Genomic DNA, 64,243 nt, shown 5'->3' on the forward strand with positions numbered 1-64,243 from the left:
TGGTAAGAAAAGAATTGTCACAATCAAAAACAATTATGAGGATGGCATCAAGCTTGAACTACGCATCTTTGGAAGAACGGGTAAGGATTTACGAGGAACTCTTCTTTGGTCTTCAAAATCCAAGAATGACAACGAGAAACACCACCATGAATTGTTGAGACACTCCAGAAGGATTAAAAGAGGAAAGGTTGAGCCAAAGATGAAAATAATTTGAAAGCGACCTTGGAGAAGGCATGTGAGTGATGAAAGTTCAATCTTACGTCAAACTTCGAAAAGAATTTGAGAATAGCTCCGGATAAAATAAAAGAGTCAGGTAAGATCCTGGGAAAAGACCTGTGGGTTAGGGCCACTCAAGAGAAACACCGTTGAAATGATTTTATAGAGAGATTGCACCGGTTCAATAAAATGACTTGAATGAGATAATAATCTTGAAATAGCTTGAACAGATTGATAATGGAGACACAACTCTTCTGAGATATCCTCGGCACTTCGGATATGAAGAGAGAGAGGTGAACAATTATGAGATGCACCGGCATGGGATAGCATTTGAACAAGGAAAAGGATATGATCAACACCGAAAGCTTGAGTTAAATCCACCAGAAAAGAATACGAGAATGAAGAATGATGAACTTGAAGCTCCGTTAGTATCTTCCTAAGAATCACCGAATAAGAACATTGACGGAAAAGAATTGAGAGACTTCCCATCAATAAAAGGATACTTGATTAAGAAATCTGAGTCCTTGAAGAAAAGGGTGGGAGGGCGGGAAAACAAAGGCAAGTTGGGCAGAAGGAATGGATACCGTTGAGAAAACTTAGAATTGATCTCGCGAATGTTGAAATGATCGGATTCACTTGAAGAGAAGCACGCCAGTTGGAAAAGAATTAACATGACAACCTCGATGATCAAGAAGGATTAGTATTCACATAGCAATATGAGAACATCGTTTAGGGAAGGTATGGATTCAACATTTGACTTCGAAGCAACTCGAGTACCACAAATAAAACAAAACAAAGGATTGGCTTGCAGAATAAGCCGGAACAAATACATATAATAGAGATTTACCCAATCTCATATCATGCATCTGTCGGGAAGATATTCTAGGAGCTACTTGAATTCCCACCTATAAAACTCCCGAAACTTTTTGGTTATGCAATCTGGTGTTGGGGATACATGGGAAGCAATATATCTCACCCAAACTAACAATCCCTACATCCAGCTGTATCCATCCGTCAACACATAACCAAGAAAACTCCGGAAATCGTGTACCTCAACCTTTGAAAAGCATCCGTTATACGAGCTATGGCAATACACCCGAACTCCCCAGTACTGGGTCACATCGAGGTTATCTTACCACTAGCTGCATAAAAGAAATTTTTGATGTCAGCGAAACTCAGGTATTCTAGAACTGCAACGATAAAATTATGACGACAACACCTCGGAGCTCAACTCCCTGGGACACTGCCACAACCCCTAAATGTCAGGAGGCACCAAGAACAATGTTCTCGTCATAAGAATATTGGAACGATCCCAAGATACCCACGTGATCCTAAATTTTTTTTAGTGAAATTTGAGGCGAGGAAAGACAAAACATCTACGTCAGGAGACCTCACCAGAGCGACGAAGGGATTGAGGAGTAAAAAGAAACCTACTCTCTGATATATATATAATCCTAAGACTCAAAACATTTTGTTCTAGACTCAACAACGCCAGCGATTCGATCAAGCAGGGGGCTCCTAAGTCGGGGATGGCTCTGATTACCAACTTGTAACACCCACGATGCGGATATATCTCCCACGTGTCGAAGCATGACTTAGAGGCATAACCGCATTGTGGTTTTGTCGCAAGAAGGGTCATCTTCACACAATCCCATGTAATGAACAAGAATGGGATAAAGATTTGACTTAGAATCGCCACTTCACACAATGAACATATAATTCATACATCATTCAAAGCACACACATAGTCCGACTATGGACGAAGCCAAAAGAAAAGAAGATAACCCAACTGCTAGATCCCCGATCCTCCCAACTAGGCTCCACTCCTGATCAACATGAAATGAAAGATAGCAACGACCAAGATCTTCGTTGAGCTCCCATCTGAGCTCGGTTGCAACACCTGCACTGGTATCATCGGCACCTGCAATTGTTTTGGTAGAATCTGTGAGTCACGAGGACTCAACAAACTCACAACCCGCGAGATCAAGACTATTTAAGCTTATGGGTAGGAAGTGGTAATGAGGTGGAGTTGCAGCAAGCACTAAGCAAATATGGTGGCTAACGTCTGCAAATAAGAGCGAGAAGAGAAGCAACGGAACGGTCGAGAAGCTAGAAGTGATCAAGAAGTGATCTTGAAACTACTTACGCACAATCATCACACAAAGACCATGTTCACTTCCTGGACTCCGCCGAAAAGAGACCATCATGGCTACACATGCGGTTGATGCATTTTAATTAAGTCAAGTGTCAAGTTCTCTACAACCGGATATTAACAAATTCCCATCTGCCACATAACCGCGGGCACGGCTCTCGAAACTTTATACCCAGCAGGGGTGTTCCAACTTAGCCCATCACAAGTTGTCACGGTCAATGAAGGATATTCCTTCTCCCAGGAAGACCCGGTCAGTCTCGGAATCCCGGTTTACAAGACATTTCGACAATGGTAAAACAAGACTAGCAAAGCCGCCCGATGTGTCGACAATCCCTATAGGAGTCGCATGTATCTCGTTCTCAGGACACACCGGATAGGTCAAGCTACGAGTAAAACCAGCCCTCAAGTTGCTCCGAGGTGGCCCCGCAGGCTACCCGGTTCGGACCAACACTTAGAGAAGCACTGGCCCGGGGGGGTTAAAATAAAGATGACCCTCGGGTTGGCCGACCCAAGGGAAGGGTAATAGGTTGTCAGGCAAATGTAAAACCAAGGTTGGGCCTTGCTGGATGAGTTTTATTCAAAGCAAACTGTCAAGGGGGTCCCATATATCACCCAACCGAGTAAGGAACGCAAAATCAAGGAACATAACATCGGTATGACGGAAACTAGGGCGGCAAGAGTGGAACAAAACACCAGGCATAAGGCCAAGCCTTCCACCCTTTACCAATATATAGATGTATTAATTAAATAAGAGATATTGTGATATCCCAACATAATCCTGTCCATCATGGAGCAATCTTCAACTTCACCTGCAACTAACAACGCTATAAGAGGGGCTGAGCAAAGCGGTAACATAGCCAAGCAATGGTTTGCCAGGAAGGGTGAAAATTTTAGAGGATGACATGGCAATATGAGAGGCATGGTAAACAAGTGATAGGTATCACAACATAGCGATAGAACGAAGCAACTAGCAAGCAAAGATAGAAGTGATATCGAGGATAATGGTCATCTTGCCTAAAATCCCGCAAGGAAGGAGAACGAGTCCAAGAAGAAGACAAACAGACGTAGTCGTACGAATCCTCACAACCCCGGAATGAAACCGAAGCTACCGAGAGAAGCAAACTAGAAAGAAGCAAACAACATGGTAAACACACAAGTATAAACATGGCATGATGCACAAAAAAATATGATGCATGTCTGGTTTAATGAGGCATGGCATGGCAAAGCGCAACAAACAATACTACAAGTTAAGTGGAGCTCAATATGCAACGAGTTGCATATTGAAGAAACACCACAAGCAATTATTTAGTTCTCTCCCATTTATGCTACCCAACAATATTAAAGGTTGTAACATGGCAAGAGGTGAAACATAATAAAACTACCTATCTAGGCAAGTTTAAATGAGGCCGGAACAACAAACAACAATTCCAAAAAATCCTCATATGCAATTTATGAATTTGATACTGTTTTGCCCTATACATAATTTTAGAGTTGTTAAACATGCAAAGTGATGCCACCATGTTAATCTATGCATTTTTCCACCCCATTTACATATAAAGTTTATTAAAATTGGAGCTACGGTTATTTAGTTATGAAATAAATCATTTTAACATGGCATTTATGCAAAATTAAACAAACAGCAAGTTTCAACATATTTAACATGGATGAAAGTGGCAAATTATTAATCTACACAAAATTCTAAGCATTTTACATATATAAATCATTTTAATCCGATGCACGGTTGTTGATATATTAAATGCATGAACATGAGGGACTTTTCTGCAAATCTATTAATTCACTGGATAATAGCTAAAAGCGCTGGCAGGAAAAAACACATGCATCGGGCCGAATCTGGCTGGCCCGACATGGTACAGGAGGGGGACTGGAGGGGCTGCTCACCCATGGGCTTGGCCCGGTGAGGCGGAGGCGAACTGGGCCGGTTGGGCTGCTCCTGGCTGGATCGAACGAGGCGGAGGGGACGCGGTCAACGCTCGACCCAGGAGGTGGTCGAGGCAGGGCAGGGGATCGAGCGAGCAAAGGTTGGCGGCGCGCAGGTCCACGGTGGGACTTGGCGAGTGCAAGGGACGGCGAGGACGAGCAGATCCGATCGGTCCCGTCCGGATCCGACGAAGAAGTGGTGGTGGAACTTGAAGCTTGGCGCGGTGATCTTGGTGGCTTTCGTGGCGCAAGGAACACTTATTACAGGAGAAGAACAAGGAGTTGAGAGGAGGAGACAAAGGAAGGAAGGAGAAGGGCAGAGGCAAGGGGCACGACCTGCTGGTGGCTCGCTGGAACTCGGACAGGCGGAGGTGTGAGGGCGCCGACAGCTGGCTTGGGACGCCGGCGTGAGGAGGCTCGGGGTGGCACGAGACCGAGGGCTGGAGGCGTTTGTCTTGGGCAGCGAGGGGAAGCAGAAGGAGGCGCCATGGACGAGCTTCTGCTCGTTTCGGCTAACAGCGGGTGGGGAACTCAGGCGCCTCTTCGCAGAGGTGCCAGGGATCGAGAGGATGGAGCTCGGGGACGGGAGGATCCAGGAGGCGGGGATGGTGGCCGTCGGGAAGAGGAGGAGATCCTCTCCTTTGGGCTTGCAAGGCAAGGAGGAGGATTTGGTGGTCGCTGGCTGGTGGATCGGGAGGAGGCCGCATGATTGGTCCGATGAAGAAAACAAGGGAGGTGGGTGGCGCTGCGGATAGATGGATTTGATGGGTGGCGGCTGATCTAAGGAGGGAGGAGGCTGTAGGTGGCGGCGGCTTGGGGGACAAATGTCCTAGGATTTAGGGTTTGATCTAAAAATGGACTAGGGGTCTATATATAGGAAAGGGGAGATGAGTTTGGATCATCCGATCAAAATCGGATGAGATAAAATAGGCTTCTGAAGTCCAAAAGAGAAAACGGAGATGTTTTATAGATGTTTGGGGATGATCCGGATCCATTCGCCATGACAGACGGGTCGGGTTCGGGACAACTTTCGGACACGCGCGAGGGGTCTGAGTATAGTGTAGAGAGGGTCAAACGGTCAGACAAGAGGGAATCGAAAACCCGGTTGGTCTCGGAACGATCAACGAACGCAACGGGGGATGCGGCAACCACGAACGCCTACGAGTTTTATGAAAACATGCAGATGCAATGCCGATGATGCTATGAGATGAGATGCATGACATGAACAAAATGCAAAACAAAAGACAAAAACCCAACCACGAAGGAAATAACATATCACATAGCCGGAAATGGAAAGAGTTGGAGTTACAATTATGGAAAGTAACATCCGGGGTGTTACAGGGCACCACCAGTCGGACAGGCGGGCAGGGCCCGCCACGGACCACCCAGCGCCAGGAGGCTACGGTGGCCTACCTTACGAGGTGGATTGTCCGGCCTTCACACGTGAGCTGCGGCAGTTCCAGTGGCTCTCCCACCGTACGTTCAAACCCGATGTTGGCGAGAAGTACAACGGCAAGACTCACCCGTCAGAGTTCCTCAGCATCTACACCATCGCGATGCAAGCTGCTGGGGCCCGCGATGATAAGGTGCTTGCCAACTACTTCCCGTTGGCACTCAAGCCTAATGTTATGTCATGGTTGATGCACTTGCCGGTGGATTCCATCTCTTCTTGGGTGGATCTGTGCCATGAGTTTGTTGGCGCCTTTACCGGAGGTCACCAAGCTCATGGACAGGCGAGTGATTTGCACATCATCCCCCAGAAGGAAGGAGAAAACTTGCGCAAGTACATCCAAAGATTCAGCCGGGTGCAGTACAACATCCCCGATGTTCATCCTGTCGCCGTGATTAGTGTGTTCCATCAGAACCTGCGCAATCGCAAGATGCGTGAAGAACTGGCGATGAACAAGGTTAAGGATGTGCCGAGCTCTATGTTCTGGCCGATCGGTGAGCTCGTGCCGAGGAGGGAAGGAAGTACCCTGGTGAAGATGCCGGTGCGGAAACCGACTCCACTGGCGATACCGCCACCCCAGCAAAGAAGGGCCGACGCCGTAATAGGAAGCGCAAGGGCAAGGCCGTGCTTGCCGTTGAGGGATCCGACGACACCGGTACCACCAAGAAGACCAAGGCGAGCGACCCCGGCAAGGAGGTTGCGGGGTGTGACGCTTGCCGGGCCATGGCGGCTGCCGACAAGCCAGGAGGCTCCGACAAGCAGTACTGCAAGATCCACCACACCAAGGGCCACGATCTCCAAAACTGCCGGCAGGTAGAGCTGCTCGCCGGGAAGCAGAAAGCCGAGTCTGAGCGGTGGGACAACGAGAAAGGCCCAGATGGTGCCGAAGGATCCGGCAAGAAACATGGCGGACAAGGAGGCCGCCGCGTCAAGGATAATAAGCAAGAGAGGCCCGCCCAGGGCCGCGACAAGAAGCAAGAAGACGATGATCACGACGAGGACGACGAGTCCGGCGACCACGAGTTTTAGAAAGCCACAGAGGCCATGTGCGTTGATGGTGGCGCCTCGGTGCATACATCTCACCGCCAACTCAAGCAGTGGGCGTGCGAGGTCACAACGGTGGAACCATCGTTTGACGCATGGAAGCCGCTGAAATGGTCCCGCACGCCCATCATCTTTGACATCGAGGACCACCCTGACCGCACCACTGCGGTCGGGTGCTTGCCATTGTTGGTTTCACCAACAATCCGCAACCTCAGGGTGACAAAGATGTTGGTTGATGGCGGGGCCGGCCTGAACTTGATCTCACCCGTTGTGGTCAGAAGGCTGCAGATCCCTGATGGAGACCTCGAGGAGATGGGTACGTTCCAAGGGGTCAGCCCGGGGAGGAGTCAGCCAAAGGGAAAGATCACGCTGCTCGTAAAATTCGGAGGCGAGCTGAACCATAGGATGGAGAGGATTGTTTTCGATGTAGCCGAGATCCGCTTGCCTTACAACGGGATCCTCGGCCTCCCGGCGCTATCCAAGTTCATGGCGGCTTCCCACTATGCCTACAACATGCTGAAGATGCCCGGGCCGATGAACATCATCACCGTCCCCTCTGACAAGAAAGATGCGCTGATCTGCACCAACCAACTCTACCGAGAAGCAGTTGCAGCAGCTGCCGCTAAGGCACCTGCTCCTGCCGACGGAGCCATGGAGCAGAAGAAGACCGGCGACACCCCTCGCACCCACTCCGGCAAGCGCACCTCTTTGGGGTGTTGCGCTTCCATTGAGAACGTGCCAGAGAGCTCCACTGGCAAGAGCAAGAAGTCCAGGGCTACACCACCATAGACCAAGAAGGTGCCCGTCAAGGAGGACGGCACGGGAGGAGCTTTTACCATAAGATCCACCCTCGATGGCAAATAGGAAAGCGAGCTCGTCAATTTTCTGTGGGCGAATGTTGATGTGTTTGCATGGCAAGCCTCCGACATCCCCGGCGTTCCCAAGGAGGTGATTGAGCACCACCTTGTTGTCTGTCCTCATGCGCGACCCGTCAAGTAGAAGGTCAGGAAGCAAGCTCTGGAGAGGCAGGAGTTCATCACAAAGGAAATCAGAAAGCTAGAGGCGGCAGGCTTGGTGAGGGGAGTGCTCCATCCGACGTGGTTGGCCAATCCGGTACTGGTGCGCAAGGCAAACGGGAAATGGAGGCTGTGTATTGACTACATAGACATCAATAAGGCCTTTCCAAAGGACCCTTTCCCGTTACCATGCATTGACCAGATTGTTGACTCCATGGCTGGGTGTGACCTCTTATCGTTCCTTGATGCCTACTCGGGGTACCACCAGATCTTCATGACAAAGGAAGATGAAGAAAAGACAGCATTCATCACCCCATGTGGTACGTATTGCTTTTTATGCATGCCTTTCGGGTTGAAGAGTGCTGGCTCAACCTTCGCAAGGGCGGTCCAAATTGGTTTTGAGCCCCAGCTACATAGAAATATGGAAGCTTATATGGATGACATAGTGGTCAAAACCAAGGACAGGGCAACCCTTGTACAAGATCTGGAAGAAACATTCGGGAACCTGTGCAAGATCAACCTCAAGTTGAACCCTCAGAAGTGTGTCTTCGGCATCCTGTCCGGCAAGCTTCTCCGGTTCTTTGTGTCCCAGCGCGGGATTGAAGCAAACCCCGACAAGATAAAGGCCATTGAGCAGATTAAGGCACCCAAGTGGATCAAGGACGTGCGTCGGCTCACTGGCTGCGTTGCTGCCATGAGTCGGTTCATCTCCAAATCCGCAGAGCGTGCCCTTCCTTTTTTCAAGATCTTGAAGAAAGCAGGGCCAATAGAGTGGACCCCAGAAGCCGAGGCAGCGCTGCAGGATTTGAAGAGATACCTCTCCTCTACCCCAGTGCTGGTTGCGCCCAAACCACAAGAACCGTTGCTGCTCTATCTAGCGGCAACAAATCAGGTGGTTAGAGCCACACTAGTGGCGCAGAGGGAGGCCGACAAAGAGGCAGCGACAGCGGCAGAGCCGACAGATGGTAGGCCGAAACCCTCTATGACAGGGCTCGATCCCGGCAAGATCGAGTCCACGGCAAAGGCCAACGGCAGCACGACAAAACCCATGCAACCGGGTGAAGAGGCGCAGAAGAAAAAAATGGTGCAGCACCTAGTTTACTTCGTCAGCTCCCTCTTGCAGGGGGCTAGATTGAGGTACTCAGGTGTGCAAAAGCTTCTCTTCGGCCTCCTCATGGCCTCGAGGAAGCTGCACCACTATTTCCAAGCACACGAGATCACGGTGGTCACCCGCCTCCCATTGCAATGGATACTGCACAACCCAGATGCAACGGGGAGGATCGTGGAATGGGCCCTGGAGCTGTCAAGTTTCGGATTAAAGTTTGAAAGTACCTCGACGATTTAGAGCAGAGTCTTGGGGGCTCGACATACCAACTCAAGCTCTTCAAACTATTCCTCTCTCCTGGCCCTTCTCAGTATGGGGGCTCGACATACTGGGCCCTTTCCCCGTGCTGTCGGGGGCTTTGAGTACTTGTACATTGCAATCGACAAGTTCACAAAGTGGCCAGAGGTGGAAGTAGTGAGGAAGGTGACAGTGCAGTCAGCCATCAAGTTCTTCAAGGGACTAGTGTGCCATTTCGGGGTGCGTAATAGGATCATCACCGACAATGGCACACAGTTCACAAGCCATGCCTTCATGCAATATATTGAAGATCTCGACAGTAGGGTCTGTTTCGCTTCCGTGGCACACCCACGGAGCAACGGCCAAGTGGAGAGAGCAAATGCCGAAGTCCTGCGAGGCTTAAGGACAAAGAATTTTGACAGGCTGTGCAAGAGTGGAAGGCGCTGGATTGATGAGTTGCCGGGGGTTCTTTGGTCGATCAGAATGACGCCAAATCGAGCCACCGGCTAGACACCCTTTGCCCTGATTTACGGGGCAGAAGCAGTTCTCCCCACAGAACTCATATACGGGTCACCTCGAGTGCTCGCTTCTAATGAGCTTGAGCAAGAGCAGTTGCACCAAGATGACGCGACGCTCCTTGAGGAAGATCGTCTCCGAGCGGCTGTGAGAGCAGCACGCTACCAGCAAGCCTTGCGCCGCTACCATAGCCGCAAGTTTCATGCGCGGAGTCTTGAGGAAGGCGACCTTGTTCTTTGGCGCGTTCAGTCGGCCAAGAATTCCAACAAGTTGAGGCCGAAGTGGGAAGGCCCTTATCGGGTAACATGAGTCACCAGGCCTGGTGCAGTCCGGCTGGAGACCGAAGACGTCATTCTAGTGAGCAACTCCTGGAACATCGAGCATCTTCGCAAGTTTTACCCATAAGGCGCGGCTGACGGGCCTCCCGGCAGGCCACCTTTTTGTACAAGCCTTGCCGGCAAGGCATGTAACCCTTGGTGCAAAGCCAGGCGCAGACCCTGAGCATAAATAAACGAAGCGCTGGCGCCCTAAGTTATAGCATGCATGCTAGGTTGAGTCTTTTCCTTGGTTAGGATTGATAATGCTTAGCTGCGGCTAACCCCTAGCTTAGAGGTCGAGTGCGCGTCTCTCTGTCCCTCTCTGTCTTTCTTTGGTTCGTAGGGCACGTAAGTATTCCTGCCGAGATGTTTTGGAAGAAAAGGGACGGTCCGGCGCCCGGGCCCCGGCATGCCAGAGTTGTCGGGGGCTGCAAGAAAAAGGGTCCCTCCGCGGCAAGCCAAAATTGCCGGGGTTTGCAGATCCAGATAAGCCCTTCATCCTCTATCATGCATTTCGTTATGGACTGGGATACGTTAAACCCCGTTCTATCTCTAAGCCACCATGCTCCCTCTTTTCGGCACCCAAGGATTGTCTTATGGGTCTGGATCTAGTCACAGCCGCGGCAGCGAAGAAGGGGAACGAGGGGCCTAAGCCCACCTCATCCCTGCCTCCGCCAAGAGAGTGAGAAAGGTTGAGCGAGGTGGGGAGACGGCAAGGCCTGTTGCCGGGGAAAAAACGTTTGTCTTAAGGATGACAAGGGTTCACCCCTTTCCGTGGGTTCCTCCCGCGAACGAAAATCCCGGCAAACATCCCTTTTTCATTAAAAACATCCCGTACAGGTACCGTTCATACGAAATGAAAAACATGAACAAGGGGATTACAAGTTCTAAAGCCAATAAAGGCCCAAAGGCTTACAAGACTAAAAAGATATAAGATGCCCATAATCCCTTTCTTGTCCCTCTCCTCAGGAAACGGAACAAGAAAGCAGAAGGGAAAAAGGGGCGCCTAGGCGAGCTACGAGTGGTAGAAGACACCAAGAGGACATCTCGGTGGCCGTCCAAGGGCTGGATGGTGATGGCGGCGCCGGAGGCAGAGCTCGAAGACGAGGTGGCAGGACGCCAACACGCGACGAAGGCATCGGTGCCCGCGTACTCCGACTTGACGGCCTTGCCGCTTGTCCTCTTCCTCTTCCGCAGCCTCCCTACGCCAGCCGCCCAAGGAGACGACCCCGAGAAGTTTGAGGAGCCGGCGACGCGGATGATGGGGTCGCCAGTGCCGCTCGGAGCGACACCCGACGCCTAGTCAGACCCATCATCCTGCCTCCCGCTGCCCTCGTCGTCGCTACCGTTGTCTTCCTCGCCACTCTCGCTTGAGGAGGAATCTTCATCGTCAGAGGAGCTCTCTACGCAGCACCTCACACGGGTCCCGAAGTTCCCGAAGATCATGATGGGGAGGAGGCCACCCTCGATCAGTTTGAAATGGAGAGAGAGACCATCCTTCAAGCTATGGAGGCGAGCGAAGGTCTTCCACCCTCGATGAAGGTACATGACATGAGGGGCGGGGAACTCGACGTCGACCCATGTGCCACTGTTCCCACAGCCCCTCATGTGCAGCCGCAGCGCCTGCGGCGGATCCAGCTCCATCTCCCGCGCAAACGGGGTCGGAAGGCGAAGGTGATGGCGCGGCGGATGGCGCAGACTGACGAATAATTCACAGGGGTTGTCCCCAGTGTGGCCCTCCATCGGACGGAGGGCTGCTGGAGGGGGCGAGGCAGATCTTCCACCCTGTCCTCCTCTCCCTCGGGCACCACGGCGGCCTTGACCTCGCCCCCTCCCCCTTCCTCTAGCGGTCGGCTCCGCCGCTACGAGCTCTTGGGGAGGAGTGACGCGCTGTCGGGCCGAGACCCTCGCCGCCACCGATGAAGCATCGCCGTGCCCCCTCGCCATGGCAGAAGAAGAAAGGAAGCAGGGATGGGGAGAGGCAGATGGCGAAAGGTTGAGAGGCACCGTCCCTCCCGCTCCCCTCCTTATAAAGCGGCAGGGGCGAGGCTCGGCCGCCCTCTCTCGGGCAATCCGGCCTCTTGAAGTGACAGTGAGCGGGGCCGTCGACCGCCCTCCCCGCTCCATTGAAGGTGCGTGGAAATCGTCCCGCAGGCGCGTGACTACCCATGATCCCTGCGCCTGTCATTCGCTCTGCATGCAGCAAACGCGGCGCAAGGTGCGGGCGCAATGGGACGTGTGGAACGACGGTTCCCGAGCGAGGGCAATAAATGGGAGGCGGCCCTGCCGTCTCAAAGAGACGCGCAAGCCGCCTCTTTACTGTCCACCACAAGGTGACACCAGCATGCCCACGTCATGCGCGCGCACGACCCCCACGTCGCGCGTTCAACGTGGGTTGTGGGAAGCGTAGCGGACGGGACAGTGGCCGCGGTAAAAATCCTCCCCAACTACCCGCGCACCGTTCTGGGTGTGGCCCAAAAACGTGCTGCTCTTATGTATGGCCCAGGCCCGGGGGCTCCTGTCGGTGTACAAAAGTAGGGGTTCCCCTTTTTGACCCCTTTACTTGTGCACAGGCAGTCAGAGCCTCCCGCCATGGCCACGCACAGACACGGCGGGAAGGGAAAGCCGGAGAGAAGCCGAGGCCATAAGGCAAATGAAGCAACAACAAGGACCAAGGCCACAAAGATCAGATGAGTGTAGCAGGTTCCTCCGGCAAGGACCCTTGCCGGGGCAGCCTCATCAACCCTGGAAAGACCCTTGCTGGGGCAGCTCGCCCGCGCCAGCCAAAGTGAGCCACCCTTGAGCCCACCAACGTTCGACAAACACGTTGGGACGAGGCTCGGGAGGCACCTCTGTGGTGGCCTGCAGATCTTTGTGAAGAAGAAGAAGAGACAAGATCAGATGAGGATAGGAAGGCAGCCATCCTGACCGAAGAAACCCACGAGACCCCCGGCAAGGTCCCTTTCCGAGGAAACCAATGCGCTGCGGCAAGACCCTTGTCGGGCTACCTAGAAAGACCCTTGCCGGGCCACCCGACAAGGACCTCGCCAAGCGCACCGGCAGAGCCACCACCAGGCCCACGCCAACCAAGTCTTCACCGTCGTTCGCATGCAGCTGCCGACCCAACCAGCTGGGCAGGCACCTGCGTGGCAGCATGCAATCCTTCATGGAAGATGCACCACCGTGCCACCTCAGCTGCCTGTCTGCCACCATGGTGCCGCATGCGTCGCTGGCTAGGGCGTGTGTCGAAGCATGAAGGAGCGGCGACGGACGGGACGGGCCTCGCTCCTGTCCCCAATAAAGCGAAGGGACACCTAAGCCTCACATTTAATGAGTTTTGTCCTGTAATACTAGCGATAACTTCGCAACGCTGTAGCACTTTCCACCTCCTATGTGCCACTATGGCAGCCCCTTTCGCCTATAAAAGGAGGCCCATGGCACACAGAGAAAGGATTCGGCTCTTTTGAACCCCTCAGCACCCAGAGCTAGTTTGAGAGCTCAAGAACACTAATGCATCCACCAAAGCAGGATCGTAGGGTTTTACGCATTTTTGCGGCCCGAACCTGGGTAAATCCCCCTTGTGTCATCTGTTAGTCCTGCTCTTCTCACGATCCCCGTGCCCTGCAACCGTAAAAGGGATTCCAGTGATCCCATAGGTGTCGTTTCCCACCGACACGGTTCTTTCAGGAAGACGATCTGGATTTATATCCTTTTTGCTAAGTCCCAGCCCGGTATTGTCTTACTGAGCTGGCCCTTGGGGGCTACACTTTGCTCATCAAGTCTATATGATCAGATCTACAAAACTCCCTGCTCATTATTGCATAATGATCCGACCCTTGGGGGCTATGCTAGTTGAAGTTTTTATGACCATGAGGCAATTACAAGTCCCAGGTTGCTGCAAGCAAGACAACCTGGTACTTGGGGGCTACATATGTGGAATATTCAGTTTATGATTAGTGACTGAGATGAACAACACAGATTTCTTCACTATTGTGTTATTTATGTTCAAGCAAGTCTTAAAGCTATCACTATGTTCCCCTCTTAAGACTTGGGGGCTACAGGCAATTATAAACTGACAAGTTCTACATCTTCAAGTCGGCTAAAAATCAGATGAGTATTTCAAGACCAATATTTTTGTTAAGCATTGGGAGCTGAATCAAATGAATTATTCTTCACAATATTTTTCTGTGAGAAACCAATGTCAGAAAATTGATTAAGCTGGTCTATTGGCCCGGACTTCCCAAAAGAAGGAAATGAAAAGGACTTAAGGATGATCAGGATGCCTTTAACATGGATAAATCCAAACTAAACTGGAGGCTAATGTCGGGGATATACCCCACAGTATGACCCGCCAAAAGAATGACCCGGCCAGACTTGGCGACTCACTAGTGACCCGTCTTGACTTGGTGATTCACTAACTGACCCGCCCGGATCTTTCCACTCACTGATGACCCGGCCGGGTCTGGTAACTCATTGGTGACCCCGCAGGCCCGGTGGCCCAGAAGGCGGCTCGTGGGAAGGCTGACTTATGTTATTGTGGGCTGACTTAAGAGGAAAGGCATAAGGTGTAAGTGCATCTAGTGCCACCCCTAGTTGGTTTTGGAGTATTGACAACAAACTTGGCTGAGGGACTAATGTGTTTGTGAGAATTGCAAGATAACACATGTAGTAGTCCCATATTGATTCGGTTTACCTACCAGAGATGACCCCTAAAAATGTGTGAAGACATTGAAGACAATGGTGGTCTGTGAAGATATTCACATTGAAGACTATGAAATGAGAAGACATCGCATGAAGACTATGGAGTGCGAAGACATAGTTGTTTTGTAGTTTCCTTTTCTTCTTTGTTGAGTCATAGGAACCACCATATTGTTAAGTGGGGTCCAAGTGAACAAAGTCAGAGTGACTGATGTGATGCTCAACCAAATCCTATGTCTTCGAGCAAAGACAATGAGAGCTAATCTTATCCAAAGTTGGATGGGTCAGCTTTACTTGTAGCCCAAGTCAAGCTGTCACGTGTGTTTGAAATCTGACCATTGGACACGTGTCAGTTCCTTAGTGACCCAGGGTCATTTTGGACAAATCAAGTCGGGTTGCCTCCTGGTTATAAATAGCCCACCCCCTACACCATAAATTGGTGGCTGGTCAGAGTTAGTGCAGGGATTTTGTCATTTGAGAGCAACCCATCTCCGAAGCCTTTGAGAGAGAAATCCTTGCAAGGACAAAGCCCAAAACACCCAGAGCCAAAGAGTGTTAGGCATCACTGAAGTCTTTTTGTCCGAGTGATCTGAAGACTTGTCACACTTGAGGACTGTGAATCCTCTAGCTGGTTAGGTGTCACGTTCTGAGCATCCAAGAGATATTGTGGATTACCGGTGAACAAAGTCTGTGAAGGTTTGGTAGTCTACCTTGAAGACTTACCAGAGTGATTGGGCGAGGACTAAGTGTCCTTAGCTCAATGGGAATTAGGTGAAGAGGCGGTCTTCTGAGTTGAATCTTAGCCTCCCTAACCAAACATACAATTGTCACAGCAACTGGAACTGGTCTAACAAATCCTTGTCCTTTCCAAGCAACTGGTTCTATCTTTCACCTCCCTTTACTTACAGTTTGTCTTGTGAAGTCATTGCCTCTCTGCATGATCTGATTGTCTTCACTATGTAAACTCTATAGTACTATCTTCCATCCTGATCCTTACTACCTAGCTGCTAATAGTCTTCGTGCTTTCATTTCATTGCTTACTTGACTATGGCTTGCCTAGTGTAGTCTACCTTCCGCTGCATATCTATAGGTTCATTGCTACTGTTTGTCTCCAAAGCCCCCGTGTTTTCAAGACTTTCATAAAAATTGCCTATTCACCCCCCCCCCTCTAGTCGATAACTAGCACTTTCAATTGGTATCAGAGCAAGGTGCTCCCTTGTTTTGTGTGATTCGGTTTAACCACCTGGATTTTGGCTATGTCGACTGCAGGGATAATCAAAGTCTCCGCTGCGTGCCTTGTCTTCGATGACACTGATTACCCCTACTGGAAGAATAAGATGCGTATGCATCTTGAAGCCATTGGTGTCGACCTCTGGTATGTTGTCAAGAATGGCGTTCCCAAGGTCGGTGAAGGTGTCACTGCTGCTGATGTCAAGAGGTTCATTCAACTGGACTTGACTGCCAAGAACATCATCTGTGGTCATCTGACCAAAGGACAGTATGTTCGTGTGAGTGCTCTGGAAACTGGGAAGCTAGTCTGGGACGAGCTCTCCAAGGTCAATGAAGGCGTCTCAACCCAGAGAGACTCAAGGATCAGTGTTCTTTGCAACCTCTTCAACCGCTTCAAGAGAAATTACAATGAGAATGTCCATCTCACATTTGATCGCCTCACTGATATCATAAATGAGCTTCATGCACTCGGCGCCACTGAGATAACCAAGCACGAAATCGTCAAGACACTTCTGAGATCACTTGACAGCTCATTTGACACCCTGGCCCTGATGATTCAAGAATGCACTGACTTCAAGACTCTCGATCCATCTGACATACTTGAGAGGCTCAACACACATGAGTTCCAGCTATCTGAGAAAAGAGATATCTATGGTCCCAACTATGGCTGAACTCGCACTTTGAAGGCAAAGGTTGTTTCCTCATCTAAAGAAGAATCTAACAACAGCTCTGGGGATCCTGAAGACATTGGAAAGGAGCTTGCTATGCTTGTGAAGAAGTTCCAGAAGTTCACTAAGGAGAAAGACTTCAGAAAGTCTTGAAGATCCAGCTCTAGAAACACTGAAGCTTCCTCTTGTGATCACAAGAAGAGAACATGCCACAAGTGCAAGAAACCTGGTCACTACATCTCTGAGTGGCCATAATGGGACAATGAGACCAAGAAGAAGAAGAAGAGCAAGGAATATGATTATGATGACAACAAGAAGAAGAAATCCTCAAAGTCTTCTTCCAAGTCTTCGTCGAAGTCTTCATCACACAAGAAGAGCTCATCAAGCAAGGCTCGTGTGTTTGTTGGCAAGGAGATGGATTCAGAGGAGGAATCTGCATCTGAGGAGGCAGAGGTGGAGTCTGAAGAGGAATCTGATTCCGGCGTGGCAAGCCTGGCTCTAGCTTCTGCGTATGTCGCCAAGTCCATCTTCAACACTGGAGACAATGGCCTCGTCACCAACACTGTTGTTAAGGATGAGGATGGCTCTTCTCCCACCTACTACTTCGTGGCACGTGGTGCCAAGGTAAACTCACGCGATGTTTACTTTGAAACATCAAGTGAAGTTGACTCTGAATGTGAATCTAAACCTAGCTACAAAACACTTGCTAAATTTGCAACTGAACAACAAAATGCTATGGAACATATTCAAGAGTTGCTAGACAAAAGCGATGACCTGTTGGACGCGGAAATGACCTGAACTCAGTCCCTAATTGAAGACATTAAAAAATCTCCATGTTAAGTACGAGGAATTTGAAAGTCATCATGAAAAACGCTCTCAACTACTCATGAAAAGCTCTCCTATGATTACCTTCAAAGAAAGCAAGAGCTTGAGAAATTGAGATCGGTTCATGAAGATCTTCAAACGGAGAACGAGTCACTCCGCGCTCAACAGACCAGTTCCACTCAGCAAGGATTTGAACCACCATGTCTAAAATGTCTTGAGCGTGATAATGTTGTCTCTGTTGCTGAATGTTCTACTGCTGCTACTTTTGCAATATCTTCAACTGCTAATGTGGTAACTAACCCCTCTACTGAGGATACCGTTACTAGTGCTGATGACAATGCCAGGTTGAAGACATTGCTTGAGACAGGAATGTACAAAAGTCTCAAAGGGCATCAGACACTATGTGATGTCCTCAAAAAACAGATTCTGGACCGAAACCCTAGGAAAGAGGGTGTTGGGTTTGAGAGGAAAATGAATGTTGATGGTTCTTACTAGATGCCTGAGCAGTACCCCAAAACCACATGGGTTGCTGCAAAGGGACCTTCAGTGGATCCATCTGCCTTATCTGGCTTCACATGTGCTAACCCGATTATCATTGATGAATCCTTTGATGCAAATTATAAACTGTTTAAGAATCAAAATGGTGAAGTGTTTGCCAGATATATCGGTACTAACTGCAGGAATGGACCACCTCTTAAGAAGATCTGGGTACCCAAGAGTTATCTTGAGAATCTTCCCGTGAATGTCATCATGACACCACCTGGGAAGAGGACAAATCCCTGACCAAATGCTTCATATGGTCCAAAGGCTTCATACAGACAGAGGACTCACCAGAGTCACCCTAACGCCAATGTTTTGCAGGGAAATCATACTCAGACTTATGAATATGAGCGAGTTTCGTCAAACCGCTATGTTCATAAGACCAAGAACTTTTCTGCTTATTCTTATGAGTATTATTCACCTCCTGCAAGGCTATTTGCTAGGGCTCCAAAGCCGAAGTTCTCAGATGCTGCACTTAGACTCATCGCTTCTAAGCCACCCCTGAAGATGTGGGTGGTTAAGAAAACTTAACTCTGTTTTGCAGGGAATGGTCTCCAGCCGGAAATCAAAGGTGTCTGATGCTTATGCTGGGGACCTTAGACATCTTGTGGGATGCGAGATAAAATGTCCAAATGGTCTTACTATGTATTTCGTCCCAGGATTCCTTGACAATCATCCTATCTATCCAAACCAAGATATGAACTTTCATAATCCGCTTGTTCGTCAAATGTTTATGCTTCACAATACGCTTGGTGAAGCATATCCCCCAAACTATACTGTAGGATATGACACCAAAGGCTTCAGAATGGATTATGGATAGTGGATGCACTAACCACATGACTGGTGATCGAACTCTTCTGATGGATTCAACCCTACGTCCATCTGACAAGAGTCACATCACATTTGCTGACACTAGTAAAAGAAAGGTATTGGGTCTAGGTAGAGTTGCAATCTCAAAGGATCAGCACATGGATAAAGTGATGCTTGTTGAATCCCTTGGTTTCAACTTAATGTCTGTATCAATGCTTTGTGATCTGAACATGATTGTGATATTTGGAAAATATCGTTGCCTTGTGCTTATGGAATCTAACAAATCTTTAGTCTTTGAAGGGTATCGAAAAGATGATCTGTACATGGTAGATTTCTCAGCAGGACCACAGTTGGTCGTATGTCTTCTAGCAAAAGCTTCAGAGTGCTGGCTCTGGCACCGGGGGTTAGGACATGCTGGCATGAGGAACTTGTACACTCTCGCGAAGAAAAAGCATGTTGTGGGCACCGAGGGCGTCAAGTTCAAGAAGGATCATCTATATGGTGCTTGCAAAGGTGGAAAGATGACTAGGGCCAAGCATCCCCCGAAGACAATCATGATGACATCATGTCCTTTCGAGCTACTTCACATGGACTTATTTGGCCCTACCCACTACTCTACTCTTACTACCACCACTTGTCTCTATGGCTTTGTCATTGTTGATGATTACTCAAGATATACATGGGTGCATATAATCCTCTACAAGAATGAAGTGCAGGATGTCTTCAGACGATTCGTCAATCGTGCCATGACGAACTATGGCATCAAGATCAAGCACATCAGAAGCGACAACAACACATAATTCAAGAACACCGACCTCAACACTTATCTTGATACATTGGGCATCACTCAGGAGTTCTCAGTTCCTTACACACCTCAGCAGAATGACATCATGGAGCGCAAGAACAGAACCCTCATTGAGATGGCTCAGACGATGCTTGATGAGTGTAAGACTCCAAGGAAGTTCTGGCCTGAAACCATTGATACTGCATGTCATGTCATCAATCGTGTTTATCTACACAAGCTTCTAAAGAAGACACCATATGAGCTACTAACTGGTAAGAAGCCAAACGTCAGTTACTTCAGAGTATTTGGTGCTAGGTGCTGGATCAAGGATCCACATCACACTTCAAAATTTGTATCGAAAGCACATGAAGGTTTTATGCTTGGATACAGAAAGGATTCACACTCCTAAATAGTCTTCAAACTCTTTCACTATAAAGTGGTTGAAACTGTGGATGTGCGGTTTGATGAGACTAATGGCTCCAAAGAGAGCAGTTGCCAAATGTGCTAGATGAAGTCCCACATAGTGAATCTATCAAGCTGATGGGTACTAGAGAAATCATACCTTCAGAAGCTCAGGCTGAAGAAGAAATCATCATTGCACCTAACCAACCTGAAGACTATGCTCACCCTGAAGTCAATGATGAAGCTGAAGACAATGATCTACAAGGGCAAAATCTTTGTCCAGTTCACCCCCGTGTTGCAAATGAAGTACAGAATGAGAAGAGAATTGATAGCATCAATGCACCTGGTCCACTCACTCGTTCAAGAGCAACGCAGCTAGCAAATTTTTGTGGGCACTTTGCATTTGTCTCTATATCTGAACCCAAGAAAGTTGTTGAAGCCTTCATGGAACCTGAATGGATTCAAGCTATGCAAGAAGAGCTTCATTAGTTCGAGCTAAATAATGAATGGAAATTGGTCAAGTGTCCTGATCCTCACAAGCACAATATCATAGGCACCAAATGGATCTATCACAACAAACAAGATGAGCATGGTCAAGTTGTCAGAAACAAGGCTCGTCTAGTTGCTCAAGGTTACACTCAAGTAGAAGGGATTGACTTCGATGAAACATTCGCTCCTGTGGCTAGGCTTGAAGCCATTCACATACTGCTAGACTATGCCAACCATCACAACATTCTTCTGTACCAAATGTATGTGAAGAGTGCCTTTCTCAATGGCAAGATTGAACAAGAAGTGTATGTTGCACAACCACCTGGCTTTGAAGATCCAAAACATCCCGATATGGTATACAAGCTCAAAAGGCATTGTATGGCCTCAAACAAGCTCCTCGCTCTTGGTATGACACACTCAAAGACTTCCTGAAGAGCAAAGGCTTCAAACTTGGTTCTCTAGATCCTACACTCTTCACGAAGACATATGATGGTGAACTTTTTGTGTGCCAAATCTATGTGGATGGCATTATCTTTGGCTGCACTTACAAGAGATAGAGTGATGAGTTTGGACACATGACGCAAGAGCAATATCAGATGCCCATGATGGGTGAGCTGAAATTCTTCCTCGGTCTTCAAATCCATCAGCAGAGGAACATCATCTTCATATCACAACAAAAATACCTCAAAGATTGCCTGAAGAAGTTTGGAATGCAAGACTGCAAAGGATACACGACGCCAATGCCAACCAAAAGTCATCTATGTCCCGACGACAATGGTAAAGAGTTCGATCAAAAGGTATACCGCTCCATGATTGGTTCTTTACTTTATTTATGTGCATCTAGGCCAGATATAATGCTTGGCATTTGCATGTGTGCCCGATTCCAAGCGGCACCAAAGGAATCGCATCACTTAGCTATGAAGCGAATTCTTTGATATTTGGCTTACACCCCAACACTAGGATTATGGTATCCAAAGGGCTCAGAGTTTTCTAGTTGGATTCTCAGATGCTGATTATGCTGGTGACAATGTTGATCGCAAGTCCACATCAGGCACATGTCACTTTCTTGGACGTTCTCTTGTCTGTTGGTCTTCAAAGAAGCAGAACTGTGTATCTCTCTCCGCTGCTGAATCTGAATACATTGCTACTGGATCTTGCTGTGCTCAGCTTCTATGGATGAAGCAAACTCTCAAGGACTATGGTATCCATCTAAAGCATGTGCCACTCTACTGCGGCAATGAAAGCGCCATCAAGATTGCCAATAACCCGGTTCAGCACTCGAAGACAAAGCACATTCAGATCCATCATCACTTTCTCACACATCATGTCATGAAGGAAGATATTGATATCATTCATGTCAACACTCAAGAGCAATTGGTAGATATCTTCACAAAGCCCTTGGATGAGAAAAGATTTTGCAAGTTGCGGTGTGAGCTAAATATCTTAGATTCCTCAAATATCCTGTAATTGGACACACATCCTAACGCTTATGCATGTTGACGACTTAGATGTGCAACACACGAAGTAACGTATATCTTCAATCAATGAAGACTTACCCTCTAAGTGTGAATACATTAACATGGAATTTGACATTGGAGCGCCATGATAATTGTGCGTCGTGTCTGGGTCTAATACTTCCTATACGGTGGGTAACGCCACCACCAAATTCTCATTGAAGTGTTTCTTTTGGCGTTATGGTTGCATAGTCTTTGCATTTGGTTTGTCTTCAACATTGATTTGACTTCAAGGTTTATCTTCGCAATGCTGAGTTGGTCTATATATATATATATATATATATATATATATATATATATATATATATATATATATATATATATATATATACTATATATATATATATAGGGTCGCGCTATTCGTCACCCTGGGTGAGGAATTCTTATTCCTCACCCTGGCCGAATGACACACTTGATCAGGTAATAAGAAACAAACGTCGGATGGTAAATTTACCTCACGCGTGACCCTGCCGAAAAGGAGAACCGTATGTCACGCCCAATATGCGACCCTATCCAAAAGGAACTCGAAGGTCCCACCAAGGATAGACCCGCATATTGAAACGCTTTTGCAAGGTGGATATCATTACATCAACATTACATAATAGATGGGGATACATACATAAGGCATACAATACCACATGAATACAACATCATCATACATAAGATCAACATCCGACTACGGATGAAACACAAACAAAAACTCAAACGACATCCCCCCTGCTAGCCCAGGCTGCCGACCTGGAACCTATCCCCTGATCGAAGAAGAAGCAGAAGAAGAACTCAAAGCAAGCAAGCATCGCTCTCGCGTCAAGATCATCGCATAACCTGTTGTTGTAGTAATCTGTGAGCCACGAGGACTCAGCAATCCCATTACCATGGGTATCAAGACTAGCAAAGCTTAAAGGGAATGGAAGGGGTAAAGTGGTGAGGCTGCAGCAGCGACTAAGCATATATGGTGGCTAACATACGCAAATAAGAGCGAGAAGAGAAGCAAAGGAACGGTCGTCAACTAGTAATGATCAAGAAGTGATCCTGAACTCCTACTTACGTCAAACATAACCCACAAACCGTGTTCACTTCCCGGACTCCGCCGAAAAGAGACCATCACGGTTACACACACGGTTGATGCGTTTTAATTCGGATCTGGTGTCAAGTTATCTACAACCGGACATTAACAAATTCCCATCTGCCTATAACCGCAGTCACGGCTTTCGAAAGATTATACCCTGCAGGGGTGTCCCAACTTAGCCCATGACAAGCTCTCGCGATCAACGAAGGAATAGACCTTCTCCCAGGAAGACCCAATCAGACTCGGAATCCCGGTTTACAAGACATTTCGACAATGGTAAAACAAGACCAGCAAAGCCGCCCGATGCGCCGACAATCCCGATAGGAGCTGCACATATCTCGTTCTCAGGGCAACACCGGATAAGTCAAGCTATGAGTAAAACCAGCCCTTGAGTTGCCCCGAGGTGGCCCCGCATGCTGCTCAGTTCGGACCAACACTTAGACAAGCACTGGCCCGGGGGGGCTAAAATAAAGATGACCCTCGGGTTGGCCGACCCAAGGGAAAGGGATAGGTGGTGGTGAGGCAAATGGTAAAACCAAGGTTGGGCCTTGCTGGAGGAGTTTTATTCAAAGCAAACTGTCAAGGGGGTCCCATAAATCACCCGACCGCGTAAGGAACGCAAAATCCGGGAACATAACACCGGTATGACGGAAACTAGGGCGGCAAGAGTGGAACAAAACACTAGGCAAAAGGCTGAGTCTTCCACCCTTTACCAAGTATATAGATGCATTAATAATATAAGAGATATTGTGATATCCCAACCAAAATCCTGTCCACCATGGAGCAATCTTCAACTTCACCTGCAACTAGCAACGCTATAAGAGGGGCTGAGCAAAAGCGGTAACATAGCCAAACAACGGTTTGCATAGGAAAGGTGTCAAAGGTTAGAGGTTCATGGCAATTTGGGATGGCTGGATAAACAGGTGATAGGTAGCGCAGCATAGCGATAGAACGAAACAACTAGCATAGCAATGATAGTAGTGAGATCCAGGGTAGCGGTCATCTTGCCTGAAATCCCGCAAGGAAGAAGAACAAGTCCATGAAGAAGACGAACGGATGAAGCCGAACCAAGCGGAGACGAATGAATCCTCACGATCGCAACGAAATAGGAACTAACAAGAAGAGGCACACAACATAGTAAACACACCACACATGAACAAGGCATGATGCACAACAAGCATGATGCATGACAAGGCTACATGAAGCTACTCATGGCAAGAGATGATGCAAACAAGAGCAACACATCAAGACAAGTTTAAATGAGGCCGGGAACAACATATAATAATTCCGGTAAGTCCTCATATGCAAATTTCGAAATTGGTCCAGATCTGAACATACCTTATGTTCAAGTTGTTAAACATCAAGTTAAGATGCACAAAGATGATCTACACGAGATTCTAGTCAAGTTTCATATGAAGTTCATTTAGTTCGGAGCAACGACCTAGAAGATATGACCAAAACAAGATCAACATGGCATTGATGCAAAATGCATACAAACATCAAGCAAACACACCAAGGCAAGGATGCAACATGATAATATGAAACTACATGCAATTCTAAGCTAGTTTCATATAGAACACACTCAAAACGGAGCAACGGTTCAACACACACACATGAAACAAGTTATAGCAACAATCTGTCCAAAACAGCAACTAGGCATATTGCAAGCATCAAAACAATATGCTACAGGACCTCAACAAGAAAACAAAAGGAATGGGCATGATGTACAGGTAAAGCACAACAAAACATGAACACTGAGCTATTTCCAGAAATCACTAGAACATGCTCAAACACACATGGTAAGATTGCAAGTAATGACAATTCCAGACTTTGCAGAAAATAACATCACGATGCAATGTTTAGAGCTATCAAACAACATGTTACAGGAACTTATCATGGCAAACAAAGGCATGGCATGAATCTACTCAAAGCATAGATCAAAAGTCCTTTACTGACCATGAGCCAAAAAGGATCAGAAAATATGATGGCACCCACGTAAACATGGCAAGTTATAATACAGATTCAAACATGGCAGAAACAAAATTATGAAGGCATGTAGATGAGCTTGTACCACTCACTACAGAGCAAAACATGGCATGGCAAGGCAACCAACAGTAAGAAGACATATTTGTGAAGCTAAGTATGGCAATAGTAAGATCATAGGGTACATGGATCACTAGCAAAACACATGGTAACAACTGAACTTAATGTTAACAGGCTGACAGCAACATTATGAAGCAACTTTGGAGCAAGGAAACAACTAGCTACAACAAGCTATAAATGCTACCAGGGGCATGGATGGATATATCATGACATGTAGATCAAAACATGTTTATAGAACATCTCCAGATTATGCATAGAATAATTCGTAGCAACATGATTATATAGCATCACGAAATAACAGATTCAGCCTAGCAAAACAGCAACATCATGTACCCTACTTAACAAGCTTGAATCACTCACCACAAGTCATTGCATGACAAGATAAGCATAGCATCATCAAGAATACATGTTTGTGAAACAAACCAAGTCAAGAACAAGTCCATAGCATGCAAGGATCAACTATAGCAAGCTTGGCCAAATTGAATAACAAGTAAACAATCTGCCAGGAAACATTTTGAAGCAAAAGTAAAGCACGAAAAGGACATGCTAGACTACTCCATAATTGCAACCAGAGGCATAAATGGATAGACAATAACCACATGTTCAAAACACCCTTACTGAAGTATCTCTAAATATGCATGGATCTCTCTGTAGCATCAAGTTTACATGGCATCAAAATAACAGCAGAACAGGGACTAAAATCAGTAACATCACGATGCCTAGTTTGCATGCTTGTGCTAGTCACCACATTGATCACAAAAATGCATGGCATACACGACTGTAAAGAAGACATGGCATAGTTCAAAACACATGAAGACATCAACCTCATAGGATGCACACATCAATCATGGCAAAAATGACAAATGAGCTCGTTCTGTTAACAGACAGCAGAAAACATCATGAAGCACTCTTACAACGATTATTCAGGCATTAATATGATCTCAAATGAATATGATGCAATGGAGCGAAATGAAGTACTCATTGAGACGAACAATTTGACATATTACACGCACGAAATGGAGCTACGGATGCAGAGATACGGCATGATGAACATGGCATGAAAATGACAAAAATCTGAGACGGACGATTTCGGGGGGAAAGTCAACCTCGTCGCGGATCTCGCCGGAGTTCGCCTGAGAAGAATCCTACGGTGGCCGGAGCTCGGGGAGGACGACGGGGAGGCCGGGGCAGATGGGTCCGGGCCGGATCTCACCGGATCCGGCCGGTTCCCGGCGGAGGAGAGGCGCGGCATGGCCGGCGCTGGGCCGGCGGAAGCGCAACGGCGGCGAGGCGCCGGGGCGACGGGCGGCGGCGGCTGCGGCCAGGCGCGGGCGGCGCGCGGCTGGGACGGCGGGGAGAGGCGGGGCCCAGCACGGCGAGGTCGGGGCCGACGGAGGCGATGGCGGGGCGAGGTCGCCGGCGCGGAGGGCGGCGGAGGCACAACGGCGGCGGAGGCGCGGGCCGGGCGGCGGCGCACGCGGGCCGGGAGGCGGCGCGAACGGGCTCGCACGGGCCCGATCCGGGTCCCGCGGGCCGGCGGTGGTGGTGGGAGGAGAGAGAGGGTGAGGTGGCGGTGCGCGGTTGGACGAGGGCGGCCGCGGCCAGGCGCGGGCGTCGCGCGGCTGGGACGGCGGGGAGAGGCGGGGCCCGGCACGGCGAGGTCGGGGCCGACGGAGGCGATGGCGGGGCGAGGTCGCCGGCGCGGAGGGCGGCGGAGGCACAACGGCGGCGGAGGCGCGGGCCAGGCGGCGGCACACGCGGGCCGGGAGGCGGCGCGGACGGGCTCGCGCGGGCCCGATCCGGGTCCCGCGGGCCGGCGGCGGCGGTGGGAGGAGAGAGAGGGTGAGGTGGCGGCGCGCGGTTGGACGAGGGCGGCGGCGGGGTGACATGGCGATTTCCGATTAGCCGGGGCGACGTGGCCGGCTGGACATGTCCGGCGGGCCTGGACATGTCCGGCGCGCGAGGGGAGCGGGGCTAGGATTTCGGGGGTTTGGACTGCGAAATTCGGGGGGATGGACATATTTATAGGTAGAGGGAGCTAGGAGAGTCCAAATGAGGTGCGGTTTTCCGCCACGCGATCGTGATCGAACGACCGAGAGCATGGAGGAGAGTTAGATGGGTTTTGGGTCACTTTGGAGAGGTGTTGGGCTGCAAAGAGAATGAGGCTTTACGGTTACCCGGTTAACCGTTGGAGTACCAAACGACCTCCAAATGGCACGAAACTTTACAGGCGGTGTACCGATGCTATACCAAGGCCGCTCGACAAGACTCGGTCCATTTCGAGAAAATTTAACACCCTCTCACAACGAGAGACGAAAGGGGAACGCCGGAGGGCATAGGAGTGCCGGATCACGAAACGGACAACGGGGAAAATGCTCGGATGCATGAGACGAACACGCATGCAATGCAATGCACATGATGACATGATGAAATGCAACACGCAAGCAAATGGCATGGCAATGACGGCAAATAACTGGCAGACACCTGGCGCATCGGATCTGGGGCGTTACACCGTAGAAAAAAATGCGAGGTAAATTTACCTCGCACGTCTCTATTGCTAAAACAATCGGGAGTAAACCCCACTCTATGGATCCCGCAAAAGGAAAAAGTACTCCATGGATCGTGGGACGGCGGGAGGCTGGGTGGGCTCTGCCATTTTCCAAACTACCGCAGCTAGCCTCGCCCTGCTCTGCATGCACCCACGACAGTTCCCCTTCTCCGGAGGACAGCGGAGCAGGTCACTGTCCCTGCGACAGCGAACTGGCTCCGGTGGCTTTGCAGAAGGAGAATAGGTCCCCCTCGCCGGCTGGATCCAATTCAGGAGAAGTGGTGGCACCAAGTCCGACCTCGACATCAGCGCCAGGGCATCGCTCGGTCGCGTCGACGCGCTCCGTGAGCTCAAGGACTGCGTTTCTCTCCTCTCCCATCTTCATCTCCCTGATTGAAAGGATCCAGGAATCTCACCGACCACCGTTGAGTCATCATGGTCTAGGTATCATCGACCTCCTTTTCAAGTTTGTTCACTCCAGTCCTCTAGTTCATGCGCCCATGAGCTGAAGCTCCGTCCTTTCCTCTCTCGAACATGGGCGCCTACATCCCTCTGGTAACTTTCCTGCCTAATTTTGATACTGATTTTTTTGTGTCGTCTAGAGTACATCAGAATTTTTGTGTTACGAGTTTGGCATTTAAACGGGGGTGGTAAGTTGTGATGGGGCAATTACTTTCAAGAAATCACTTGTGTGTGTTGTGATGAGAGCAGAAAAAAAATTACTATGTTATGTGAAATTAAAATGCTTATGCTATGGTCTCATAGTATCAGAATTTGTATTGCCACATCTGCCACAACGTTAGCATGGCAGCGACCTCAGCATCTAGCCACTTGCAGTTTTTCTTCAGCTTGTAGTTTGGGTATTGGCTATATGTTAATTTGGTTGGCTAAGCTCTTCTACTGTTTACTGATTCTCAGGGAGATACCAATATCCAATTCGAAAGAAAGGTATTTGTCTCCAATTAGTGTTGTTTCTTGATGTTGTTTCCTTAAATTGAAGCACGGCCCATTCTTTAGTTCAATATTTTTGTTGTAGCGATCCAGGTGATGCCTCACCAGATAAGTAACTCTATACCTACTGTCATCAATGATGATGAACTCCATCAAAACATACTATTTTTTCCTCTGGAGAATTTCCCTTTTGTAAATCAACTTTAGTTGTATAGCCTGATTGCCTTACCAAACTCACTGAAGTTTCCTTGCTGTTTTTTGCAAAGGTGTGGGATAAAGATTTTGTTGTAGAATATAGCTTTGTACCACAATACACGATGACCAAACCTCATTGTAAATATGCTTGAATTGTTCAGAAAAGTTCTTGTTCTGTTACTCAGAGTCTTACCTGCAGCTAGAAGCTCTTCCAAACATTATTATAATGTTAGTACTGAATGTAGATAGATTCTGGAGGTGCTGCTAAAATTTCCTACTAGAGATGAAAGAAATTTTTCGGGATTTCTGTCTGTTCAGAATGCGTATTGTGACTTTCATATCATCTAGGTATGGATGTAAAATGCATATTGTGACTTTCCTGTAATCTTTGCATTCCTTCCCCTGTTTTCAAAACTTTGGTTCCTTTTGTTCTGTAATATGAACTTAGTCTGGCACATTTAGCTGCTGGCGATGTGCTTGTACTTTGGTATATACGTTTCTTGAATTGTTGCATCTAGTTTGTCGCGGCTGTTTGCACAGGACCCCTACGTGGCTACCTGGTTCCCCCAGTCTGTTGGCTCCACATTCGCTTGTTGAAGGTGTTGGCCTTTTTAATGTTTTGGGTTTGTCTTGTAAAACACGGGCAGTTTCTTTAATGGAAATCGACAAGGCATGCTCGTTGTTGTTTTCAAAAGGTGTGGATTTAAAGTAGGTATACCTCATGTTGGAGTTTAATTAAATACTTCATATACTTGTATAGTTTCCTATCAATATCTTGAGCTGCTTTTGTGCCACCATTGATTTTCATAGAAAAAATAGGAAATTAGTTCATTAACTTTCAGGTACAAATTCTATCACCAAAGGCACCCCCACGATGATAAGCTTCTCGTCTTCAACAAATGTATTGATGAATTGCCACAATTAGTAATGCAAATTAGCGTCTGCTTCGGTTTTCTTGTTTCCTTTTGCAATCTGTAAAACACTCAAAAGAAAATTGTACATTTGCCCACCTGCATCTAGTCCATAGATTGCTTGCACAATACAGAACAAAAGATCTTGCAGTTTCTGTACAGGTTAGGATAGAAAAGCATCAATACATTTGTTGACGACCTAAAGCATATCAATATATTAGATGGATGCTGAATTTTGTAGTTCAGAAACAGCCAACTCTCACCCTGCAAAAGAAAATGAAGCAGCTCTCATATGAACATGTATTTAGATATTCCAGCTCTGTTATGCATGGATCTAACTACAAGCTTCATTTAGTTTGGCAGGCCATTGTCTTCAGTTTGAGATTCATGATGATACTTTGTTCTATAAATATAAAATAAATCTATGTGTACGGCTATTTGCAGTTTTTACAAATATTTCTTTTCCCGTCAACCTGAAATTTTGGTACTTAGTACAAAATACTCCTTATTTCCGTGTTTTCTGGCTGCATTGTTCTGCTTGCTTAGAATGCCATTTTATGTTTAGAATGTTGTCACTAAAAGAAATTTTAATGGAAGCACCACAGTTTCATTTCTTACTCTAGTTATCTATGTGTTGATTTCTTGTTTGATACTGTTGGGCGTTCATAGTATCAAAGCTTCAGATGTTTGACCCATCAGCTATGTGCTATAGGGCTTTCATCCAAGTTATCTAACTTAAGACGAGATATGCACCCTTTCATTGTAGCTTCTAACTGAATCAAGTAATTCAATACGAACTAACAGAGTGCAGGGATTTCTACTGATGGAGCAGCAGCAAGGAGTGTGCTGGAGGAAGCACGTGGTGCGGTGTTGTCGCAATGCTGGGACGCTCATGGCACCTACGGGGACGAGCACAACCACAACCACGTGTAGCCGCTCGACCTGTCGATGCTTGCCACAAGTTCAGAAGCCTGGCTAAAGCTGCCAGTGCCAATAGAAGACCTTTGATTTTCTATGACATGGATCGAACATGTCATTTAGCAGGTCTTTGTTTTTTAGTCTGACAAAATATATAAATGCAAGTGAATTTTGTAACAAGGAGGCAATGATTTCACCATGTGATGTATAGTGGATACCTGATTGGCGTGCGGTGCATTAACCTTTTGAGTTATTCCATCGAAAAAATCTCTCCTCTGAGTGCTTGTCAAATTTCCTTGTAGAAGTACCACTGGAAGGTTGTTCTTCTAATTTGTGTACATTTTCAACAGCTTGTGATAGGCATGCCAATCACAGTCGACTTGAGTGTATCTTACAAAAATCATGTGGATTTCTTTGTTTTGGATTCCTACTCTCCATTCTCTTGTGGTGTTTTGTACAACAGTTGTTTACCAGATCATGAAGTCGTGTGTTCAACTCATTAGCTCTATACCACACAAAGATTCCTAAGCATTCCAGTCAAGACATAAAAGTTTCTGGAATTGTGCATTCCACCACATAAGAACTACTCGAAAAGCACTTGGATTTCGTGACATAACTAGACCAGTTTACAACGAACAAAGACGATGTGAGTTCATCACACATAAATCATAAAGCAATAAATTCAATAGGCTGCTAGACAAAGTAGCATCTAAACAAATCTATATCTGTAGACAAAACTATCTTTCTGTAGTAGAACAGCCTCACGTCAATCTTGAGTACGGCACTGGTCTGGCCAAAACGCAGACATTTGAATTTCCAATTAGAGGTTGCAAAATCCCCATCTGCATGACCCCACAATTTCTGCCAAGATGCACTTCCAGTTAGCCTTCTGAACATCCTCATCTGGATGACAATGTAGTTTCAACAACGATTCGATTACCGAAAAAGTTCCAGAGCTCGGAAACTTGTTACATGTACACACACCTCTGCAGCTCGATCTGTCCTGTTTCTGTCCTGATGCATTAGAAAATGTAAGAAAGGAAAACTGTACGCTGAAAAGAGGAACACTAGTTTGAAATGTACACTCCATAATCCATCAACGACATATTACAAGGAACTAAATAAATATGACAACGAACTAAATGATCGCTTGTCCATGGCAGTGGTAGAGAAACCCCAAGGAAGAAGTAATTAATCTTATTTTAATACGTAGCTCTACAAGAATGGTTTTTTTTGCGGGGGGAGAAAGAACGGGTTAAGGATGAGCAAAACCAACACTTCACATAATATAAAATCCGAAGCAAAACCCAAGGAAAAAATTACTTGCTGGAAAAAGTAAATATTAAATATGCAATCCCTAATCAAAAGTAAAAATTGGACAAATAGGAGTCTTGTTTAAGTAATAGATGGTTGACGTATGTCTTACTGCACCACCCACATCTTCGGTTGCTGGTTCAGCAGGCAGCTCATTAATTTTGTACTCCTTTAGGAGTAGATTGCAATTCGTGCTCTACAAACTTATTTTAGGAGCTAATATGCATTTTTAGGATGATGTTGAACAAATAATAGGTAATGTCGGGCTTTTATATTGCTCAACAACATCGCAGGCCATAGTTAGGTCGCGCTTAATTGCTGTAGCAACTTTTACTTTCAGTGCAGTTGTACAATGCTCACACAGCTGCCCGTGATCAGGCATGTAACATTAATGGCACAATGCACAAAGTCAGGTGTAAATACAGACGTGGTAAACAAATATAGAAAAACAAAGGATTATACCAGGACTGCAGCGAACAACAAAACCAAGAAACTAAGGCCTGCATGAGAACGCCACATTAAAAATTTTAAATCAGAAACAACTCAAGCCCATTGCAGTATGAAAAAAACTAGGATATCTCTTCACCAGAATAAAATTAGCCTTTCATGTACTGTACTAAAAACCTGTTCACCATTTGGACGTGTTTAGCAACATTGAGTATGGATTTTAAAATAGGAAAATAGATCATAATTTTAAATTGTAAACCAAGTATATGAATAATACCGAAGGGGGGGGGTAACGGGACAGTTTATCATTTTGTGAATCAAATGAGAGTTGATGCATCCGTTCTTCACCAGATGGTGAAGCGTTAGTAATTTTGATTTCGAGGAGTTTCAAACAAGAAATGAAAACACAGATAATTGGAGTAATAAATAAAATTTCCGGGGTGTGCACTAAAAATTCCATTAGTCACAGCATTCGATAAAGAAAATGATATTCTGAGCCCAGCCAGAAAACAAGACAGTAAGGAGTATACTAAGTACCAAAATTCCATCTTGAAAAGAAAAGTATTCCCCAAGGTAAGATTTCATTGTATTGAACAAGTAGTATAATCACGAGATCACACTGGAGACAAAATCTTTCAGTTGTCATTAAAAAATCTGAGGTATAAGCACATGCAAAAGAAGTACAATTTCTTGAAGCTCAACCTCCAAAAAATGTTCTAAATACACGTTCATATGGGAGCTAAACTACTTCATTTTGTTTTGCAGGCAGAGAGTTATCTACATCAAAACTACAAAGTTCAGCATTAAATTAATTGACAAGCTTCTAGTCAGCGATGAATTGATAAGCTTCGACTGCATAATCAACATGAATGGCAAATGTATCTCTGGACCAACTAAACCGAGATGTTAGAACAACATGATAATGAAGGAGGAAGCATGATCTACTTCAAACTATCACTTGTAATAGTATCTTACGATGGTATATGATGATGCTAATACACTCTTTGGTACATTTGCAGGGCACTTTTTGGAACATGTGGATTCAATGATGATGCAAGGGATGCCACAATGACCATATACGCTAAAACATGAAAAAAAATCTTAACGATGATTGGCGATCTCTGCTACCTGAGAATGCTGACAGTAAGAGATTCCTGAAATCTAGCAGTGATTTTTACATCATCTAATTGGATCTAGCACCTTTCTTTGAAATTATGACAGAGGAAACCAGCTGAATAAACTGGAGAAACTTGTGTATACGGTGGTGCAGGCGCCAAGTCAAATGGAACCAATTGCCACAAGATCATCGCCTTCAAATAGAGAGGAGAAAACCTAACAACGATTAGATAGTCAGTACACTATTTTTGCATCGTTCACCTTGTCAAGACTTACAATGAGATTTCAGTTCAAATAGCAACATATAAATTTGGGGTTTGGACGGCGCTCGGCGCGGGAAGGCCTCCCCGGTGGCCTCTCATGGATGCAGCTCGGCGGTTCCGTGCGCCCTCCTCCTCGGCAGCGGGCGGTGGCCGGCGCTGTCTTGCGGATCTGGGCATTCGGCCTCGGGGGCTCCTCCTCCTCCTCCCCCTTCCCCCGGCCATCTGGGCTCGGTTCCCCTTGAGGCTGTGGTCGCCGACGGTTCTGAGGTGGTTGGGCTCATGGATCTTGTCCAAGACGTGACCTTTGGGGCTTCTCGGGGTGGTCCGGTGGCGGGGCGGCGGCCCTGGCGGTGGGAGTCGCGTCGGTTGTAGGCGGACTGCGCGACTCGGATGCGGGCGTGCAACCACGGCCGCTTGGGTGGCATGGTTGCAGGTGGTTGGCCGACCGGGGATGCAGCGGTAGGGTGGAGCACCGGGGTTCATCACTTACCTGTCCGTACACGGGTCGACGGTGGCGGCGTCCACGGATGTCGTGTTCCTCCCTGTAGGCTCCGTCGTGGTGCTCTCACTCCTCCCGTCGTGTTCCGGGTGAAAACCTGATCTTTGGATCGGACGATGGCGACGGTCCGTGGTCGTGCCCTTCTTGGAGGCATCGTCTTGGAACCCTCGGTCCGGCGTGGTCCGTTGCACTTCTTCCCGGACGATCTCTCATTGTGGTAGTCGTTGAAGTTGTGTGTCGGTGCCCGGCATTCTTGTTTCTTGCCTTGGGTTGTGTGGCGTGCGTTTGTATCGGTTACTTGGATGTAAGTGTTGGTGCTTTATTTATAAAGCGGGGGGAAACCCTTTTTCAGCAAAATAAGTACAATTTCAGGTCATCAAGCCCGGTCACACACAAGCCATTGAAGCAATTTGTATTGAACTCACCAGCGCATAACGGAGCAAGCAGCAGTGGTGGAGAAGAGCACAAAGTGGTCATGGTCGAACCAGTGCTGCCGTGAACATCACCTGAACAGTCGCCGTAACCAGCCGACCATATCGGAGACAAGATTCTACTATCTGCACGTCTACTACGAACCAGATTAGGAATTGAAGCAACTGAAAATTATTGAAGCAGGCAAAGATGGCTAGATGGCCGCTGATTGTGGTGGCCTCCCGCTTGCCGGTCAAGTCCTTAGCCTGGAGCCCCTTCAACTCCACCACCGGGAGAACATAGATCCATAGGCTGGTAGTCAAATCGGGATTTCAAGGGGTGCAGGAGCAACCAGATCGGGAGCACCCAGATGCACGGATATCAACTTGGGAAGAACATCACAAAGGAAACGAACCTAATCGGAATTTTGGAACGGAAATCACTAAAATTGGACTTGCTCACCTCCTCCCGTGCACTCATGCCAACCAAACTTCAATCCAAACAGCGGCAAGGTTGTCATGTAGTAGCCCAATGCAGCGCTGCCGCGATCACCTGCCACAACTCCGGTAGGATCACCAGCCCCAGCTCCGTGCATGGCGCGGCCCAAGACCTATGCAGATGCCGCACACCACGCCGCCCCAATTGACCAGCGACCACCCAACGCCGAGACCAGACCGCCCCTCTAGCATATGCCAAACATGGCTTCACTCCGGGCCAAATCGCCACCGAGCACCAGGCCGCCGTTCGCCGTCAATACAATCGAAACCGTATGCAGCAGATCAGGAAAAGACTGGGAGGTGGGCAAAAGACGAGGAGGTTTTTTTAGCAAAAAAATGAGGGGAAGAGGGCAGGGCATCGAGTCAAGTCATCAAACGTAAAAAAAAACTCGACACCGTCGTAATCTTACGGCGAGGGGATGGTGGGCTTTTGCCTCATCAAACGTAAAAAAAAAACCTCAACTCAGTTGTCATCTTACGGCGAGGGGACGTGGGCTTTTGCCTCGATCAAACGAAAGGTGGGTGGCTTGGTTGAACGTGGCTCGGTCGTCGATCGACTGGGGTGAAGAATTACTTATTCTTCACCCTGGGTTATTAATAGTATATATATATATGTGTGTGTTTTGTCCTCTACAATATTCATTTATAGCTATGTCTTCATTCTTGAATCTTTATTGATCTAAGTGAATGTGATCGGACCCTAACCTTTTTTGTGCTTCTTCCTCAAATTCTATTTGTCCAAATCATATGCATTGTGTTGAAACTTGCCGATTGTCTTCTTTGAGTCCTTGTCAACAAAGGACAAAGTGACAAACATTTAAATCTGTTTTTAATGTTATATCCTTATTGTCTGAATACCGGAGAAGCCGGAACGACCACCCGACAATCCAGGCGTGCGTGGGAACATGGAACAACTTCCAATAAGTTGCATGAAGGCCACGTATCTCTCAGATGTGAACTGCCAGGGGCACCTGCGTAATTGCGCTGTGCCACTCTCCTCTTTCCTATAAATACTCACCCCTTGCGGTCAATATCTGTTCTTCCAACCTTGCCACCTTGCTCAAACCCTAGCACCTCCACTAGCTCGCGTCGACGGCGGAGACGAAGTGCTTAGCTGCCACGACTTCTTCGACGCCATCCTCACGCCGACCGCGAACCTCGTCCTCTCCGTCGCCGTAGGTGTCTTCCGCCGCCAAGTTAGGGCGCGGGAGATTGAACTGCTCGGCCTCTCTTTCTACCTCGTCTATCAATTCGTTAGCGGTAATTAAAACTCACTTTTTACTGCCTTTCTGATCCGTCAAATCCATCCACTTCAACCAAAAGTGGTTTCTTCACTTCCAAATCTGGATCTGTCTTCATCTGCATCTCATATCATGCCAAGTATATTCACTTATACTTCATAACTAGTTAGATTCCTCACTTGTACTTATTCATGGATTCGTACAAATCCGGAACCAACTCTCTTCAAATAAGTGAATGTCTTCGCACTATGAGGTCCATGTCTTCTAAACTGATTTATCTTCAAAATCTTCTGAGAATGCATATGACCTCTTCCCCTTCACTCGCATCTCTAATATTGTCACAGGTACATGTTCGTGGGAGAATCCCTTGGTTCTCATAGTCTGCATTCATTTGCAGAATACTTACAGCGTCACATCCAATCTCCTGAAGCCAGTTCCTGTCTGACCAGCAGACGGAAGCCATTTATTGTTTTGAAGCCAATCAGCTTGAACGTTATGGCTTCAGAGAAGTCTGCACGGAAAGGTGGCAGGCAACGCCATGGCAACACTACACTTGATTTGCCTAATGATCTGTATAATCTACACAAGTCTGACCCTGAGGAGAGTTACACCCAGCACAAGAACCTGATCAAGTGGATCAGAAGATATTGGGCAGAGTAATGGTTCAAATACAGGTTTGTGACACCTAAATATGCTGAAAAGAATGCCATCAAGCGCCCATGGGGTGATTGTCTATACCGCGGCTTGGTGCCAAAGGACAAGGCTAAAGCTATTGCTCAAGGGTTCTATCCCTGTATGACCAGAGGACCACAGCCTGCGAATGCCGACCCTTCTTCTCTCTTATGACGTCGTGAAGACAATCTTTTCAAGCGCAACTATCAGTTTGCAAAAGATTCTGCTGTCAAGAACCAAAAGGAATTTGGCCTCAACTTCAACCCTGGCCCCTCCGCTCCAAGACCTGATGGGACTCGTGAAGCAAATGAGAACAAGATTGGCCCCTTCACCAATTTTGACGGGCTTCTGTCTCATATTGCTGCCCAGAGAGTAGCTGTGGAGCAATCTGCTGGAGAAGTTGATTCTGATGATGCTCTCTCACCACCAAAGTAGAAGAAGAAAAAGGCAAAAGCTTCAAGGCCATCTGCTTCACCAAAAGCTTCAACCAGGAAGCCTCTGAATGCTGCATCGCCTGAATCCAGTGTGCAGTCTGAAGATTTATCTCGCATGTCCAAGAGGACCAAGAAGTAATTGCCCAAGAAGGCCATTGGGCAACCTCTCACTGCTTTTGCTATTCTGCGCAACAAGGATGACACCATTGATCTGTCCAGCGATGAAGATCTTGGTGATGATGCCCTTGAGATGCTAATCAAGAGCAAGCAAGAGGCAGAAATCCTCAACGATCTGCCCCTATTTAATGTTGACATTCTTAAAAACTTCATTGATGAGTGGTTCGACGACCAGGGCATTAGCATTGATGATCTTCATCTTCCGGTGGACATCAGCGTCACATTCCATGGAGACATTGCTAATGAGTTGGCCTTGGCTCAGAAGATTGTTGTGCCCAAGAACAAAATTACTATGAGAAGGCTCACTTCAAGAAGAACATGACCAAGCTCAGCATGGCAGATGTTCAAATCTTCAAGAAGATGTTGCATGACCTCAAGGAAGAGTTTCACAAGAAGCGCAATGAGGCTAAAGGCTCACGAAAGCGCATGAAGTACTTCGCACAGAAATGTGTTCAAGCACACAATGAAGCTGAGAAGCGCAAAGCTTTTGGGTGCCCTGGCATTGATCCCAAGATGGCTACCAAACAAAAGAAGCCTGCTGTGACACAAACTGAAGCACCAAGGCAGGAAGCACCTAGCATTGGCTTCCCTGCGAGCATGACAGGCTCGAAGCCTAAGGTCACCTCAGTAGCTTCAGAGCTGAACAAGACAAGGGCAGCTGAAGCTGAAGCCAAGAAGCGCAAGCATAAGGATGCATCTGATGATGCCCCTTCCAAGAAAAAGTTGAAGACTAAGGGATCTAAGTCTTCAAAGAAAAGTCGTGTTGCTGCCTCTGAGCCTCTTGTTGTTGATCCCATTTCTGTTGCATATCCTGCCTCTACAAATCGCGAGCACCATCTCGTTGTCCATGAGCCTGCTTCCACAGAGGCGCCAGTATCTGAAGAAGTTCCTATTGACCCCAACGCAGCTGAAGACATTGGTCATGGAGACAATGTAGTTGATGATGAAGTACTTCCTCAACTCGATCACCAATTGGTATCATCGCCTGCTCTAACAAGCAGCGAATACATTAGCATTGGTCATCCATTGACGCCAATCACTCAAGATGACTCCTGGGCTGTGCGCCCACAAGAAGAAACCCCTGTTCAAGATGAAACACCCCACACTCCACCAGCACAAGTTGCCAATCCGGTACTTAATGACGACAACTACATGGATACCACTCCATCTCCAAAAGCGTCGCCCGTATTTCAACGGCTTCACAAAGGTCTCAAGCCATGTGTCTCCATGTCCACCATTCCAGAAGAAGATTCACAACAATCTAGCTCAGTGGCACGTCAAGTGTTCCCTGAAGAGAATCCTTCTACGACTGTTCAAACGTCTGAAGCTAAAGCTACTGAAGACATTCCGGCTGCATCAGCCAATGAAGAAGAAAGAAGAGAAGAAAGAGAAAGAGAAGCCACACCCCCTGTTATTGATCAAGTCATTATTGAAGAGAATGTGATCATGCCTGACCCTCCGGTCGTTGACCAAATGGAGGTTGAGAACAAGGAGGCTGCCACCAACACTGCTACTGAAGCCAATGGCCCTGTCTTGGCTGAAGACTATGTGGAGCCTAAATCCAATGAGAATCCTGAAGCTTATGTGATGTCGGTCCTCACTGACGGCACTGTTCCTCCACCAAGGCCTCACCCCATGGAAACGGCCTTCAATCATGACGGGGAGTTGGTCACAGTTCGTTGGCCAATCATGATCCCCCCTACCACTCCAGGACCACAATATGACTATCATGTGGAGAGTAGGCCTCAAGTTCAGAAGCCAAAGCCGCATATGCCAAGGCTTCCAAGTGCCGTAACTACACATGGCTCGTTCAGTGTGCTCAGCTTCAGAGAAGACAATACTTTCTTTGACAATGCCAAGAACCCCTACAAGAAGCCAAGAATCTCATCCGACAGATTTTGGAGCCACCAACAGAGAAGCTATTACTCTTGCATTCTATAGAATCAAGACAGAATATTCCCTCATAGGCATCTGGATTGTGATGCTATGGCTGGGCTGCCATGTCTGGAAGAGGCCCTTGACTGCTTCAGGGATGTTGGTCTTCTGGCATTTGTCACTGATAAAGAGCACTGGAATGAAGAGCTCCTACTGCAGTTCTATGCCACTGTACATATTCGCGGATACAACAGGGATCTGAAGACATGGATCCTTGAGTGGATGACAGGAGATGTGCATCGTGAAGCCAAAGTTCAGGATATAATTGAGCTGACTTCCCTGCCCACTCCAGGTGAGCTATATGAACCTGGTTGTTCGCTTTATCAGAATGAACTGCGGAGCATATTTCAGAAGCCTGAGCCGAACATGAGCCAGATGCTTAGCATGATGAAGCCTTTGCCCCAAGACGCTGAATATCCAAAGGAATTCTTTGTTGAGGACCTCGAGTATCTGCCACGCATAGTATATCACATTCTGAGGCATACTCTCTGTCCCATCAAAGGCTATTCATCTGAAGCCAGACTTGAAGGATCCATGAAGACTTTGGTGTTCTACATTGTCAATGGCATCAGATTCAACACTCGGGATTTCTTCGTCAGTCAACTTGCTGCTTTCGGGGTTGATTTGTTTGGTCTGAAGTTCTATGCTTCATGGGTGATGCGATTGATCAAGCTTCATTCATCTATTGACTATCGGCCCTCAACCCGCAATCACATTGTCTTCTTACCTAAGGTTGATATGTCTGTTGAAGCCATCTACCCTGAGCCTGCAAAGAAGCCCCTCCACCTTCAGAATGCTGAGTTCCAGAGCTTCGCACAGCCCATTGAAGGCGTTCATGTGCCAAATACTGCAACTCATACCCATCCCTTGGCTGGAAATCTGCGCCTACCGCATCGTGCAAACACTGAAGCCACTGCAAGCACCATTGCCCAAAGGCCTCAGAAGCGTCCATGTGTTCTCAATGACCGTGAGCTTATTGTGGCCTTACATCAAAAGCATGACAATCATCATGATTGGCTAAAGCGTCAGATGAAGAGTATCTTGGTGGATGTCAATCGCATCCGCAACTTAGCCACCATGAACTCGTTTGTTTCTCATGAAGCTTGCCGCCGTTCCTGGAAGAGTCTCACTTTGCTCTGCGCTGAAGATGATCTTCACGTAGATGGTTTCACTGAACACTTCAAGTTTGATTCCAGGCCTTTGCAAAATGCAAGTTGGTGTCGCACACCCTCCCTTGAAGATTTTGAGTACTCATCCTCAGCTGCAACGATTGCTGAAAGAGTCGTTGATGAACAAGATGACGCCACTTCACCTGCTCTCACTGCTCAGCACAATCATGTTGCACCAGGTCGTCTGCACCACCAAACTCCAACGTCGATCCTGCTGCTCCAACTTCGTCTCCAACTGGGAATGAGTAGATATTGTATGTTTTCAAACCTTTTTGTCATTACTAACAAAAGGGGAAGAAGCATATGAATTGTTAGTCTTCAAGCAGGTCCATATGGGTGGTTGCTTTATTTACTGCTAAGTACTTACAACTCATATGCATCGAGCCCGCGCCGCCTCCACCTCGTCTCCTCCCCGCTCCCTCCTCTCCAACGCCACCACCCTCGATGCGCCGTAAGGGACGCTGTCAACATGTCGAGGATACGCAGCGACAGAGCTCAGCCGTAGCACAACAGAAATCCACTCCTAACCCTGCTCGCTCGATTGACAAGAGCAGGGCAACGGATTGGATCGAGGTCGCCCTGGCCTCGCCGCCGCTGCCACCTCGATTCACTAGCCGCTGCGTGGAGTCACCCTGGCCGCTGCCTCGAGTCACCTCCGTCGCCGCCGTGAGTCACCTCCATCGTTGCCGCCAGGAATCCCGCCCCGGCAAGGTAACTTCCTCCAAATCCCTGTTCTCCATGGTCCTACTGCCCTGCTTGATGCGTGTGTGTTGTTCGTGTTTAGCCATGATCTCCTACTTTTACAGGTACCATACGCCCCCCTTCCATTCTTCAGTTATCCATATTTGGTGAATGCAGTGTTTTGGTTTCGTCAGATTACTATCTGTATTTGGGGATTAGCTACAAATTGATGTTTTAGTTCGAGCGTGGATACTCGGCAGTGGTGATTTAGATCTTTTTGTAGAACAGAATGATTAACTCGGTCTATTTCTAGAGAACTGCAGTGTAGATGATATATGTATGAACGATCATAACACTGAAAATGCAAAACTTACATTATGGTGTAATGATGGTCGGTGGGGTCTGACTTTTTTTATGGCATTGCCCAGTGCAGTTTTTGGATTTCTACTGAGTGGTACCGTGTTCTGAGATTTGTTTTTTTGTTGATATCTGCAGGAAAATTCCCATGGATTTGATTGATGGAGGCATCACTATTTGGTGTTGGATTATCCATTTTTGTTTGGAATGGCCAGTTCTCAATTTCTAAATCAGCTACACTATACTTCTTATCAGGTTAAATTATCTTGCTTTGTTTCAGTCTATATGTAGCATAAAAATAGGTGACGTTGTTGGTTTGTATGTTACACTAAGAACACCACCATAAGGAAAAGGGCATTGCACTTCTTTGTTTATATTTGGTTTGTTCCTATTCGGTTTGATGTAGTACTTAATTGCTAGACCATTTTAAGTTTCTTGTTGTTTCATTATATTCACTTATAATATATTTTTCAACTATACAAGCACTTGGGGGAGTCAGGAAAACTGAAGCAAAGACAAACACTTTTACCGGTGATATTGGGGCTTTTTTTAACTGAGACATGAAAGATGCATCTTATCCCCTGAGATATATTGCCTTAAATCTCTTGATTTTTTCCCTGACATGCTAATATAGAGCTAGATATGCATGATTCATCATACACATTACTGTCAATTATCTACTGGAATTTTTTGTCCATAGAGGTGATTTTGTTTGGATCATTAGTCTAGGTAGTGAAATTTTTTATCCATAAGGCACAAGTTTATTTTCTTTTTCACCCGGGCTACACTAAAGTAAGCATCACCGTCAATGAAAAGAAGGCATACAAATCATGAAGTTTTGGCCTTGCCTGTGTGCCTCGTTTAATTGTCACTTATTTATTTCTAGGAAGTTATTCAATTCTCATCGAGCTTTCCTTATGCTTTAAAGAAGAAATTTAAATACACAATATTTTTAATATCCGAGGAGACGAGAGGAGATGAAAAAGGGCTGTAAGGTTGTACTTTGGTGCGTCTCTGGCCAATGATGGCTGGATCCATCTGACGCTCTTCCAAGCAGAGCAGTTCAGATTTGCTTCTGACTGGTACAACATCTAAACCTTGGCTACTCTAGCTTCTTTTTACATCTCTTAGTATCAACAAATAAGTTGGTTACAGTATATACTTGAAGATTGCAGCAGGCACAAAATGCTTGGCTAACCAGCCGGTTAATTGAGTTGTGCCTAGGAAGGATCAGTAGAGTAGTTGGTTTTTCCTAAAATAAATGAGGATTAGTTTGGTTGCCATGTGACGGTAAGGCCAAAAATTGGTTCTGTAATGGTCATATGTGTTGTGGAGTTGGGACTTGATTCTTTTTAAGTTGGAGTGGCTAGGTTGTCTATATGTATTGCATTATTTTTCTATGGTGTACTATTCTTTCTAAATGATTTTTAAAAGTTTAGTATTTAAGTTTACGACATTATTTTGCGGTGTACTGTCCTTTCTACAACATACTGTTAATATCTTATGCTTTTCAACATTGCACGGTTAAAACCTTCTATATAAGATCTTGCACTTTCAACATCTGCTCATGGCGTTGTGTGTATTCTGCTATGAACTGTTTACATTATAGAGTTGTGGTACCTACATTTGTGCAATTCCTTCTAGCTGATGTTTGTTGCTCATACTGACAAAAGGTGCATTAACAAATGATAGCGGATCAGCGGAGAAACATGTTTCTACAAATGTGCCAAAACTGATGGATTTAACTACAGGTATTGATGTATTGCATTATCCAACTGTAAGTCTGTTCTAAACTCTAAGCCCCATGTAAATCTGATGGAAGATTGGGCCATTTAATTTGAACCAAAAAGGGTGATATGCTCTCAGTTGCTTGAATCTGTCCAGACCTGGAAATTAGATGTACTTGAAAGCTTGATATATGAGTAGGAGATAGTTGATAAAGGTGTACCTCTTTTATAACTAATATCCATTTGATCTTCGTTAAATTTTGTAGGATATGCATTGTTCTTGAGCATAAGAAATCCTTTCCCTCCCTGCATTATCTTTATATGTTATAAAAATGTTACACATGTTTTGGTCCTCCAAAAGATTATTAGCCTATAATGTTAATAACTCTTATGTATGGTGATTGAGTGAGATATCCTTTTTATCTCCAGGCATTTCTTTCATGTAGTGGATATACAAAATAAACTGTATGATCTAGACTGTAGGAGCAACTGGTGCTTGTGGGACTGGTGCTTGCAGTTGTTGTGGCAACTGTTCTTGAGGGCCGAGCTGAATGTATTTGAGAAAGGTCTTTGCTTCATTTTTTTTCTTTTGACGGGATAATGACTTGTCGTTTCAAAACACTTAGTATGTGATCTATCCATCAAATTATAGTATAATAATTCAGCAAAATCCCTTTATTTGAACGAGCAAGAATCTGTGGTGTGCTCCTGACCTATGTTCCCCTTTTCAAAATGTTAGAAAGGCTATCTTAACTTAGTCGTTGCATAGAAATTGGTTTTGTCTATTAGGCTCATTTCATATCTGCATCACTTATTTGAACGACAATGAACACTCCACAACTGAACTCACATAAGACGGCTGATAGATGATATCTTGTCTGCTTAGTGATTACCTAGAATACTGGACTTTCCACCAACTTACAAAAATAATTTTTGCAGGTATATTTCATTTATCACTCCCCCAGCAGACATGAGTTCTCGTGGCGGGGTCTTTCATACCGTCATGTTAGGAATTTATTATTGGAATTCATATGAGGTCCTTCTTCAGGTTTCCACTTGTTTCTTACTTAAGTTAGCTGTCCATTCTGGATTTAATGTGAATATTGCCTTTGTATTCCATATGAAATTCTACTATTTGTTTTAGCTTCTGTAGTTTTCTATTCATAATCCCTAGACATTATCGTGTGTGTGTCGATACACTTCATGGATGGCGAGGTTTAATATCGCTTGCTTGTCGCCTTCTCTACCCTCGACATGCGGAAGGCCAATAAAGGTGGGGATGAGTCATGGATCCTACTGGTGATGGCTACTGGTTGTAGACGAGATTTAAGCACAGGAATCACAAAAGATGTTCTCTTTCCAAGATTTTCATATCATATTTGTCATGGGATCTGATTGCTTTACCATATTTTCCTGGTGTGGACGATGTTATAGAGTGAGCTACCATCACTTCTCTACTGACTGTAATCAATATATATGTGTTTATGCCATAAAAGATGGATATTTGTCGAAGCCATTGTCGTGTCATGTAATTACTTGCAGATCAACTATATAGTTTTGTTCGGATTGTAAAGTGGAAACAATAAAACCTACAACTCATGTGTGATTGTCATATGATTATTTACTACATCAAGTAGTATGGATATGGTACTACCAGGATATTAACTATATTCATGAAGTCTTTATAAAAAAAAGTATATTCATGAAGTTGTATAAACCACGTTCTACGATTCACTTCTGTTATGCATATTTACTTTCCAGTTTTTGGACTGAAATCCATCCATTGTAATGAATTTAGTTGTATGGGCATTACCTATTTGACTTGGGTTTGCTTCATCACATATAGACTATTTTTCTTTTCCCCACTGCTTGTATGACCTAAAACTATCATGTATATGAGTCAAGTTATTAGCAATGTTTCATATTTTCGTACTTGCAATACTGTGCTTGCCTATTCAGGTGTTCCAAGACCCAAATCATCGGAAAAACAACACATACAACACTTTTTCCTTTTAAACTTTGGTTACCCTTATACAAGCCCCTGTTCATTTTGTTTAGATAGTGGTTAGAATAGTAACCACATGTGCTTGCTCAATACTGATAAATGGAATATTTTCAAAGCACGTATAGTGTTGGTCTGTTCACAATTTGACGCAACGGGAGATTACTGAAAAATACACATTTTTCAACATGACATGGTCTTGAAATGGGACTCTACTACCAAATTAAAATGTGTAGGTATGTCTCATTGTAGATGACAAGTCTCTATTTTTTTATTAAAGGGGCTTAAATTTGTTATCATATATGCTTGCCCGCTACTAAATCAACTAAAACATGGAATTTCTTATCACTACTCTCTCATCATAGTGCCCATATTTTCAAACTGAGGATATTCATATTATGCAAAGTTTCCCTTTTCCCAGACTATCATTTGACAACATAATAAACATGTTTAAAAAATAGCATGATTCAGTTGAAGGTTCTTTCTACATGAAAATATTTTCATCGACAACATGTCTTCAGCAGGTCTCTGCGCCATTTGACGCAACGGGTCAACTAGTTACCATAACTATTAGAGGAATTACTAGGAAACAGCCTAGGGTTAAAATTACCTCTATACGCGTTATTACCAAAATTGTTCCTACCAACAAAATTCACATCCATAGATTAATTATAATTTTCAATCAAAGTAGACAAAGGCATATCATTGGGATCAAGAGGAGCACTCTTGCTAGCAGATAATTTCATAAGCCCATCCATCTTTCCACTCAAAACATTAATCTCTTCAATCACATGCACTTTTTACTAATGGAAGATCTTTCGGTATGCCATTGAGAATAATTAAACATAATATTATCTAGGAGTTTAGTACCTTCTCCTAAAGGAACTTCCATCAAATTACCTCCCGCGGCCGAATCTAAAAGATTTCTAGAAGCAAAATTCAATCCGGCATAAATTTTTTGTATAATCATCCATAAATTCAAACCATGTGTAGAGCAATTTTGTATCATCAATTTCATCCTCTCCCAAGATTGTGCAACATGTTCATGATCAAGTTGCTTAAAATTCATAATATCGTTCCTAAGGGAGATGATCTTAGCGGGAGGAAAATACTTGGAAATAAAAGCATCTTTACACTTGTTCCACAAATCAATACTATTTTTAGGCAAAGATGAAAACCAAGTTTTAGCACGATCTCAAAGTGAGAACGGAAATATCTTCAATTTAACAATATCATTATCCACATATTTTTTCTATTGCATATCACACAAATCAACAAAATTGTTTAGATGGGATGCGACATCTTCACTAGGAAGGCCGGAAAATTGATCTTTCATAACAAGATTTAGCAAAGCGACATTAATTTCACAAGATTTCGCATCAGTAGCGGGAGCAATTGGAGTACTAATAAAATCATTATTATTGGTGTTGGAAAATCACACAATTTGATATTCTCTTGAGCCATCACGACAAAGCAACCAATCCATCACACGAGCACACAAAAAGCAGACAAAGAAGATGAACGGAAGATGGGCGAAGAAAAGGCAAATCTTTTTGAAAATCGTTTTAGAAATGGGGGAGAGGAAAATGAGAGGCGAATGGGGAAGAATGTAATGCAAGAGATGAGCGTTTATGATGGGTATTTGGTATGTCTTGACTTGGCGTAGATCTCCCCGACAACGGCACCAGAAATTCTTCCTGCTACTTCTTGAGCCTACGTTGGTTTTTCCCTTGAAGAGGAAAGGGTGATGCAGCAAAGTAGAGATAAGTATTTGCCTCAGTTTGAGAACCAAGGTATCAATCTAGTAGGAGACAACGCACAAATCACTGAATACCTGCACAAACAAACAAACAACTTGCACCCAATGCGATAAAGGGGTTGTCAATCCCTTCATGGTTACTTGCAAAAGTGAGAGCTGATAGAGATAGATAAAGGTAAAGTAAATATTTTTAGTTTATAGATCATAAAGTAAAAGGTTGCAAAATAGTAGATAGGAAACTTATATGATGGAAAATAGACCCGGGGGCATAGGTTTCACTGGAGGCTTCTCTCAAGATAGCAAATAATATGGTGGGTGAACAAATTACTGCCAAGCAATTGATAGAAAAGCGCAAAGTTATGACGATATCTAAGGCAATGATCATGAATATAGGCATTTGTCCGTGTCAAGTAGACCGAAACAATTCTGCATCTACTACTATTACTCCACACATCGACCGCTATCCAGCATGCTTCTAGAATATTAAGTTCATAGAGAACGGAGTAATGCATTAAGTAAGATGACATGATGTAGAGGAATTAACTCAAGCAATATGATGAAAACCCCATCTTTTTATCCTCGATTGCAACAATACAATACATGCCTTGCTGCCCGTACTGTCACTGGGAAAGGACACCGCAAGATTGAACCCAAAGCTAAGCACTTCTCCCATTGCAAGAAAAACCAATCTAGATGGCCAAACCAAACCGATAGTTTGAGGAGAATTACAAAGATATCAAATCATGCATAAAAGAATTCATAGAAGATTCAAATAATATTCATAGATAAGCTGACGACAAATCCATAATTCATCAAATCTCGGCAAACACACCGCAAAAAAGTATTACATCAAATAGATCTCCAAGAACATTGAGGAGATCATGGTATTGAGAATCAAAGAGAGAAGAAGCCATCTAGCTACTAGCTATGGACCCGTAGGTCTGAGGTAAAGTACTCATGCTTCATCAGAAGGGCAATGGTGTTGATGTAGAAGCCCTCCATGATCAAATCCACCTTCTACAGGGTGCCAAAAAAGGTCCCTAGATGGGATCTCATGGGTACAGAAGGTTGCAGCGATGGAAAAGTGTTTTCGTGGATGCCTCTGGTGGTTTGGGGTTATATGGGAATATATAGGCGAAAGAATTAGGTCAGGAGGTGCACGAGGGGCCCACAAGGGTGGGGGGGCGCGCCCTACCCCCCTAGGCGTGCCCTCCGTCCTTGTGGCCACCTTGTGGCTCCTCCAACTTCATCTCCAAGTCTCTTGGTTGTCTTGCGGTCCAAGAGAAATCATCGCAAAAGTTTTATTCCGTTTGGACTCCGTTTGGACTCCGTTTGGTATCCATTTTCTCCGAAACTCAAAAACAGGGAAAAAACAGGAGCTGACATTTGACTCTAGGTTAATAGATTAGTCCCAAAAATAGTATAAAATAGAATATTAATGCATATAAAACATCCAAAACAGATAATATAATAGCATGGATCAATAAAAAATTATAGATACATTTGGGATGTATCATGTGCGCGATAGAAGATACCGCGAGAGATATCGAGATAGACGTATGGATGGAAGGAGACAATACGTGTGTTCCTGATGGCTAGTGAGAGATAGTCATACTTAGGGGGGAGTGCGTGCACCTATGATGGAGTGAGGGATTATGGTACTTATGGGGGGTGCATGTCACATAGAGGGAGAACAAGGGCGGAGAGTGTTAGATGGGTCTATGTAGCGCGAGCGAGATATGTGTATGTGTGAACCGGGATATGGCCGAGTGGTGTGTCAGATAGCTGAGAGGGGGAAACACATATTCCATCCTCTCAATAATGCAGTGCATATAATTTTTTTAGAAGTCGAACTTTGTAAACTTTGACCAGGTTTACGCAAATATTATTTATATCTACAATACCAAAGATACATCATACGAAACTACATCTCATGTTGAATCTAATGATATATGTTTGCTGTTCTATATGTAAATGTTTTATCCACACACATGGTCAAACTTTGTGATGTTTGACTTTTCAATAAATCTATATGCTATGGACCGAAGAGAGTGCCTAAGTCGAGAGAGATCAAGTGTGTGCGAAGGAGAATGAGTGAGTGTGGAAAGAGAGAGAGAGAGAGAGAGAGAGAGAGAGTGAAAGAGAAAGGGACAACAAACGATAAATTAGAGAGAGAGAGTGTGTGTGTTCATTTCTTATGCAAACATAGCACGCATGCATCTCCGAGATAGAAAAGCGAGGTGAGGAGATACACGAAAATATCTAGTGCGTGATTGTTTGCAACGAAGAGAGACACCCCTATAGCACAAGTCCAATAGAGGTCTGGCCAACAAGGGACAAAGGTCGAGAGGGACACATGGAGAAGATGGATGCATGGGCAAGGAGAGAGGCCGTGTTTGTGATAGAGAGATCCCCTCGAGATCATGAGGGGACTATATGGGTGGGAGATCGAGGGACGAGGTGCGTGTGCGATAGAAAGATGCCCCGAGAGAAATCGAGATCGACCATGCACCTGTTTGTGATGGAAACTAAGAATTAGCTACTCATATACATATAGGGGGGAATGCGTGTGCCTACAATTGAGTGAGAGACCATCATACTTGGCTAGGCATGAAATTGTGTGTGTGTATGTGTGATGAGAGAGAACTAGGGAGAGAGAGAGAGAGAGAGAGAGAACCAGGGAGAGAGAGAGAGAGTTTTGGATGGGTCTATCGAGTGCGAGTCAGATATGCATGTGTATGTGTGACCCAGGGAGATGGAGAGTTTGAGAGAGAGTTGGAAGATCTCTGAGATGGCAGAGTGGTGCGTGAGAGAGTTACGGGCAACGAGCCAGGGAATTTGTGTGCGTACGATGAGTGCACCCAAGATATTTAGCTTGGACTATAGAATTATACATAGTGTGCAAGAGAGACCTATACATGGAGTGTGCATGCGAACTAGAAAGACCCCCCCCCCACACACACACAAAGAGAGAGAGAGAGAGAGGGACCAACAAGGTTTGTGTTTGAATGCGTGCGATAGAATTGAAGATTGTCGGCAAGAGAGAGAGAGCAGGAGTCCAGGAGAGGGGGAGGTCGCGTTTTATGCATCAAAGACTGATATAAGCCATGTTTCAATATAAACTTGCATTCAAATATTTAAATTGGCGAACATGTTGTCTGCAATCCACACATGAATGGAGATATGCGTATCAAACAAGTTCATTAATTTGACTTTTAACATGTTCATGGAGTACTATAATATTGTACAACATGCTACTCTATTGAGGTGTTCAATTTTGGATTTAGTTCACTATTTTGATGTGGTGAATGAGCTATTTCATTGAATCAAGATATTTAATTTGGGTTTGATTCCCGTTTTTAGTGGGCCAACTATTTGTCATATAGTAAATCGTTAGCAACGAGCATGTAAAAACACATTAGTCCCGAGCATCATCTCTCCATCTAAAAAAGAAGTGGCAAGCTAATATTTCAAAATTTGATTCGAATTGACTTGGTAAGGTAGACGTGGATGCTCATTCTCCCAAAATTTGAACGACCCGCTAAACACCCTCTGCTCGGTGGAATTAGCCCGAGAAAATGAATGGGAGATGCGAAATTACCGGCCTATGTGGGACACGCATCAATTGGTCTGTTGTACATCGAGGGTAGGTTTGTAACTTTATCCAAGAGCGCCTTCTTCTTGGCAGAAATGACATGTGCCAAATAATTCAGAAACCATGGGCGGGAAAACACCCTCTTCTCAACCGAAATCACTTGCGCCAACTATTTCAAAACACGCCCTCCTCACCCGAAATTGCTTGTGCCCACTATCTCAAAACATGCCCTCCTCACCCGAAATTGCTCGCGCCCACTATTTCAAAACACGCCCTCCTCGCTCGAAATCGCTCACGTCCACTATTTCGAAACACACCCTCCTCGTCCGAAATCGCTCGCGCCCACTATTTGGGAGAAGCAAAGTTACTCTACTATCCCCGACCCTCAGTACACAGACCCAAGCCCAGAAGCCTAAAGGCAGGGGTAGAACTGTAACCCCCCCCCCACAGACACACACATTTTATACAAATGCATCCATAAGACATGGTTTCCCCTCCCAATTCCCCATTCATACCTCATGGGCGCCAAATCACCTTCTCCCTGGAAGCTTCCTTCTCCCCAGCCGCGAAACCTCAGCTCCTCCTCATGGCGCCCCCACCGCACCAAATTCACCGCCACCCTCCTCCCCAATGTCGGAGACATTATCCGTTTGCCGTCGTGCACTAGGCCGTGTGGCTCTTACTCCGTGCTGTTGGAGCTGCCTCGACGACGGCCGCATGAACCGTATCGGAGCCGATTCACCCCCACCGTTGTGCACGAAGCCAGAGCGGCTTCAACTTCGGATGCGTCCAGGGTGAGGGAGTCCTGGATTAGGGGGGTATCGGGACAGCCGGACTGTATATATCGTCCGGACTATTGAAGCGTGAAGATACAAGACTCAATACTTCGGCCCGTGTCTGGATGGGACTCTCCTTTGCTTGGAAGACAAGCTTGGCGATCCGGATATTGTGTTTCCTTCCTTGTAACCGACTCCATGTAAACCCTAGCCCTCTCTGGTCTCTATACAACCCGGAGAGGTTGGTCCTTAGAAGGCCGATCACAAGTACAATCATACCATCATAGGCTAGCTTCTAGGGTTTAGCCTCTACGATCTTCTGGTAGATCTACTCCTGTACCACCCATATCTTCAATATTAATCAAGCAGGAAGTAGGGTTTTACCTCCATCGAGAGGGCCCGAACCTGGGTAAACATCTATGTACCTTGCTTCCTGTTACCATCAGCCTTGACGCACAGATCGGGACCCCCTACCCGAGATCCGCCGGTTTTGACAGCGACATTGGTGCTTTCATTGAGAGTTCCTCTGTGTCGTTGCTACGGGGCTCGATGGCGCCTTCAACCGTCAACAACACGGTCCAGGGAGAGACTTTTCTCCCCGGACAGATCTTCGTGTTCGACGGCTTCACACTGCGGGCCAATTCGCTTGGCCATCTGGAGCATATCGATGGCTACGCCCCCGGCCACCAGGTTCGGTTCGGAAACTTGAACTACACAACTGATATTCGCGGAGACTTGATCTTTGACGGATTTGGGCCTGCGCCAGTATCACCGAAGATCACGACGAGCATGGCTTAAACCTGCTGCCGGACAAAGCTCAGGATCTAAACCCGGAGCAAGTTGCATTGCCTAAGGACGGAGGGATGGACCTCGCCCTGCAGGCCACACACTCATCGGCGATGGAGCCGAACACGGGTCTCACCTCTGTGGTGGCCTATGACTTCGGACCCCCGGATTCGCATCCAGATGTTGGTTCCTGTCGACGCTCTCCCGAGCCCGCCGAGCCTGATTGGGCTTCGGTAATGGAATTCACCGCTGCGGATATCTTCTAGCACTCGCCCTTTGGCGACATGTTGAATTCATTAAAAACTCTCTCTTTGACAGAAAATTCCGGGCCGAACTATGTCCGGCTTGAGTGGGAAGCAGGAGACGAAGGAATTCGTTACCCACCCACCACCCACTTCATAGCCACTGTTGATGATTTAACCAACGTGCTTGACTTCGACTCCGAAGGCATCGACGGTATGGACGACGATGCAAGAGAAGATTCAGAATCTATGGGGTACCGGACTTCCGCCTCGTCACACGACATATACATGGTGGATACACCCAAGGAGGATGATCGTGATAATCCGGAAGATAAAACCCCCGGGCAAAAGCCAAAGCGACGGCATAGACGCCGTTCCAAGTCTAGCAACAGTAAAAATATCAGCAAGAGCGCCAGAAGGATCGATACTCCGGTCAACCCCGAAGGCAACAACGACCATACGGAACCAGCGATGGAGCGGGATGAACCAGGTCATGCCGAACACAGTTCGGAGCAGACTCCCCAGGATAATGATCCGGAGGGACGAGTTCATCAAACCAACCCAGGACAAGACGACAGTCCGGCGAGGGACTATGGTCATAAAAATGATTATGCCAATCAAATACCAGTTCGGAATAAACACTGGACACAACAACAGCCGACGACATGCCACAACACGTCCAGATACAGAGGGGCTGCTCACCCCCTGTGCTTTATCGAAGAGGTACTAGATCATGAATTTCCACAGGGCTTTAACCCTGTGAGCATAGAGGCATACGACGGAATGACAGACCCAGGGGTCTGGATCGAGGACTTTATCCTGCATATACACATGGCTCGTGGGGATGACCTCCATGCCATCAAATACCTTCCCCTCAAACTGAAGGGACCAACTCGACTCTGGTTGAAAAGCCTCCCCGAAAATTCAATTAGGAGTTGGGAGGAACTCGAGGACCCTTTCAGGGCCAATTTTCAAGGGACTTATGTCCGGCCTCCGGATGCTGACGATCTAAGTCACATAATCCAACAACCCGGAGAGTCCGCCCGCAAGCTGTGGAACAGATTTCTCACTAAGAAGAATCAAATTGTCGATTGTCCGGATGCCGAAGCCTTAGTGGCATTCAAACATAGCATCCGCGACAAGTGGCTCGCCAGACACCTCGGCCAAGAAAAGCCAAGGACAATGGCAGCCCTAACAAGCCTTATGACCCGCTTTTGCATAGGTGAAGATAGCTGGCTAGCCCGTAAAGGCACCAGCGACCCCAGCACATCTGAAATAAGAGATGGCAACGGGAAGCCACGGCGTAATAAAAACAAACACCAAAACAAGGAAGAGAGCCCGGATAACACAATGGTTAACGCCGGATTCAGGGGCTCTCGGCCTGATCAGCAAAAGAAGCCATTTAAAGGCAGTAAAGAGGGACCGTCCGGTCTGAATAGAGTTCTAGACAGACTGTGCCAAATTCATGGCACCCCTGACAAACCTGTGAACCACACGCACAGAGAGTGCTGGGTCTTCAAGGAGGCCGGCAAATTAAATGCCGAACACAAGGGAAGGGATACCCCAAGTGAAGACGAGGATGAACCTCGCCAGCCGAACACTGGGGGACATAAAAAATTCCCGCCAGAGGTTAAAACAGTGAACATGATCCACGCAACTCGCACATCCATGAGAAGGCATGAACGCGCGCATAGAGACGCGCGCGACATAGAGACCATCGTACCCACACCCAGCTACTGGATGTCTTGTCCGATCACTTTCGATCACTTGGACGGCCAAACTAGAATTCGGCGCGGAGGTTCAAACGCCTTGGTGCTTGACCCAATAATCGATGGATACCGTCTCACACGTGTCCTCATGGACGGCGGCAGTAGTCTCAATTTAATATACAAGGACACTATCCGCAAGATGGGGATAAACCCATCCAGAATTAATCAAAGCAACACCACCTTTGAAGGTGTGATACTAGGCGCTGAAGCCTACAGCAGGGGCTCCGTCGTACTAGAGGTAGCATTCGGCTCCCCAGGCAACTCCAAAAGCGAAGAATTACTCTTCATCATCGCACCCTTCCAAAGCAACTATCATGCATTGCTTGGAAGAACGGCCTTCGCCTGCTTCAATGCATTGCCGCACTATGGCTACCTTACACTCAAGATGCCTGGTCCACATGGCGACATGACCGTTAGCGGAATCACAAAGCGCTCTTCACGCACAAAGGAGCACGCGACGGCCCTAGTGGCCGAACTATAAGCGGCCCCCAATATCAGAAAACATGACTGGTCGTTAAGACCAAAGACACGGTTAGACGAGTCCGGTAGCCCAGATAAAATTGAACCAGGGCACCGTATATGTAATCCCATAGCGGACACCAGGGGCTATAAACACTTAATAAAGCCCCACACTTGCTTCAACCTTATTGGAAGACCAACATCTTACACTTTTACTATCCATCGCATACTTACGTTGTACTCTCCTATGAGTTTTCTTTTTCCATAGACAACGTTCGCGCGATACCCTTCCAGGATACGGCACAACAGAGACAAAGGCGTGGACATGCAGCAGGGCCCCGTTCAACAGGTTTATTTTTAGATTAAGCCCCTAGGTAAACCTTTTCTATTGCCTCTTATTGCTTAACCATCCCATGGGATCCATACCCACAGAGGATACTGCCGTTTTTGGCATTTCGCCACGACAGATTAATGCACGTACCTGGAAACACAGGGTTTATAATGAATGGGCATTCTTGAGCCCATCTTCTGTTATAAAGTCCGAATACCTTCGGGAGTGTTCGGCGCCACGAGTTTGGCCTTATATGCATCAACTCCGAATCATGTCTTTGGTCAAATGTTGGGTTAGCCCGGCTCCTGGGTTTGCCGCCTTATGTTTCGTTATTATCGGCTAAGGTGGCCAAAGGAGAACTACTGCGATTATGCCCTGGTTATTGCGGATGAGCACCTCAGTAGAGAAAGCCAAAAACTGACTGTCATGATACAGCGAGAGACCGATCAACCAATCAAACACTCACCGGAATTTTTAGGATTCCTCCGCATTAACGAAGGGCCATTTCCCCGCCATGTACATACGCGCCCATATTCGGATGAACGCGAAGGTACAAGGGGCTACATAGTAGCCCCAACGTTAGACTCCTGTGGCTAAGCGAAATTGTTACAGCTATATAGTCCGGTTGCCTAGTTCGACGTGCGATCACCTCCTTAATGGACCAAGACGTTGGATCAAGAGTGATTAAGCATATTTTTTGCAAACGCCCCCGCATTGTCTGCATGGGGACTGAAGCCAACTACTGCTAACTTTCGGATTACACACACACACACACACACACACACACACATATATATATATATATATATATATATAAACGGCCGCACAGGGGACACAAACATATTTTCAGGCAAACAGTATAAATATAGCCTTATAATCAAAATAAACATTGTTTTTACAATGATTAGATTCATCACTCGAACAAGACATTCTTCGAGCACTGCGCCTCTATTAGGTGGGCGCCCTCTGTGACCTGTGCCAAGTAGTGCTAGGCCGGATATTGGCCCCCCACCGGATCCTGGGCCGCTATAATGGTGTCATCCATATCCGTCCAATAGGCTTTAACGCGGGCAAGAGCCATCCGTGCACCCTCCATACACGCCGACCTCCTTATGGCATCGATCCGAGGCACGGCCCCAAGGAATTGTTGCACTAAACCAAAGTAATTGTCCGGCTTAGGCCCCTTCGGCCAAAGATGGTCTATTACAGACCGCATTGCAAGCCCGGACAGCCTGTGAAGCTCCGCTACAACAGCCATCTTGTCACTTAACGGCAGCGGGCGAGTGGGAGCATTGAATTGCGACCAGAAAAGCTTCTCCACTTCCTTATCACCCTGATCATCGAAGAACTTGGCAGCGTCAGTTGTACTCTTCGCCAAATCCACATACGCGTCCCCAGGACTCCAGCGCCCATCCAGGGGAGCGTACTTCGGATCGAAAAACTTCGTCCGCAGCAAGTAGGAGCCCCCAGCCGCAATTTTACCGGCCTGTTGAAGCTCCTCATGCGCACCCCTGAGCTCAGTCCATATTTCCTTGGTGGCATTCAGTGCCTTGTCCAGATCAGCTTGACTATCCTTATGCTCCTTTTTAAGGAGCTCATACCGGTCAGCGGCATTTTTTAACTCCAAAGCCATTTCGACTATCTTTTCCTTGCTTCGGCGATGAGCAGCCTATTCGGTTCTCAATTCCTCGGCCGCCTTTAGGGCAGCCGCATCGCTAGCCTGAGCTTGCTCCTTGGCCTGGGCAAGTTCCGCCCTCAGGGCTCCCATGGCAGCAACACCATCTATAGTCCAAACATATTACATTAACATCATGCCGCCTTCATATTTTCCTATATAAAGGAAGGCACAACACATACCTTGTGATTTATCCAGCCGCTCGTTCACCAGCGTGATATCGGCATCGATCAATCCAATCTGCCTCGTTAGTTCGGCAACCTCAACGGATTGGCCGGCGGCCGGACCCACAGGTACCTGCACATATTTACAACACAATCATTGGTTTATGATCCCCCGTTTGCCGCCTAGGGCAGTCAACTAGAGTCTCAGGGGCTACTATCTATATGGAGCACACCTAGGCGTGCCTCACAGCCAAAGAAATAGTGTATTCTTCATTACATACCTCAAAGCCTCTGAGCAGGCTGGTAAATGCTTCATTCAACCCGCTGGTAGCGGATGAAATCTTCTTGAGCACCATGCTCATTAATGAGCGGTGCTCCTCCGAGGGCACAGCTCACTCTAGTAGGCCTGTCAGTACGTCCGACCGGACATTATACTGTGCCGGACTCTCCCCATTGCCCCTCGTGGGAGCCCAATGCTCCGGGCTCAGGGCGGCTGACGCATTGGCTTCCGGCTTCGGCAGATCCGGACTCCTCCGGGACGACACCTCAGTGTCGCCCGCTTCATGATTGGAGAGGTGGGTGGGGTCTCGCTCTCCATCATCTCCGGAGGAAGTTCCCCAGAAGACGAACTCTGTCGAGAAGAGCTGCTAGCCGGACTACAAAATACGGAACCTGGTTATTGATCTAGGAGAGATACAATACCTTCAAATTAACGATTGACTTACAGCTCGTTGGAGGGCTGGCCCGTTGGCGGGCGTAACGCGGTGAGGATGCCCGTCGCGGCAGATCCCCTTGGTGATACCTTCTTCCCTTGCTCGGGCATCTCCGTCTCCAGGTCTTCGGAGGCGGCCCCCTTCTTCCCGCGTGGGGAGGAGGCCTTAGCCTCCCCTTCCCGACTATCCTCCCTAGGGGAGGTAACAATTCCCCTGATTTGGGTGCGTAGCATGTGGAGTTCGGTTTCTTCGTTCTTCCCCTTATCCTTCCCTGAGGGCATTCTGCTGAGTACCCGGTCAAGCATCTTGGCCATGGTGGGACCAGGCGAACCTTCGGGAAGTGGCGCCGGACACCTGATTCTCTCCGCCTTGTTGAGCCATTCCTGGCCACGGATGATTTTCAGAATAAACAATTATGACAAATACAAAACAAGGTGTCCGGCATCAAGGCTACTTACTTGGGTATCTAGGCGATTGCATCTTAGGCCCGCATCCTCGGTGGTGTCCGGACACTCTACTTTCTGTCCGAAGAATAATTTGCACATCCCTTCGAGCTTAAAGCCGAAGAAGTGCTTGACAGTCCGCGGACCCTCCGGATTGAACTCCCACATCCGGAGAGGCCTGCGTTGGCACGGCAACATCCGTCGGATTAACATCACTAGCATTATGCTGACGAGGTTAATGTCCCTCTCAAGAAGCTCCCGGATGCGATTCTGCAGTACTGGTACATCACCAGCGGGCCCCCAATTCCATCCTACGTCTGTCCAGGACGCCAACTGTGATGGAGGGCCCGAGCGGAACTCGGGGGCGGCTACCCACTTTGTGCCCCTAGGGGCTGTGACATAAAACCACCTCCGCTGCCATACATCGGATACTTCTGGGAAAGAACCCTCTAGCCATGGGGCGTCGGTGTTCCTGCTTATTATGGCACCTCCGCACTCCACGTGTCGCCCCTCGATCACCTTCGGCTTCACATTGAAGGTCTTGAGCCATAAGCCGAAGTGTGGGGTGACGTGAAGAAAAGCCTCGCACACGATAATGAACGACGAGATATGGAGGATAGCGTCCGGAGCTAGATCATGAAAATCCAACCCATAGTAGAACATGAGCCCCCTCACAAAGGGGTCGAGGGTGAAGCCCAAGCCGCGGAGGAAGTGTGGGACAAAAACGACGCACTCATTGGGCTCTGGTGTGGGGATGACCTGCCCTGGAGGAGGAAGTCTGTGCTGGATGTCGGCCGTCAGGTATCTGACCTCCCTAAGCTTCACAATGTCTTCCTTTTGAATCCAGGAGGCCACCCACCGGCATCGAGGGTTGGATCCGGACATATTGGAGGATCTGGGGTGTTGGAGCTTAGGTTTCGGGTGTTAGAACTTGAGGTGCAAGAAGGCGCGAGGAAGGTGGAAAAGAGGCATAGGCCTCGACCCCTTTATAAAGGGAGTGAATATCAAGAGTCCTCGGTGTGACCGTTTGAGGCTTATCTAAAAACACACGGAGTTATACCAACGGCCGTCGTGGGGTCACGCACGCCCGTATTAATGGAAAATCCCGTAATAAGAGGAACACGATCTCCGCCTCGACGGGACGTGCCAATAAAACCGCCTGGTAACACGAGTCGAGGTGGGGTAAGAAACGCCGGTTCGCATTGGACCAGGCCACGATGCAAGGGCACGACATATGAAGATTGCCAGCGGATCAGATTTATTCTATGTGAAGATCATCTTGCAGATCCGGACATGGTCTACGTGTTCGATAACCACTTTGGAGTATTCAGAGAAGGAACCCGCCTTGCATTGCCGAAGACAATACTACGTGTCGGACTCATCGTCATTGAAGCCTGGTTCAGGGGCTACTGAGGGAGTCCTGGATTAGGGGGTATCCGGACAGCCGGTATATATCGTCCGGACTATTGAAGCGTGAAGATACAAGACTCAAGACTTCGGCCCATGTCCGGATGGGACTCTCCTTTGCGTGTAAGACAAGCTTGGCGATCCGGATATTGTGTTTCCTTCCTTGTAACCGACTCCATGTAAACCCTAGCCCTCTCTGGTGTCTATATAAACCGGAGAGGTTGGTCCTTAGAAGGCCGATCACAATTACAATCATACCATCATAGGCTAGCTTCTAGGGTTTAGCCTCTACGATCTCGTGGTAGATCTACTCTTGTACCACCCATATCTTCAATATTAATCAAGCAGGAAGTAGGGTTTTACCTCCATCGAGAGGGTCCAAACCTGGGTAAACATCTGTGTCCCTTGCTTCCTGTTACCATCAACCTTGACGCACAGATCGGGACCCCCTACTCGAGATCCGCCGGTTTTGACACCGACACAGGGCCCCGGCGCTGCTTCCTCGTAGCTGTCGATCATCGTGACATCTTTGCTTTCCTACCGCCGGTAGCCACCGCAACCATGCCGGCCTCACCGACTCGACAGTTGGAGCTGCCTACTTCACCGGGCCTCAAGATAGGTCGTACACTTCATCTCAAATCATTTTATTAGGCGTCAGTTGTCTGAATTTTTATTCTAGGCCAATCGATACCCAATGGGAAGCAGCACCCCTCGAGGCGGTGGAGCTCCTAGGCTGCTGGTTGGCTGGTGTCTAACAGAAGGGTACATGGGCACAAGTTCGCTGTGGAAGCAGCGCTTAGATGGACATCTTAGAGTTGTGTGGGTTGAAGGTACTGCCGCCGCCGGATCTGGATGATGGCGAGTCTTTGTGGATTGGCTGGGGGCGACGCAACCACGGCAGTGCAGTGGGGTGGGGAGCGGGGTTTTGGTCGGAGCTCTTGCATCCCCGAATGGCGTAGGCATGCTACTCTGCCGGTGCTCGCTAGCTCTTCGGGGAAGATTCTGAACAGTGTCAGCCAGGAGGCACAAGACGGCCATCAAGCCATCCGGCGTAGATCAGACAGTACCAAAATAACATAAAATCGTGTGGCCCCAATTTAGACTTCAGTCAACTGACGTGTCACCAATCTCGTACCTTACTGTTGATCTCTTAGGGTATTTCCTCAGATCAGAGATGTGTGTCGTTCTCAACATTATGCATTTTCTGCATCTTCAGCCACACCGTCTTCCTTCTCACCGCAGCTGCTCCAACCAGGGAAGCATACACAAAAAGGGAGCTATAGTCCCCACTCAACAGTTCCCTGCATCGAATGCGCATGCCCGACATGGACAGCCACAACAACTGCAGGGCCATCGATAAGTCAGCACATGATGCTCACTCCTATGGATGGTGGCCAGATAGGTTGTACCCTCATCTTACTTGTGTGCAACATTTATGGCTTTGTTATTCATCTAAGCATGGAAAATAGATTATCACATTTCACTGTATATTCATGCTGATCTCTTACAGGTCTTGTTCAGGAGTTAACATTGTTCCATAGTTCAGCTAAGAGACTTGTTCTTTAGTTAACGCTGTTCCATAGTTATCATCCATCAGCCAATGCTATCCCACAGGCTAGTGATTATAGTATTATACCACTTATAGTATTACCTATGTTGTTCTTAAATACTTTTGTGTGCCATCTAGTTAATCTCGAGTACAAACAATACATATTGTGTAGCTTTCATCTGTGTTCTCCATTTAGTTTTTAAGACTTGTTGCTGCTAGTTAACCCCAGTCCTACTATTTATGTCGTCTCTTACATGCACTCATTACATAAATCTAACTACTAATTGTCTTCCATGCATGTCAGATATAATTGCACACACTGATATATCCACAAGAACCTCATGGAGCAATGTAACGGCCAACAAACTTGACGTTAATGATACCCAATATGATGGAACATGTAAATGTAGTTCTTCAGAAGACTTGCAGAAAGATGATGAATCCTATTCACCCCACAAGGTCCTTGCTCTAACTTGGCCCATGATATGGATACAACATGCATATAATGTCCTGGAATGCATCTACTCTGTTGCAATGCCATGTGCTTAGCTTGCTGATCATTCATATAAATATGTCATGCCTTCCTATTTTTCAGTACCTATTCCATTCATGATAACATCTTTTCAAATTCATGTACTGTCATTCTACTCTATCGCAATGCCATCTGCTTAGTTTGGACATCATGCTTATGAATATCTTATGCATTGTTATTCATCAGTATGTACTTCTTCTATCAACCATACCATGTTTTCTTACATTGAAGTGCTATTCTAGTGGTCTGTTGCAATGCCATCTTAGTTTCCCAATCATACACGCATATGTTGCCTTAGTGTTTTTCTGTATGTATTCCACTAGCATACAGTTTTAAATTCAACTAGTGTTTTTTTTACTCTGTTGTCCTGTCGTATTCCTAGCTCTTACATCATACTCCCTCCATCTGGATTACATGTAGCGACCAGACCTAAAACGGTCAAGTCTCTATGCATTAGTGTCATCCCTGGATCAGTAATGCTGACATGCATAGTACTCGAGGAATTATAACAGAGTTTTAATCACACACTTGTTACATCGAGTCCTCATAAAGAGTATGATTACACAAAAATATCATGGCTGAAGGCCATCTAAACTAGATAACTATGGAAGCTTCGAAGGAAAATGATCCCATCAAATCTAGCTGAGTGCAAAACAACAACCTATCGCACCTTATTCGTCGTCTGAGTAGTCTCCAACATGAGACGTTGCAGCCATGTAGGTCAGCACATTGAATATGCTGGCAGAGTTACACTATTAAGCAATGAAATGCAAGAACTATATCTACATGCAATATTTGGCTGGTGGAGGCTGTAAGTTTATGATTTTGCATAAAGCTAGTTTTTTCCTACAACAAAGGAATACATTTATTTAACTACTCCCACGTTGCCCAATATTTGAGAAGGTAACCCCAACTCAAATCCCAATTACAAGTATCTTCAATAACCCAAATCAAATTAACTAAAGTAATGTGATGAGATCACATCAATAGATTCAAGTACTAGATACTCAAGATATCCATAACCAGGGACACAGCTAACCATGATTAGTTTATACACTCTGCAGAGGTTTGCACACTTTTCCCCATAAGACTCTACCACATCCGATCAGATGATCGAGACATAGTCTTTCTGAAGCATTAACTCTCTACTCCGGGCGGACCGGTACACCTACTTTCCCCTACATCTGCTAGTCCACCTCTTCAAGAGCTCACGCAACTTACTCAACTATGCCAGAGCCCATAATGGCTTTTGGCTGCACACGGAAGTTTCTAGCATGAATAATCTTATGATCCCTTTGATCATGGGTGGCATTCCATTAGAAAAATCACACGGGTACTCCAGGCTTTCCCAAAACAGGCAACACTGGGTTCCCCGGGTGCCTCAACCAATCCACCCAGATGTATATTAAAGTTTCCACCTTAATGTTATCCATGATTAAATAACTCTCAAACTTCCATGTGTGAATCACGATCCAATCACCGTCTACGAGCAAGGCTAACAAATAATAAGCGTAAGGTATATTCCCGGGGTGATCAAAAGGTATTAGGTTCGTACCTCAAGCCCTACAACCAAACCACATGTTCCCAATCCTACTCATGCAAATATTTGAGGGGCAGAACTAATGCATAATAAAAACTGGGTATAAAAGAGTATGATCAAAGTGTAACTTGCCTTGCTGACGATCTGCAAAGTCTAGAGATTCATAGTAACAAGCTTCACACTCCGGGTAATCTAGCGTAGACAAACAATAGCATACATAAGCAATCACTCAAACGAAACATCGAGAAAACCGAGAAAAGACCCAAATCAAACATGAAAAAAGCAAATGGCTTAAACTATCAAAAGTCAAACCTAACAGCATTATTATCATATGGATTAGGTCTTAGCAGTAGGTACATGTGATTAGCTACGAGTTGCAAAAAGATTCAACTCAAACGGAGCAACGAAACTCAAAATTCGAACAAAACAAGATCATTTACTAATCTGGTCTAAACTCAAATTTTACAGTACCAAAATCAATTTCAAGTTGGTTAACTAGAAAGAACAGAACGAAACGAAGATTTAGGCGCTGGTTTCATCTAATTTGAATAAACGAGTAAAATGTTATGCTAGTTTAAAGATCAGGGGCTAAATCGCGAGAAAAACTATTCACGATAGGTCCATGGCCGAAAATAAGCTAAAAAGAAAAACCTACGGCGCGAACGTTCACTAATAGAACTTATACGGCGAAAACCGCTCGTTAAAATGAACGAACCAACGAGCGTTCGTTAAATAATAAAACTGAAACTAAACCGAACTGAAAAACTAAAAAAAATCGATGTTTGACCGGTTCGTACCGGCTCGACAGTGACGGTCGATGGCAGCGGGTGACAGCGCGGGTATTGGGAGGTGGTGCGGGCGGCGGCGAGGCTGCGGCAGGTGGCGCGGCGCGGCGGCGGCGCGAGCGGCGGCGGC

General features: G+C 46.6%; 1 protein-coding gene and 1 long non-coding RNA gene across 13 annotated transcripts; one reads left to right on the plus strand and one right to left on the minus strand.

Annotated features, from left to right (window-relative positions):
- Positions 1-31,206: 31,206 nt before the first annotated feature.
- LOC123156911 (uncharacterized) lies at positions 31,207-35,627 on the minus strand. Of its 9 annotated transcripts, XM_044575104.1 has the most exons (4): positions 35,159-35,603; positions 34,711-34,842; positions 31,587-31,660; positions 31,207-31,507 (listed from the first exon to the last, which is right to left on the minus strand). In XM_044575104.1, exons 1-4 carry the CDS (start codon positions 35,289-35,291, stop codon positions 31,340-31,342), a joined length of 507 nt encoding a protein of 168 aa, XP_044431039.1. In that variant the 5' UTR covers positions 35,292-35,603; the 3' UTR covers positions 31,207-31,339. The 9 variants fall into 9 exon arrangements, 1 of the variants encoding a protein (XP_044431039.1); XR_006478524.1 differs by having other exon boundaries at positions 31,207-31,655; positions 35,159-35,595; XR_006478521.1 differs by having other exon boundaries at positions 31,207-34,628; positions 35,159-35,585.
- A 5,574-nt stretch (positions 35,628-41,201) lies between these two features.
- LOC123162870 (uncharacterized) lies at positions 41,202-45,136 on the plus strand. Of its 4 annotated transcripts, none has more exons than XR_006481521.1 (3): positions 41,202-41,532; positions 41,998-44,152; positions 44,526-45,136. It is a non-coding gene; the product is annotated as an uncharacterized lncRNA (long non-coding RNA). The 4 variants fall into 4 exon arrangements; XR_006481523.1 differs by having other exon boundaries at positions 41,998-43,610; positions 44,016-45,136; XR_006481522.1 differs by having other exon boundaries at positions 41,998-42,941; positions 43,533-45,136.
- Positions 45,137-64,243: the final 19,107 nt, after the last annotated feature.

Source organism: Triticum aestivum, chromosome 7B, assembly GCF_018294505.1.
Source record: "Triticum aestivum cultivar Chinese Spring chromosome 7B, IWGSC CS RefSeq v2.1, whole genome shotgun sequence".
Lineage (NCBI taxonomy): Eukaryota > Viridiplantae > Streptophyta > Magnoliopsida > Poales > Poaceae > Triticum > Triticum aestivum.

Bases quoted from the DNA above. Each gene is read 5' to 3' on its own strand.
- LOC123156911 (XM_044575104.1), bottom strand. From the start codon at position 35,291: ATGCACGGAGCTGGGGCTGGTGATCCTACCGGAGTTGTGGCAGGTGAT. The intron at 31,661-34,710 runs GTGAGTTCAATA...CTAATGCATCAG, and splicing joins GCTTGCTCCGTTATGCGCTG to GACAGAAACAGGACAGATCG. The intron at 31,508-31,586 runs GTAATCGAATCG...GCATCTTGGCAG, and splicing joins CGAGCTCTGGAACTTTTTCG to AAATTGTGGGGTCATGCAGA.